At 31.8% G+C, this 72,089-nt stretch overlaps 6 protein-coding genes across 11 annotated transcripts; 3 read left to right on the plus strand and 3 right to left on the minus strand.

The window, feature by feature from the left end:
• Positions 1–2,388: 2,388 nt before the first annotated feature.
• On the minus strand, positions 2,389–7,793 carry LOC118043852 (leucine aminopeptidase 1). The gene is made up of 10 exons (XM_035051949.2): positions 7,534–7,793; positions 6,581–6,995; positions 6,298–6,492; positions 5,885–6,110; positions 5,452–5,578; positions 5,182–5,277; positions 4,318–4,395; positions 3,974–4,034; positions 3,330–3,517; positions 2,389–2,735 (listed from the first exon to the last, which is right to left on the minus strand). Exons 1-10 carry the CDS (start codon positions 7,765–7,767, stop codon positions 2,607–2,609), a joined length of 1,749 nt encoding a protein of 582 aa, XP_034907840.1. The 5' UTR covers positions 7,768–7,793; the 3' UTR covers positions 2,389–2,606.
• A 5,910-nt stretch (positions 7,794–13,703) lies between these two features.
• On the plus strand, positions 13,704–17,067 carry LOC118043851 (uncharacterized). Its single transcript, XM_035051948.2, has 5 exons — positions 13,704–13,981; positions 14,094–14,154; positions 14,239–14,328; positions 14,794–15,130; positions 16,821–17,067. Exons 1-5 carry the CDS (start codon positions 13,721–13,723, stop codon positions 16,840–16,842), a joined length of 771 nt encoding a protein of 256 aa, XP_034907839.1. The 5' UTR covers positions 13,704–13,720; the 3' UTR covers positions 16,843–17,067.
• Positions 17,068–22,169: 5,102 nt separating this feature from the next.
• On the plus strand, positions 22,170–26,675 carry LOC118043850 (uncharacterized). Its single transcript, XM_035051947.2, has 5 exons — positions 22,170–23,550; positions 24,821–24,878; positions 24,991–25,074; positions 25,228–25,369; positions 26,030–26,675. The coding sequence occupies exons 1-5, from the start codon at positions 23,052–23,054 to the stop codon at positions 26,390–26,392; spliced, it is 1,146 nt and encodes a 381-aa protein (XP_034907838.1). The 5' UTR covers positions 22,170–23,051; the 3' UTR covers positions 26,393–26,675.
• A 1,569-nt stretch (positions 26,676–28,244) lies between these two features.
• Positions 28,245–33,813, minus strand: LOC118043849 (probable WRKY transcription factor 32). 4 transcript variants are annotated; one of them, XM_035051945.2, is made up of 5 exons: positions 33,295–33,813; positions 33,183–33,226; positions 31,641–32,341; positions 31,356–31,514; positions 28,245–28,874 (listed from the first exon to the last, which is right to left on the minus strand). In XM_035051945.2, the coding sequence occupies exons 1-5, from the start codon at positions 33,554–33,556 to the stop codon at positions 28,508–28,510; spliced, it is 1,533 nt and encodes a 510-aa protein (XP_034907836.1). In that variant the 5' UTR covers positions 33,557–33,813; the 3' UTR covers positions 28,245–28,507. The 4 variants fall into 4 exon arrangements, with proteins under 4 accessions (XP_034907836.1, XP_034907837.1, XP_034907834.1 ...); XM_035051946.2 differs by having other exon boundaries at positions 33,183–33,214; positions 33,295–33,812; XM_035051943.2 differs by having other exon boundaries at positions 33,165–33,226; positions 33,295–33,811.
• A 23,499-nt stretch (positions 33,814–57,312) lies between these two features.
• LOC118043846 (probable purine permease 5) lies at positions 57,313–60,236 on the plus strand. Of its 3 annotated transcripts, none has more exons than XM_035051939.2 (3): positions 57,313–57,538; positions 58,602–58,827; positions 58,953–60,236. In XM_035051939.2, the coding sequence occupies exon 3, from the start codon at positions 58,961–58,963 to the stop codon at positions 60,026–60,028; it is 1,068 nt and encodes a 355-aa protein (XP_034907830.1). In that variant the 5' UTR covers positions 57,313–57,538; positions 58,602–58,827; positions 58,953–58,960; the 3' UTR covers positions 60,029–60,236. The 3 variants fall into 3 exon arrangements, with proteins under 3 accessions (XP_034907830.1, XP_034907831.1, XP_034907829.1); XM_035051940.2 differs by having other exon boundaries at positions 58,707–58,827; XM_035051938.2 differs by lacking the exon at positions 58,602–58,827.
• A 1,399-nt stretch (positions 60,237–61,635) lies between these two features.
• LOC118043848 (eukaryotic translation initiation factor 5A) lies at positions 61,636–64,954 on the minus strand. The gene is made up of 5 exons (XM_035051941.2): positions 64,712–64,954; positions 62,825–62,947; positions 62,675–62,731; positions 62,131–62,205; positions 61,636–61,981 (listed from the first exon to the last, which is right to left on the minus strand). The coding sequence occupies exons 1-5, from the start codon at positions 64,832–64,834 to the stop codon at positions 61,877–61,879; spliced, it is 483 nt and encodes a 160-aa protein (XP_034907832.1). The 5' UTR covers positions 64,835–64,954; the 3' UTR covers positions 61,636–61,876.
• Between the last annotated feature and the right edge of the window lie 7,135 nt (positions 64,955–72,089).

Consider the following 72,089-nt stretch of genomic DNA (forward strand, 5'->3'; position numbering starts at 1 on the left):
TCTTGTTTTTATTTACATTTGTTTCTAAGTTCGTGACAACTGCTTTTTTTCTTCTTCTTCATATTTCATGCACATGTTGTTCTTGAACTTTAGTCCATTCAAGTTATTGCATATTTGTAAGCTATTAACATTTGATGAATATGATGACATTATTCATATGTGTATACTGTGAATTTTGGGGTTTTTTTTTTTTTGCTTTGTGTGTTGGGTAGGAGTGACTATTTTTTGCAATGTGTGTTGGATTGATGTGTGTGTTGGATTTGTGTGCTGGGTTGGAGTGGCTATTTTTTGGCAGTGTATAGTTGCAAGATTTATAGTGAAGAATAATTGCTAAAAGATGAAGGATTGTTGTTGCAAATTTTTGAAAATTTTGTTGGATATTTGTGTAACTAATGTTATATAACTTGTTATTTTTGTTAGGTTGAAATGGTGAAGAGGTGAAGAACCGTTGAGAAATATTTTGTACAATTTGATGTTTTGATTGGCTTGAAATAATCAAGAATTGTTTAGCAATATGTTACAAACATGATTTTAATGACATTTTTATAAATATAATGATATTTTACAATGACTACATCTTTTTTTTTTAAATCCCAATGGTAAGATTGTGGTTTTTTCATGATTTTTAGTCATCATGGGTATTTTAGTCATTAAAAATATTATAATGGTTAACATGTAAATAATGATATTTATTTTTTTGACTTTCATTTTAACACCAAAATAGAGGATATAAAGTGTAAAAAAGATAGAAAAGGATAATTTCTTATACGTTAAAGGAAAAGTGAAAAACATATCAAAAATATAAGAGGATTAATGTAATTATTATTTTTTTATGTTCGAAAGGTCACCATTTCAAGAAATGCTTTTTAAATATAAGACTCGCATTTAATATTATTGAAAATACAACTTTTTATCGCCATTAATCTATAAACCAACAAAAAATACCTTTTAATTTTGAAAAACAAATTATGAAAAAGAAAAGACAGGTTGAGCATGTTGGAATTTTGTGTTAAGAAGTTTTAACTGTAAAAAAATAATCCTTAAGTGATTACATATTTTTGTCTGAAGAGAAATAAATGCATATATTTTAAAACTTCAAACTATATAGAGTAAGAATGATTTTTTTTTATTTGTTTTTCTTACAATGTATTTTTTTTAGCTTTAACAATATTTTACTTTTTACCTTCAACAATTTAGGATTTTTCTAATAAAAAAAAAATATAACTACACATTGTAGATAATACATTAACTATTAAGTAGTGTTTTATGTGTTGGACAAAGATAAACTGAATAATTTTTTTGTGAAGTTGTTTGATACATCTTTGGACAATACAAAATTCAATTTTTATCTTATCCAAGGTTATTCTAGTAGAGAAATTTTTGTCTCACTAAAAAGAATAGCATAAGCTTATCTAATTCTCTATACCAGAGTTTACCCAGATTGATCTAAGTAAACATAAGAATAAAAGTGATTATTATCATAATTTTAAACCCGACTAGGGATCGACTCGGGGCAAAGCCAAGGTCATGAATTGGGTTGATTATTGACATGTGTTAACATAAGGATAAAAATAGTTATTATTATAGTTTTGAAATCCGAATCAATGATTGACCTTGAGCAAGGCTCAGGTCACGGGTCGAGTTGACCATTAACCCAAGTCAACAAAAAAATAAAAATGATTATTATCATAGTTTTAAAAGATAATTTAATGATTAACCTAAGGCCATGCTCGAGTTACAAGTCAGATAAAGAATATGAACTAATATTTTTGGTTTTTTATTAAAAAAAAAATTTGTAATAAAAATTACATGCCTATTGATTATCGCCTACAAGTTACTTGCCTACTAGCTACTATTTACTAATAATCAGGTTTTGAAGTTGATTATTGCCTACATGTTGCTTGCCTGCTAGTAAACAAGTTTTGAAGTTCCTACGAAATTGATTGAAATACAATGAAGTTGTCGTGATTTGTTTTATCGAGTTGTTGCGTGCTTTCTTCTCCCTTTGGCTTCCTTTACATGGAAGAAATTGTAAAACAAAAACTGTAAAGTAACCATGTCTGTTTCTCTTCACGCCTCCATGTTCCATGTCTGTTTTCCTTGACAAATTTATATCAACTCTACTCCATATATGTTTTCCTTGACAAATCTAGATCAACTCTCCTCCGTATTCTAATTTCCTTTCACTTAATTCAAACTTTGTTTTCGCTTATATAATAATATTTCAGCTCATAACCAAATCCTAGCTCAGCTCATGAACAAAAACTGTTCTTCTTAATTTAGTTTAACTTTTGTTACACTCTTATCAAGTCTAACCTTCCTTGAATCTATCTTTCTTATCTTTCCTAGACTATATAACAATTCGATTATGAAAGTAAATCCATTCAATTATAAAAAACGAAAATATTTCATTTATTAACAAGAAAGAAAAACCCTTTATTAATGTGAACCTAATATGAAACTAGATAATTTACTGTAGTGAGATAAAAACAAATATGCCTCATAAGACATCCATTTCCCAACATTTTTTATTAATATAACCGAGTCACAGCACCACCAAACAGCCTACAGAGCTTCCCTTTCTCCACTCTCTTCACATTTGGTATCTAAGAAGAGTGTTGCTGGACCCATTCTACTAGGGTTAGGATGCCAAATCCTGTTGCGGTGCGCTTCTTCTCACTCGATACAGGACCAGCCATGTCAATGTGCATCCATTGAACCTTCTCATCAACAAACTGCAAAATCGGAGATGTTTTTTCAGGATTTCCTGGGATGTGAGATAATATGGTGCCAAGAACCAAGCACTTACGACTGAAAAACTATCAAAGTTTTCTTTCTTTTTTCCAAAAAAATAAGATATACAAGGAATAACTTGATTTTTGTCAAGCTTAAAGTGGAAACAACCACAGTGCTTTGTGGTGCATTAGAAGCCTCGGCGGTTCTTCATCCAAAGGTGGTAGGCGACATTCCCTACCAAAACCTGTTGACAGTGTCTGTCCCGACTTAGACAGAGTACCTTCTGGATGACAGCATGCATTCAAGAATATTTAGAGAAACCACTTATTGTTTGGTAAATTACCCAGAGTCCCAGACAATTTCACCTTGAAGTGCAGAAACCCCATATCCAACACTTCTACATTGATAGGATATTGTTACTACAGAAAATAATGGAAAATATCCCAAGTAGATGAGCTCTACACATGGTTGCATGCCCAACTGGACACTGCTTTGCAAGTCCATGTAACATGGGTAAAGGCATTGTAAAGAACAAAAATAAAAATTAGAAAGACAACTACAAGAATAGGCAGTGGATTATCATGATCACGTACCTGTTTCAAAAACAGAGCTGCTGTGATAGCACCACCCTGACGAGCACCAGTGTTTACCATATCAGCTACTCCTGACTTCATGGACTCCCAGTAACTTTCCTCTAATGGCATCCTCCAGAGTTTCTCTCCGCTGGCCTCTGCTGCTGTGAATACCTCATTTGCCAACTCATCACTGGGTGTAAAAACACCTGCATAAGAAAAGGTTTTCCACTATTTAAACAACAGGCAATTGAGTAATCTAGCCTTGAAAGGATGTCAGTTCCATAAATGACCACAAATACCAAAGTTTACTAAGCCACCATGTTAATGTCTTTGAGACACTATCAGACTTGAGTTTAGAGGTTATAAACAGTTCTCTACAAACTGCATAGACAACTAATGCATGACCACATCTTTTCTGGTGACAGACTGCATTTAAACCTCTAGGTACTTTTATCATAACAGCTGTGTATTTGTTCAGCAGTCAAAAACTTGCTGTTCAGCAAAAACCCCACCCCTCCCTTCTCCCAACTATAGAAAGAAAAAAGAAATTCTTAAAACTCTATCCCCACTAGAATCGGACTTCCCAGCATGATTAATAAAAATGTGTTCAAAAACTTGCTTTTCAGCACAAACCTGCAGGATTATTGAAAACATGTGTGTACCTGCAATTGAGGGCCCGAGAGCAACTACACAGGCTCCAGTTAGTGTTGCCAAGTCAATTATCTGCAAAATAATTAATAACATTCAGCAAAATTCCAAATCCAAACTAAACAATCATGACTATCAGCATGCTACATCCGTACTGTGTTAACTTTAGCAATGATAATATGAGGTCATACAACTACAATTTTGATTGCTGATCAAATATCAAGGTACAAAAAGTTCAGCTTATGTAGCATATGAAAATTAAACAACTCCTACCCAGTGAACATGTATTTTAGCACAACCATTCCAAAGCATACAAAAATTTTCATCTGATTGTCACAATATTATATTTAAATGGTACCTTCTCTACACCCTGGTTACAGGCATAAACTAAAGCATCTGCAAGTGTAAGTCTGCCTTCAGCATCAGTGTTGTTCACCTGCAACGAGATTATCCAGCAAGATATTACATAACTGGCTGATGGACTTATAAGAATTTTATCCAACCTTCTAAAGATATGAAGACAAAAGGCTCTACATCCTTTTGGACTTTTTTGCCATGTATTTAAATGTACAAATAAACTACTTAGTGACAGCAATATTAAAGGCTTATCTCTCTTTTGATGCTTTTATTTTATTTAATTCTTTTATTGTACCCTTTTGATGCATTGACAATAAGAAACTATATGCATATATATAAAAAAAAAAACCTTACAGACAACAAAAGGCATCACTAAAGAGGTCAATAACAAGAGGAGAAGAAAACCAAAACTGGAATGTTTGCAGTTAACAGAAAAACCATAGCTACCTGGCACAAACACAACAAGTCACAGCTAAACTTTTCTATTGATACTAGAGAATGAATCAGAAAGTCCATATGATAAAACGGTGCGAGATAGCTGGCTTCTGGGATTTGTACGTGCCTAATTCAACCAACACAAACCTGAATTATTGCTGTCTCGACTCTACAATGACTAACAGAAAACAAACAGGACATGCTTTTTAACAAAATGACTTGATTAAAATATTACAATATTGCATGATGCACAAATTCCAATAGCGAGGTTACCATTGTTGGGTGGTGATGGTTGGGGGTTGGGGTGAGGTAATGACAACCAGAGACTCTTAAATGCATGTCTAATCCATGCAAAACACAATACTCAATCAAATAAAAAGAGCTTCTATTTTTGTCCAATCTTTTTCCCTGCAAGATGATGAAGCTATACCTCAATTGTCTTTCCATTAGAGGCTGTAACTATATCTCCTGGCCTCATACCAGTTCCACTGATCATATTCTCGCAAGCTGCAACAATGAAATGGACCTGCATAACAAAATTTCAGCTGAGTCACAAGGGCATTTAAATTTTAAAAAAAATATACATGTAATTGCAAACAAATGGTTAGAAAAAAAGGACGAAAAGAAACTAACATTTTAAATTGATAGGAACATGGTTTTAGCAATGATTATGAGAACAAGCACAAGACAAACAGCTTACCTCAACCCCACTAGGTTTAACTTGACCAATGGCTTTAGCTGCACCTAAAACTGCTGCTGAACCTCCCATATCAAATTTCATGAACTCAATGGAACAGCCAGGTCCTGTCTTGATGTTGTAGCCACCACTGAAAACATAAAAGACACAGCATTCAGGAACCCCTACTGGCATCCAAAACAGCAGAAAGAATAAAAGACAAGAAGCACCACTTCCTATAACAAGTGAAAAGCAAATGCTGAGAAAGGATCAGAAGCATGGCCTCCTTCTTGACAGACCATAACCAAGACCGCTTATCATGTGATCATGTGAACGATCACTATCTAAATGATGCTACATGACACCATCACACATTGAACTTCCAAAAGTCAGCACCATAAAACCCCACAGTTGGTTTTAGAACCAAAAACTAACATTTTGGAAAACATATAATCACCTGTCAAAAGTCAATCCTTTTCCAACTAATGCTAACTTGGCTTTAACAGGTCCACTTGGAGGCTTATAACACAAATGGATGAAATGGGGTGGATTTGCAGAAGCTGCAGCAACACCTAAATAGGATCCCATTTTCAACTCTATGCACTGCTCTGCACTCAAGATGGTAGCAGAAAGAACATCGCTGTATGTGGAAGCAATCTTTGAAGCTTCTTCTGCCAGTACCGCTGAAATATAGAAGTCATCACACACAATTAAACATGTACACACATACATATTATGGTTGCATACCTATGTCTTGGGATGGAATTATGAACTACGGCCCATTAAAATATTAGTTCAGACATGTAGGTCAGGTTGTAATTCTAATTATTGCATTATGCATGCAAGCCTTAAGGGGAAGCTGGTACAAACCCGGGGTGAGTACATTGGCAGGTGAATTGACAAGCTCTTTTCCAAAAATTACAGCAGAAGAAACATCTTCAGCATATTTGAGCTTCTTCACTAGATCAGATCCAGTTCCAAGACCAAGAATATCCACAGATTTAAGCACAGGTTTCTTTGAATCCGACTTATACCTATTATCTTCATATGTCCCCAGCACAGTCCCTGTCACAGTTTAAACCATTCAACATTAATTATTTCCAACAGTTGAAACAATCAACCACACAATACCATCAATTCCCAATACAAGTACCAGATACTATTGCCGAAGCAGTATTAAGTTTTGATTCATTTGAGATGCTTCCAGTTGAAGCAAGCACAATGCCAACATCACTGGCTTGAGCAGTCTTAGCAGCAGCTGCAATGGCCTCACCAAAATTGCGAAAATTATATGTGTTTGTTGCAGACTGCCCAAGGCCAATCAAGCCGATTCTTTTGGAACCAAGACCTGGAAGTCTAAGAACCAATGACTGGCCAGGTTTTCCTGTGAAATCCTCCTCAGAAGAGGCTTCACTTAATTGACCACCCAGCTTAGCATCTAGCTTTTTCAAAAGCGAGTTCTCGAACTTCTTGCTGTCATCCTTGGCCATATCTTTCTCCGTAACACCAACAGCAAGTATATCCCCTTTCCATTCTGCCACGTCAATTTCTTTTGCAGAAAAAGCAATCTGTCAAGGATTACACAAACACATGATCCATCTTTTTAGTACCCAATAAACAGCAATCAAAATGCAAATAATCACAAACTTCACCAATTAATATTTGATCAAAGCACATATCGGCAGGGAAAAACACCAATCAGGTCGCATATATTTATCACAGCTTTAAGGCATAAATCACACGTAGAGACGCGAAATCAAGGAGGTCTGAAAGCAAAGAAATGAAACCCCGCCAACAAAAAACAGTACGATTAGAATTTTAACCCTTGATGATCAATCAAAACTATAACTTCATCACAGATTGGTTTCAACCAATATTACTCATATAGATGTAAAAAGACATGCAAATCTATAGTTGGCTTTAAAAACAAAAACCATGAACAAGAGTAAATAAAACATTCCAACCGCAAAAAAACACACAAATCTATTAATGACTTTAAAACTTATAACCATCATCAAAAATCAATAATCTTGATAATCTAAACACAATATACAAAGAAACAAAATGTGGGGTTTATTCTCTTAGGGGAAATTACAAGAGATTGACCTTAGGGACATCGATGTTAGCAGGCTGAGTAAGGCCAAGAGTGGCACGAGCTGAGTGAGCCATGAGTTTGACTCCTCGTCTTCTGTAAGAATCAAAGGGTGAAACTGAAAAGGTGAATCTAAGACAAGGAGCTGACTTCAACTTCGTGAGAAACAAGGACGGTGAAGAGGAGAAAGATGATCGGACAACAGCAGCTGTAAGTGAAGTGGCCAAGGATGCTACAATAACAGCCATTTTTCGGTGTGGGGTTTCTCTATTTATTTATAATGAATCCATCCGTCCAAAAATTTGACAAGAAATAGTTTAAAGTATTTTTTATTTTAAAATAATATTTTAAAAAATTATTTTTAATTTTAATACTTATAAAATTTTTAAAAATAATTTTTTAAAAAATCAAATTTTATAAAATGATAGTTACATCACTATCTCAAGTACACAATGTTTAAAATAGACATGAATGGGCATTGACACCAGCTTAGCATGCTGACCGACCAATTGGGTTTAGATAAAGGCATGGCTCTTGCTTCGGTTAGCTAGAGTGATTGATAATTTTTAGAAGGATAAATTCCATATTGTATTCCTTGTTTCATGTTAAAGTCCTTGCCGTCTATGTTTTTTTTTCATGTAGTCTGATATGTATTGATTTTTTGTAAAAGATTAGCTAAGTTATTTTTAAATTTTGATAGAATAACACATTTTAAAAAAATCCAACAAAATAATATATTTTTACACGTTGTTATTGAGAACTGCGATATTAAAATGATATTATAATTGTTTAAATATTGTATTTTACAACCATAACATTGAAATTTATATCACGGTTTGTGCTTTCTTTTACTTCTTTCACTTTCTCCTTGACCTCATGACCCATTTCTTTTTTTTTATCCACCATGTTATGTACCACTTCTAAAACCTTGTATGTGGCTTTATGTAGAGCTTTAGCCATCTTGTGTGTGCATTTTCCTGGTCCATCACACAAAAGCTTTGAAGGGTAGTGTTTCTCACCCCTATAATCATGAGAAATGCCTTCGCCAATATTTAGACGAACATAATCAGTTGCTTCTTCTATCTTTTCTTTTTCTTTCTCAACCAAGCTAGGCAGTTTAAACTTAACACCACCATCTTGTCATTGATGTTGTTGGGATTGTTTTGGAGAGATCAAAATTTTAGTGTTGTGGTGACCATTTTTGTCATAAGTCTCAACAACAATGACCTTATGGCCTTCATTCTCTATAACATCTTCAATTTGTTATTTTTATGGTTGGTTTGTTACTGGGCTTTGAGAACATACTTCTATTGCAAATAAAAAAGTGAAAAAGAGACAAAAAGCTAAAAGATTCATCATTTTCTATGATTTCTAGTTGCTATGTGTGATATCAATTACATGTCTAGTCCTCGTGATTTAGTTGTTTTGAAACTTGTTATTGCTTTAAAGGTCCTTATATAAATATGGCTTAATCAATATACCAGTTTATATAAAAATATAATTGATATCATGATTATAAATGGTGATATCAATTAAAATTTTATTGTGTTTTTCAACTACAATATCAATTTAACTATCATGATTATGAAACATTACATCATTTAAATGTTGCGGTTCTCAAATGCGACATGCAAAAGTATGTTATTTCACAAAAATTTCTTGTTGCTGTGTTAATTCGCATTTAGTTAAGTTTTGTGTGTTAATTGCCAATTTTTCCAATATATAGTGGTACTACTTTTTTTCTTTTTCCAAATATATTTAGACATATTTTTATAAATTTTTATAGATATAACTTCTAAATTTCGAACTTAAAAATCTTCTCCTTAAAACTTTTTTTTTTTAAAAAATGCATCTTCTTAACCAATAAATAAATCTAAAAACCAGCTTAAAAAACTAGTATGGTTGAATAACCAATGATATAACCAAAAAGGGAATTAAAAAAGCAAGGCATGTGAAGTAAGAATGTGGTGAGTTATCGACTACGAGTTTTAGACACTAAACCCGAGGCATAATGATGTAAGGGGTTATGATTAATTGGATTTGAATTTATTTTATTTGAATCACTTGTATAGTTTATTATAAATGTATTTGGATTAAATGGACATGTTCAAGCGCAATAAAAGGCACAGTCCCATGAAATGTCATGTTTATGTAAAGGCCTAAGACTTTTGATGCGATAGTTAAATCTAGCTCAAATTTAATTAAAAGACTTTATATGTCAAGTTCTATAACAGGATGGCTACCGTAGTTAGTTAAGGTTGGGAAGGCCTTCGAATTAGACATAAAAGTTATATTTTCATAAGTTTTGTTTTTTTTTTCCTAGTTAATTTTGGATATTTTGCTTTATTTCTTGTTATATGTTATTTTTATATTTGAATTGGAATTGGAATTATTCTTGTCTTATAAAGGTTAGTTTAAGGCTTATTAAAAAGAGTTGTAACCATTTTTTGATGATGGATTTTTAGAAAAGAAGTTTTGAGTAACAAAACTTTGAATTAGAATTTCCATGTAATATTTTGTTCCAAAACATTTTTCTTCCTTGTTTTTGGATTCCTATTTCTTATGTTCAGCTATGTCGATATCATAACATGACAATTTTTAGTGGTTTATTATTGTGTGTTGTTGAAAAACCATGATTGGAAAAGGTTGCAAAATAGATCATGTTCACGAGTGAAGCATCTATGAACTAACAATTAAGGACTTACAAAGATAGGTAACAAAATTAATATGTCTATTGAAGGAGAGAAAATTGGAGTATTATATAAAGAGTGATTATAGATAAGTAAATAGTTTTGAAAATCCTTTTCAAATGCACGAGGAGCAAATGAGGCAACCTCTTGAACAAGATTAATTTCATGGAGACATAAGCTTTTGAATTAAAATTTTTGAGTTTTTAGGTATCTTACAAGTTGAGAAATTCATTGATTGAATGCTTTAAATGGAAAGATTTTTTTTTTTAATTAAAGACGGTCCTCGAATAGATAAGGGCAAAAGGATCACTATCAGGTTAACTAGTTTACTTGGTGAGAGTAGCTAAAAAGGACTTGGGAGAGATAAGAAAAATCAAATATTAGTAATTGAGAACAAATGAAACGCCACTTTCTTTCTTTCAAGTACACTCAAACCATATGCCAACGATTCCATACATTAAGGTAATGAGCGAGGTTTGTTAATGAGTATATTGATAATTTTGATTAGTTAATGGCTAGAGATGATCTACCAGAAATGGAGGAGTAATTAGTAGCTCAGTACCTAATTGGATTATAACAGTTTATGCAAGGCATGCTTTGTTTGCAATTATTATGGATATTTTTACCATCAAATAACTCTAACCATAAAGAAATAGAAAAATAATGAAACCAATAAGGGTTTTCAAATTGGCCATAATAACATGTTTCAAGTTGATCAAAATGTTGAGGGTGCATGCATTAACGATTAATGAACAAAAAATCAACTTAAACATACTCTTACTCCTCAACAAATTACAAGTTGGTTTTAAATTTTGATATTATAGATCCAATAAGCAAGGGCATCATTATGTTAAATGCTATAAACCAAAGAGTCTTCAAACAATAATCTATTAATAAAAGAACTCATAAATGAGAGTTTAGCCAAAAGAGATCCTACTTTTAATGATTCATATAGTAGGGAGATTTTGTATATAGTTGATGATGCTATCTTAGTCGTCTGAAAAGTCTCTTCAAAGTGACTAGAGTAAAGATTGGTTGCGCACTAAAATCATTCATTCAACATCTATAATCAAAGATAAGGTATGGAATCTAATCATCGATAGTGGCAATTATGACAATGTTGTGTTTTCAAAGGTAGTAAAGAAGTTATAGCTTAAAACAAACAGTCATTCCAAACCCCATAAATTGATATAGTTGAAGCGAGATAGTGAGATAATTATGGAATAATAGTGTATTATTTTATTTTATTTTATTTTTATAGTAAAAATTATTGTGATAATGTATAGTGTGATGTAATTTTTATAGATATGTGTCATGTATTATTAAGAAGACCTTGTCAATGTAATAGAAATGTCATGCATGATAAGCAACACAATAAGTACACTTTTAGTATAAAAAGAAAGTGTGTGGTATAGGCATTAAGGAAAACATAGGCAATAGTTAAGGTTGAACCAAATTGAGTAGGATAATTTCAAATTGATACCACTTTGTTAAATTATAAATAGTTATTTCACATGTGCTCAGCCGCAGGCTGGATATTCTTTTTCTAATAAAAAAGTTGAACATGCAGGCTTTTTCTGCACCTTTATTTACATAAAAAATATTAAGTGTAAATTAAAAATTTTGTACACACGTCTAATTAAATAAATCTAGAATCATCTATTTCAATAAATTTTTTAAAAAATCATTAACAATAACTAAATACATATCTTGAAAAGTAAAGAGGCAGAAATAGATAAAGATATTTGATCTCGCAACACTAGTCATTTACCCGACAATGTTCAATGACTCTGTTAATTAAAATAATTTTTTATTTTATTAATAATAGTAGAAATAGGCACATATAAAATTGATTGAATAAAATCAAAGAAAAACAATATCTTACAAGGTTGCACCTATTACAAATTCTATCCAAAAATAAATATTTTAATCTTTAAAAATAATTTTTCAATTATACAAAACATAAAGCAAATTATAGATAAATTAGAATAACCTCTTAAAAAATTAAATACACATAAAATAATGAAAAAACAACCACTATTTAAAAAGATGTAAATAAAAAATCATAGAGAAGTGGTATTAATTTAAATATAATTTTAAAACTTATTTAAAAAACACATATAAAAAAATGATTTTTTAAAAGGCAAAAAAAAAAAAAAAAAAAAGAATAAGGCCAAGCGTTGCTAGGCCTGAACCATTTAGAAAGGCCCTGCGAGCGGGCTCTATTTATATATATATAAAAAAACTTAATTAGGGCAAATGACATGTCATCCGACTAATTTTTTTTTTGAAAAAAAAAGTTTAGATGATGCATCACTTGATTTTCCCTAGATTCCAACTGTTATCCCTAGATTCCAACTGTTATAGCAAGTGAAAAAAACAAGTTCATGTTTTATTACCCAAAAACTTATTTTGACTAAAAAAACAACTAGAAAAGAATCTAAACATCTTAGCAAACACATAAATGACCTTAAAAAAAAAAAAAAAAACACACACACAGAGAAACCTAAAATAAAAAATATTCTAAGTTTATATCTGGTTTTTAGGACAATTTCGAGGTAAAAAAAAAACATAAACGGAACTCTCCTAATCAAATGAAACCCGTTGACACCATGCCAACAATTTTGGTGGTCAGAATCGGTGTTAAAACTGATTTTCTTTCTCTTTCACCAATTCTAATTATCTTTCTCTCCTCTCTCAAACCCGATATTAAAAATATATAGGTTCATATATAAAATTATCCATAAAATAATTGCTAACATTACTCTTAAAACCTTTGATCTTATTTAAAAAGTATGGTATCATCATATAATTTTAAAATATCATTATAACTGTTTTATTTAAAAATAATTTTATTTAAAAATATATATATATTTTTTAAAGAAAAAATCTAGGGAAGGGCTAAGAGAATCACAAGTGCACTTTGGACTTAAAAAGTTGTATTAGGTATATCTCGGATTGCAAGGCTAAACCAACGAGCCTATCTTAAAAAAAGAAAAAAAAAAAAAATGATAAGTTATTCAAGTAAACTCAAACCATTAGTTAATAATTTTTTATTTTTTATTTTCAGAATAATTTAATTATTTTATTGTTTTCGAAAACTTTAAAAAAAATGTAGAACCTCTAGATAATTTTTTAATAATCAATATGCCATGTGAAAAGTTTAAATTACAGAAACACTAAGACATTTCTTCTTCTTTTTTTTCTTCCAATAATAAAAAAATAATTTTATTATATTAATGAATAGTAAACTAAGTGTAGTTGCACAATTTTTTTATAGTCGTTTTTAGAGTTTTTTTTGTTAATTATTCCATCAAATTGTTGTTAATCACAAGAAAACACACAAATTTTCCAAATAGGCATGAGGCATGCCAAATTGCTAAATTTAAATTTCGAAGGACATAAATGGAAATTAATCAGCCAACGACAGTGAACAAGAAGGTGGCATGATGCAAGGACTGTAGGTTTATGAAGCAAATGACATGTCGTTATTGAAAAATCCCAAGCAGGCATGAGAAGCCATCCCATCCCATCCCAGTCCAGAACGAACAAATTCAAAGACTCATCACAAATTTTGAATTCTTTCTTCTTCTTATCCTCCTCCAAAAAGGAGAGTAAAAAAGAAAAGAAAATGGTGGGAGCGAACTTGAAAGCAGAAACGATGAAACTGATGGAGAAGAGAAGTGCTTTGGAAACTGAGATGAATGTCATCATCGACCGCCTCTGTCAGCCTGGCGGTCCTGGTCTCTCCGGCAACCTCGTCGATTCTGAGGCACATAAATTTTCTTCTTCTTCTTCTTCTTTTTTAGGGTTTTATGTATCCGTGGCTGTTAAGATTTGCCGAGTATTTTTTGTTTTAATTTATTTCTTAAAAAAAATTCTAGGGTTTTCCTCGGTCGGATATTGATATTCCAGTCGTTAGAGCTGAACGACACCGTCTTGCTGGTATTTCCCTTCCCTTTCCCTTTAACTTTTTTTTTTTTTTTTACTTCAATCTCTGTAGTTTTTTTTTGTGTTTTGTATCAATAGAGCTGCGGAATGATCATAAGGAGATTACAGAGAAAATAAATGAGAATATACAAGTTCTGCATTCAGCCAGGCTTGCAACCAAAGATTCAGGTACGTAGATATGTAATAATGTTATTAATTGAGCAATGTTATTTGCTCATATTTTCTCTCAATTATCATTGCATGTTGGGCATGGACTTGCAATACAAATACTTGCCTCGTTTGTATTGAATGATGACAAGTAGTTAACTGTGCTTATGTTCTTCATTGGAGAGGAACAAAATACAAAACTAATCAAATGATTAAACGATGATCAATCTTTATTTTCATGTTTTTTTTTTTTAGAAAAACACATTTTCTGTTGGCAGTCATCTTTGATCGCTTCCTGTTCATATCTATAATAGAGTTTATATGTCTCCCACGAGCCAATTATCTCTGCTTAACTTCTATACTTCAAGATAGAAATACTTATGCTATATCTCAATAAGAGAATGGCTTCTTCTCTGTGATAAGTTGACTGACTAGTTCTTCCTCACTTGCATGGAAATGATGGGGTGTCAAATAATCAAAACTCAGTGGTTGGCAATGCTTTTCCATCTGTAACTTCCCACAATGTTGTTCTTAGAGATTCTTCCAGTTCCATGGATGTGGACATGATGGCTAGCGTACCCTTTGCTGTGGTTGATGAAATTACCGATGCATCCCCAACAGCAGAGGATGGTCTGCAACTTGGAGATCAACTTGTTAAATTTGGTACTGTGGAATATCAAGTTGGTGAGAATCTTTTGCAAAAGCTTGCTTCTGAGGCTCAGGCAAATCAGGGTCATGCAGTACCAGTGATAGTTATGAGGCAAGGTGCTCCCATCAACTTATCAGTGACTCCTAGAGTGTGGCCTGGCAGGGGTCTACTGGGGTATGTCTGCCTTTCATTTTCTTCTTTTCGTACAATTCCATGCAATTCATGATTGAGTCCTTGTTTTTAATGTGTTCTATCCAACAAAGTTTTTCCTTTACTAAAACTATTGGTATGTGCTGCTACTACCACCACCAAGATGAAAAATCTGACCAGCCTGAGTTGTTGTGTATAGTATTCTTAGCAGGTTTTTATTTTTTTGTTATTTGTTGCTTGTAGTCTACATACGATTTAGATTAGTTTGTGGAAAAGGTGCCCTACAAAATTTGATAATATTGCAAATTCTGGAACATGACATCCTTAAAAAATATGGATTTCAACGTATGTATGAAAAGGGGGGTGGGGGTGATGGCAGAAAATGATTCAGATTAGAATGAGGTGCTGAGGATGGTAATGCTGGGATATACTTAATCTGAAAAAATTCAGAAGTTTTTTTTTTTTTTGCTAAAATTTAATGCGGTTTGTACCTTGTGGATCATTTTAATGTGCTGATGTCAAAAATGATTTTTAAAAAATAAAAAAACATCATTGGCATGCATTTCGGCACGAAAAGTTATTTGAAAAGCAACCACTACCACACTGCCAAACACGCTCAGATTGACAATAAAAAATTTCATGCTTGCTTTTTTTTTTTTGTATGTTTCTTTTGAAATATCATCAAATGGCTTTAATAATTCTCGGGAACACTGGTTGTGTTTTTCTTATTTCTAAATATAAACTTCAATTGTCTTTTGCATACTGGTTGTTTTTTCACTGGTGTTCTAGCAAGTAAAAACATACTCATATGGAACTTCTTGGAATACTGCAAGCAGGTCTTCAAATTGGGTTACTGCATTCTTTGAATAGGCAAGTATTGTATAGCCTTCATGAAATCTACTACGAGACTATGGCATATATTGTCACAAGTCACAACCAATAAATCATCCTTTTATAAATCTGGTTGGGCTTGTCTAGGTTTAGATGGAAAGAGAAGCTTCTTTCAAGGCTCCCTTAAGAGTTATTATGATGTTTTTAAACTAATTGCTAAGTCTGGCTGTTGTGACTATACTAGATTTCTTTTCCCTACTTTTGTTCTTTTTTTTTTTTTTTCCAGTATCAACTCAGCTCTCCATCTTATTGGTGCCAAATTTAGATACAGCAGGAGGGGATTGCCACTGCATAAGTTGTGTGTTACTTAGAATCATGGTTGTTAAATTGAGATTCGACTCCTGAATCGGAAAGCCCATTTTTGGAATCGTGAATCATTGCTTTCTTTCACCCTTTTCTTTCTTTGTGAAAAATTAATTTATAATCTGTTTCAGTTTCAAGAAGACATATTAGTTAAAGAAAATTGCTCATATGTTTTTGTCATCCATGACTTCTAGAATAAAGCTTCCTATTATTACCATCTCTTTTAAAAAGCAATGCATCGTACTGAATTGAATCATGACTGATTCACAAGATTCACAAGATTCACGTGCACTTGAGATTTAACCCATGTTTAACATTGTTTTGAATGTGAATCAAGATGAATTGTAAGATTCGAATTGTTAATCGTAAGATTCTAACAGCCATGCTTAGAACTGCTATAGCTAAGTTATTTTGGACATGTGTGCCTATATATCGATCATCACACATATGCCTTGCTACTGCTAATTCATGAGGTTACTAATTCTTTTGTTTTATTTTATTTTATTTGATATGCTTGCAGATGCAGTTTCCGGATCTTATAACTGTTTCTGGGATAACAGGGAAGGTGGTTGGTTGGTTTTATTGCCAGTTGCAACTCTGTTTCGGATAGGTATTTCAGCATTAAAAATTGTTTCTTCAGTTTTCAAGAATCAGATATTGGTCTAGCAAGTTTTACTATGCACTCTAAATTTGTCTGACTTGAGCTTGTTTCAAAGATGTCTAAAGAACTGCTTGATGCTAATTCGATTGTCTTTGTTTTGCCTGCCTTTCCTCTCTTCTGGTTATGTGCGTTGTCCGTGTTTTGTCTGAGCTCCATTTGAATTTTGAAGGCAAAAATTCATTCATGTTAGAAAACAGGAGCCCTCACAATCAAAGATCAGCCTTGCATTTCACGACACATGCCCATTTCTATTCGCTGACTCACATACAATGACTTGTAATACCTCTCCTTATGCTAATTGCTCTGAGATATGGCCGGAAAGGGTATTCGCTGGTATACAAATTTGTTGATTCCAGCATTATAACGACCCCCAAAATGGGATATGCCAATGATCAACCTGCAGCCTGCAGATCCAACGCATCTCCTGCATGCGAAGATGGAACCTGTCACTCTTCTCTTCACTTCCCTAACTTGGGAAGTGAAGACTGCGGCCCTCACGATCTTCACTGATCTTCCCTCTCTTTTACTAACTTGCCTCGTCACTGAATTTAACGTTGATTAACTGGATGAGTATGGCAGAGTACACAGTACACAGTACACAGGAGATTAATTGACCTTGCTGTCCTTGCTGCATCTGCCTGTCCGGGGACATCCACGTTTCCATGTCTCAATTGATATGGTGACTGAGATTTTGAGATGTGTGGAAGTTGACTTATTTTAATAAAAAAAATTAATATATATTTGACAGTAATCATTTAGCAGGCAGCCATGCAGCAGGCAGGTAGTGAGGGTAAAATCTCAAGTGCGGTCACTTCCTATAAATTGGTTGCCAAAAAGCGACCCATTGCTAATTTATTCCTCTCTTGATTTCTAAGCACTGCTGTATACCTAATCCTTTTGAAATCTTGCATGAATACGAAATCATTGATCAACTTCAGTCTAAAAGTTCTTGCGGCACGCTTGACTCCCTTGACTCTCTTTTGGCTTTTACTATTTGGAGTTTGATGTTTAGCCTGCAACTTCAGTCTAAAAGCCTACTAGAAAGTTGCGGTGACAAGACATTTAGAGAAGATATCTCACCTTAGCAGCGCTTTTCTTGGATCAGCGAAAGGAATGTTGAAGCTGTTTCCTTTTGGGAAGTTGCAATGGACAGAAATAGAAATACCTCGCCAGCTACCTGATCGTGTTAGTACATCTTTATAAAAGTTTGACACGGCAAAAGAAAGGAGTTGTTGGCGTTGTTGGATTGTTGGCCATTAAAGTAAAAAATCAATCCAAATTTTAATAAATATCTGCATCAAAGTCCTAGTAGAACCAAAGTGACTCAGAGAGTGATATATTTCAGTTTACTATATGGTAAGGTGGGGCTTTCCTAAATTCCTAATTTCATTTTGTTTTTGAAGAGGATGTGATTTAAAAGATCAACTAAATCTTCAAATTTATTCCCAGAAATGAAAGAATCTCATTCATTATAGTGAACACCGCATATATACTTCACTAAAATATGGTATAAATAATCTATGTTAGAGTGTTAAATGACATACAATAATAACAAGTGCTATATATATATATACATAAAAGTTTCCCATGCGGTAGGTGCTATACATCACTTTGATTATTTCTTTTTCAAAAAAATCTTAACTATCTTAAGAGATAACAATACAATAATGTTCTACAAAATTCAAGTAGTTTAGGTGCAAGATTTATATGTTAGATAATTAGTTAATCTCTTGATTATAGCAATCCGATCCATACTCCCAAACAAATATGACTGGTGGCTGGTACTTGCAAAAGATCTCATTTTGTAGATTTAGGGACTCTGATTAGTAAGAATTTTTTTTAAAGAAAAAAATATAATAATATTTTAAAGAGATATACTCTGAATGTGTGTGTGTGTGTGTGTGTGTGTGTCTATATATATATATATATATATATATATATATATATATATATTTGCAATAGAAAATGAAGATTATGAACCTGGAGCTTGAAGGATTCATGAGGTATTTATAACCCATGAATCTTGTTTTGTTTTGTTTTATATATTTTTTTTTTAATGTGGAGAGGAAGGGATGGAGTGTAATCTTGCCTTGATAGAATTTAATTAGGGATAAAAACCCCTTACATAAATATTAATGCGATGTAAATATGTTAGGCTTTTGCAAGATCATTCATACATCTAGGGGTGCATGGAGAGTAGGATATAAAATATAGTTGAGTTCATGAAGGTTGGGCTCTTCCCTTAGGCTGGACCTGAGGGGCTGGGTCATTTCTTCGGCTGAGCCTAAGGGAGGTGAGTTCTTTCTTTAGGTGAGCCCAAGGAAGATGGGTCCTTTCCTTGGTTGAGCCCAAGGAGGTGGGTCCTCAGGGTCTTTTAGGCTAGTTAAATTTGAATTTATTAGCAGTCCCTAAGTCTTTGTGATATTTATACGTAAAGATTTGTAAAAATACCTTGTACAACGAGTTTATTAATTTTCTTCATATAAGAAAAGGAGTGGAAACCCAAGGTAATTTATTAAAGAACCCATAAATAAGGGCATACATCATATTTGAAAAAAAATTATAAGTACGTAGAAGGGAACCATAAAGGAATCTATACTAATAAAATTTTCCAGAAGCATAAGGTAAAACAATAAAGGAATATATATTTAGAAAATTTTTCTAATAGATAGAAAAATCTATAGAGAAAGAGCCTACACGTAGAAATATTTTTAAGTGGGTGAGGGGAACCCATTGGAGGAACTTGTTTGGAGGAACTCTCATCTCTAAACTTATTGGAAGAACTCCTTTTAGAGTAACTCCTATTAGAGGAACTCTCATCTCTGAACTTATTGGAGGAACTCTTATTAGAGAAACTCCTATTGAAGAAACTCAACTCCTTTTGGGGGAACTCTTTTTAGAGGAACTCAACTTCTATTGAAGGATGAATCACATACTTAGTAAATTTATAAGAGGTCGAGGGGAACCCATTGAGGGTGGTGATATTACACTGGTGAGACCAAGTCAATCTTTTTCTTGGAGGGTGGTGCCATTGCACTAGAAAGATCCTTGATCAATCCATTCTAATGAGAGTTACGCTACTACACTACGAAGACCAAGTCAGTTCCTTTAAATAAAAGTGATGTTATTACATTAGGAAAATCAAGTCAATCCCTTTTCAAGAAAAGTTGTTGCATTAGAGAGGTGTGTGACTTTTCTAGGATGACATGACACGTGAGAACCCCCCCAATAAAGAGTGGTCAATGGATTGTGAGAGATATATGACCTCCCTAGAATGACATAGGGTGTGAGAGCCCCCTGTTGAAGAGTGATGCTAATTTGAGACTACATTAGAGAGGCTGGAGATCCAAGATCAATCCCTGATGAATTGGTGAAAGTCTCTTCGACATCACCTAGTGACGGTCCTAGCCTAAGAATAAAGGGATCCAAGATCAACTCATTGTGAATTGGTGAAAAGCTCCTAAGCATTACCGGGAGAATGTGTCAGTTCAAAACTGCACTAAAGAATAAGGGATCCGAGATCAAGGCTCTTTGGCATTACCTGGAGAATATTTTAGTCTGAGACTAGAGAATAAAGGATCCAAGATCAATCATTAGTGAATTGGTGAGAGGCTCTTAGGCATCACTTGAAGAATAGTGTTACTGCATTAGAGAGTTGTCGTGTCAATCTTATCCATGAAGAGTTGCAATCGCACTAGGGAGGATTTAGATTCATCCCTTCCAAGGTAAATTATGCAATTGCACTAGAAAACCAAGTTAATCCCTTCCAAGTTAAATTTTGTAATAGAACTAGGGAGATTAAATCCATCCCATCCTTGAAAGGTTGTGGGGTTGTTGCCCTAGAGAGCCTTCTTGTCAATCTCATCCTTGAAGAGTTGTGCAATCACATTGGAAAAACCAAGTTAATCTATTCCAAGTAAATTATACAATAGCATTAGGGAGATTAAATCTATCTCATCCTTGAAAGGTTATGGAGTTGTGGAATGACCTGAAAATATAAAAAACAAGCTTTAAAAATTGATGAATTTTTTATCAATTCCCACAGACAGTGCCAATTATGATATCCTAAAAAAATCCAAGTAGCTTAGAAACAATGCTTATATGTTGTTTGATAATCGGTTAATATCTTGATTATAACAATCTAATCCATTCTTTATAGTCAGGGTGATTGGTAGCTTATAAATGATGCCTAGTAGGTCAAGGTGACTGATACTTGTAAAATGTTTTTTTTTTTATATAGATTTAAAAACTCTTAGATGCTTAAGTAAATATCTTTTTAGAAAGAGAAAATATAATGATATTATAAAAAAGATAGACTTTGAAAATATATATGCAATAAAAAATAAAGATGTAAATCTAAAACTTGAAGGATTTATAGGGTATTTACAACTTATAAATCTTATCCTTTAATTGAGAGAATGAGGTGGAGTGTATTCTTACCTTGATAGTATTTAATATTTTTCATACATCTAGGGGTACAGGGATAATATTATATAAAATATAGCTGAGTTCATAAAGGTTGAGCTCTCCTCCAAGCTTTACATAATGGAGTTAGGTCATTCTCTTAGTTGAGCCTAAGAGAGGTAGGTCCTCAGGATCTTTTTAGACCTATTAAATTTAGGTTTATTACAATCTAATCCAATCTCATAATTTATCCTAAAAAAAAAAAAGCAATGTAATGACTCTTTTTTTATCCATATAAGGATAACATTTCTCTTTTTTTTTTCATTCATATTTTACAACTAGTAACTCCACTTGATTAATTGTTAGCACTTAACATTTTAATTTCTTTTACAAGTTGTTTGAATTTTTTGAATTGAACTCAATTTAAAAAGTTTTAATAAAATATCATGTATTAAATTATTTTGAGTATTAAAAATTAAATTTTAAATAAATTCAATCTTTAAAAATTATATAATAATAAATTAGAGTCTAATCCCTCTTAATTAATGTTAAAACTAACCTTTTAAAGAACTCATCCATCTATTTATTTTTTTAAGAAACATGAATAATATAAAAAATAAAATAAAATAATTTTTTTTATATATAAATATCAATTGAATGAACAATTGTGATCTTTGACAACCTTTTCATTTTTTTTTTTTTTTTTTTAATCTAGTGTGAGACACAAGAAAAGTATAAGATAAAAACCGGAGACAGCAAGTAAATTACAGCTCTAAACCGACTGTCCCAGTCAACATCACTCCCTCACTCAACCAAGAACCCCAATCCTCTCTCTCTCTCTCTCACTCAGTCACTCACTCGCTCTGACTTTCTATCTCTAGAAATAGAGAGACTTCAATTCTCTTCCGTAATAGATCACATTTTCTCTGCAATTTTCCCTTCCATTTTTCTCAAGAAAAAACAAAACAAAAAAAAGAAAATGAAAATTCCAAGTAGTGTACAGAAATATGTCAGCTTTATTTACCATTTGGTGGTGTTGGATTGACTGAAACGACACAGTTTAAAAACCTTACCTTTTTTAAGGAGGTAACATTACCTTTCTCTCTCTTTCCATCTCGTTTTTAACAATGCAGAATGGAATCATTGTGTTTCGAGGCTTATTTTGAATATACAATGGAGGGCCTTTTGTAGTTTACTGTGATTTTTCTTCTTCTTCTAGTGTATAAAAATCCTGTCTTTGATGAATAGTTGAAGTTATTTTGGTGTGTTTTGAAGTGGATTGCTTTTAAAAGGAGTTTTTGGGGCTGATTTGAGGGAAAAAGTTAAGAGATTTTTGTGTTTTTATTTGAGGTTCAGTGGAGTGAGCCCTAGTGGTGGTTGAAGTGTAAATTTGTTGAAAAGGTAAGATATTTTTTGGGAGCTTCAGGGTTTGGCTGGTGAATGTGGGTACTGGAGGTGGATAACTGTAATGGGTTTGTGATATTTAAGCGTTTTGTGCTAGTTGGAGCTTAAGTTGTTTTGCAAAATGGGGTCTTAGTGAATTCTCTTGGTGGGTTTCTGGTGATTTTGTTTAATTTGAGGAGGATTTGAGGGAAGCTTGATAAATTTGGAAATCTCGGGTGGCTTTGAGGCAAACAAGGTGAAGATCTCTTGAAAAACAGTGTCAAATTGAAGTTGTTTTGGACAATGTCAGGAGCTCCAAGAGTGAGGTCAATGAATGTGGCCGACTCTGAGGCTAGGTCTGTGTTAGGACCTACTGGAAACACCAAGGCAGGGCCATTGACGAGTGCTCGGAAACCTGCCTCAAAGCAATTAAGAAAGGATGGGAAATCGCCTGAAGAGGTTAAATTAGGGGAAGAGAAGAAAGTCGTTACGGTGCCCACTGTCGGTAATTTATCCCCCAAATCACTTTCTGGCAATTTTTCTTCAGTGCTTCGCCGCCATGAACAGTTGTTGCATTCGAATTTGTCACTAAATGCTTCTTGTTCATCTGATGCCTCCACTGATTCATTTCATAGCCGAACATCTACTGGGAGGTTGATTCGGTCAAATAATGTAGGGACTAGAAGGAAGCAGTATGTTTCAAAGCCAAGAAGTGTTGTGTCTGATGGGGGTTTAGAATCTCTACCTTCTTCTGATGGTTCACAGTCCAAGAAAACTTGTGCCTGGGTGACACCAAATACTGGTATGTTCTCACTTCTTTGATTTAATTTTTCCCTTTTTTTTCATGAAAGATACAGTTGAATTGTGACACTGATAATATGTAGAGCCTTGCAAACTGTATATATTAATTGTTATCAGTTTGTCTTTCTGAACCATATAAAAAATTTACCAGAGATCTCGTTTGAGTTTAATGCTATGAATGTGGAATAGGTTTGGGTAGTTTATTTTGGAAGTTCTGTTTTACATACCTTTTAAGTTCCCAGCACCAAAATAAAACTTATTTTGGAATTGCTATAGTTATTGCTATTCGTAGTGCTTATGAGTTGCATTGCAAGGCGAGACATTTATATGATATGTGATGGCTTTGGTTGAATAGATGATGCCGCTCTACTTTCTGCTGCTTCACTCAAATGTTGTTTCTGAAACTTGGTTCAGACATTCAGTTAACCGTGATTTCTACTTGGAATCAAACCTCATAAAAGTTGGTTCAATTACCAAGTTGAACTCATTTTATTAACTGGAGGTCAATTATGATTGCTAAAGAACTGAGTTAAACCAGCCGAAAACTGGGCTTGATTAATTATGGATTGTTCTAAACAAGTGTTGTGTTAATATAACAAATATAATTTGATGCTACTCCTAATTTGTAAAGCTTGCCAAGTGCTCTTTGTAGTAGATTTTAAGAATTTGATGTAACTATCAGGCTATAGCTCCATAGGTAGGCATTTTTACTTTCCATCATGCTGATTTATTGACTTGGACTGTCTGGTTTAGATTTGCAAGCTTTTTTCCTTTCAACCATAACTATTTAATAGTAGATAAAGTGGAGCATATACTTTTTCTGATTTTTGGAATTTTTTCCACAAACATGGATACTTGCTGTATGTTTTTGCTTTCAGTTTTGTGTCTTAAGAGTAAATATTTTGATTAAATAATGAAATTATGCAGTTTTTCATTCTCTTTTCCTTGCTGTTGTATAATATGCCTCATCCAATGTTTTTACTTATGTTGGTGTTAGAAAGGAATGCGCAAGTCTGTTAAATTGAAATTGCTTTCTTGTATCATTTCTTAAAAAAAAAATGAAAGACATTGTGCACTTGCCTTTTGTAAATATTGACCGGATTCAATTTCAATGTTTGATGGAGGTAATAATCAAAGCATATAAATGTCACTTAGGAATTGTTGTGTCATGTGTTACTTAAGCATGTCAATTTGCTATATAGCATTGTCCACATGCTTTAGCCATGCTTATTTTGGATTTAATTGCTGACTGGTTTTCATATCAAAAACAGATCCATGTTATACTGCTTTCCATGATGAAGAATGGGGACTCCCAGTACATGATGACAGGTATGTAATTGCAATATTGTTCGCGTCTGTCCTACTTGTTAAAAGATCTGTCATTCCTGATATGATGATCTGTTTTAACTGTTATTTGCTTGCTACTTTTGTCTGCATGCAGGAAGTTGTTTGAGCTTCTTGTCCTTTCAGGTGCTTTGGCTGAACTTACCTGGCCTGCTATTCTAAGCAAAAGGCACATGTTTAGGTACTTTGCCTATCCAAGTTCCTATATGTTTCAGCAACCAACATGCTCATCAATGAACTCTGACCATCCGCATCATTTGTCCTTTTAGTTGCAGTCTCCTCCTTATCTTAATTGTATTGCTAGATAGAGTTTATAAAAAACTTTTATTTGCAGGGAAGTTTTTGCAGATTTTGATCCAATTGCAGTCTCAAAATTTAATGAGAAGAAGATCATAGCACCTGGAAGCACCGCAGCTTCCCTGTTATCAGAGCTTAAGCTCCGTGCTATCATTGAGAATGCTCGCCAAATATCCAAGGTAGATTCTCATTTTTTAAGCATTGATTTATTCTGAATAGCAGAAAGACTGTTTACATAGGACACTGTAAATTGTGCTTATAAGTGGAAGATAGAAAGAGTAGCCTGGCCATCCAAATACAGCCAAATTTAATCCTGGTTTTTGACGTTACCCTGAGTTTAGATTAGTGTTAAAAATCATAACTGGTAGAGCTCGTTTTGCGCTTCAATACCCTAGTGCTGATTACCTTAATTAGATCAGTGCAATCGTAATGGGGACCGCTCATGATGTTCTCTTATTTGTGAAAGTATTAAATGGCACATAATGCGAGCTTAATGATTGCTCGATCAGTTTGGTTTGGTGAAAAGTAGTTGAGTGGTGGTCCAGATTTCCCCTGCAATTTGCATGAACCATATAGGACAAACTATACTATTACAACCAAACAGCTTGACCTTGATAACTTTATCTTATCTCAGGAGTTGCTTATGCAACCTAATTATTCCTTTTCTTCGAGATGCCAGCTTGCTTGGTTGGTAACTTACAAATGATTTATCTGACCTGATGACTTCCAGTCATTAACCCCTTTAACATTGTTAATGAAGTCAGCCATGATTGCTTGCTCCATATATCTGCCATGATTATCATTTGCAATTAACTTTTTACAGGTTTTGTTGATGCCAGGTCATTGATGAGTTTGGGTCATTTGACAAATATATTTGGAGCTTTGTGAACTACAAGCCTATAGTTAGCAGATTCCGGTATCCTCGACAGGTCCCCGTGAAAACTCCCAAAGCAGATGCGATAAGCAAGGACCTTGTAAGAAGAGGGTTCCGCTCTGTGGGGCCCACAGTCATCTACTCGTTCATGCAGGTGGCAGGGGTAACGAACGATCACCTCATTAGTTGCTTCAGATTCCAGGAGTGTATAGATGCAGCAGAAGGGAAAGAAGAAAACGGCATCAAGTCTGAAGATGTAAAAACCGATGACATCATGGAATCCAAAATATCCATAGCTATTGATGAATTGAGTTTCTCCTCGGAATGATGGAGGTGGCACTTGGAACGCCATGTTCAGTCATCAGTTTACCCTAGTAACTGATTCTCAGCTGTTCTTCGGGTAGTGATGAATATGGTTTTTTTTTTTTGTATAAATCTTAATGAATTCTTATGCATATTACGGATTCCTAGATTGTAGATTACTAAAAACGAATTAAATCAACAGATGAATGGGCTGTAGATGGGGCCTGTTCGAGCGAGCCTTGAAAAATTAATGTTGATTTTTTGTACAGTTGAAATAGCCAGTAATCAGAATCTTCTTTTGAACCCAACTTGGACATTAGGAAGCAGAGTTTACCATTTATCATTTCTGTTAAAAAGAGAGGAAACGTAATTTGTAGGAGAATTGTATTGTTGCAAGTGATTGCACACATTGAAAATCAAATTCTATTTATCGGCAAAAATAAATATATCAACATAAAATAACATAATATAATAGTTATTTGTAGTTTAGACATATAACTCATGTTTGTATGGATGGATAGAAAAGAAAGGTAATATTTATAATATATGTATTTTTCTTGAGGTTATTAATAATAATAATATAAAATTTTAGGTTGTTACATGATAAAAATTGAATGGTAAGTAAATACTATTTAGTTGATGCTGTTAAATATTCTAACAAGTATGGATATTTAGATTTATGTAAAGGCAATGGGTATTACTTACAAGACTTTAGGTGTCATGTACAACCAAAAAATCAGGATGGAGTATTTAATCGTACAATCATCACAATGTAATGTGAAAAAACATCTTTGAAGCTTGGAAACAAAGGTGGAGATTTTACAAAACATGTTCGTTTATCCATGTAAAACACAAGTCCAAATTGCAGTGGTATCAATAACATTACATAATTCTATTAGAAAGAAATCTCATGATGATGTAATATTTATAAAAAAAAAATCACATGATATAGTATTTATAGAATTTGATTACATTTTCAATTTTATTCTTGATAATTTTTAACTGATACTATTGCATGTTTAGAAAGCAATGGATACCAAAGACTTTTTCAGATGGATTTTATACGGGATAAAATCGCAAATAGTTTAATGTGATAATAAAAAATAAAACTTTTTTTCATAAAATATTAATTATTTCATGATATAATAATAAATCTACAATATTTTAATAAAAAACCATATATATTTATATATATTATTTTTAATCATTTTATTACCAGACCTTAATTTAAAAAATATTTTTAACACATTAAGTTGTTTTTGTTTTATTCAACCTTAATTTAAATTATAATTTTAACTAAAAATATTTTATCGAATCAACCTTCACTAAAAATATGTTTTCTAAATTTAAAAAAAAAAACTACCCCAAACACTTAATTCATGCTCATGATCTTGCGGGTGGACAGCCTTAGAAGTTGCATGACAGCTCAAATCTCTCAGTTGATCCGTGGAGACAATTTGATGTTCCCTTAGGACAAGACATGCTTGTAGGGTATGCCTGTTTCAGGATTTGAATAAAATAAAATAAAATAATGACTGATGGACACGCTGACTTGGGAGATCTTCATTGCCCCGCATCATTTTATATGATCCTACCGATCTGGGGAGGAGAACTGAGACAATAATTGATGGATGCCTGGTCTTCCAAATCCTTAAAGTTCTCCTCCACTCTTGTATGTGTATATTCTGGAGATTTTAGCTGTCCAATTTTTTCTCTAAATGCAGTTTTCTTTCAGACTATCTGCAGGCTAGTTTTTGAACATCAGATCTTAAATAAAATAATAATAAAAAAATCCATTATATTGAATTTCAAGTAATTTCTAACTGTCTTAATTATCCCATGTCTACCGCAGAAAAAATGAGAAAGCTGCTCCCAGATTTGGAGATATTGAAAAGGGTCTCAATCAAGATAAGGAAAAGTGGATGCAAACAAATTCTCCGTTTTCCACTACAATTAGGCTGTTTCAGAGTCGGGAGGGTGTAAAACACCAAATATACAGCTGAAATACTGAAGAAGAAGAAAGGAAAAGACATCTTCAAACCTGATAACTTACATTGAAAGAAAGCTACATGATTTTCATATAAATGAGGGCAGCCCACTGGTAATCTTTATACTGTAACCTAGACAGAATGGGATCTTTTCAGCAAGGTTTGATTTCAAACCCAATGCTCAGAAGCGTCCGAGCTGATTCTATCGCCGCCTCCTTCTCACCCCCAAGATCAAGGGTTTCACCAGTTAATTCGCCTTCTTTGCCCACCGACCACTGGGTTGAAGCAACTTGGTTTTGCAATGTATCGGTTTTCTTAATTGGCAAGTTGCTCAAGGATGCAGCAGCAGCAGGAGGAGGAGGAAGCGGAGCACTTGGTGGGCCATGTCGCTTCTTTGGTACAGGCTTGTCATGGTCATGTACTCCCTTGTATGTTATAATGACAGCGTTTGTGTTATCTACTGCTGTTTCAATGTGCTTTCGGACAGGACATCCAGCAGAAGTGCATCGATAATAATTCCTGTAAAATTCATACAAGTAATAAATCAGAAGTATGATTCAATACAGGAGCCAGTTTATATTTTGAAGTTACAAATGGGATTGCCAAAGGAAATGCATAATGCAAGGCTTTTGAGCTGGTTATTATTCTGTAAGGCACTCCCTCAATTTAATGAGGTCGAGATTCAACAAAAATCCTTGAGCACAGAGTTTGAATCATCGGCTCTAAAGAGTCATTTAAATACAGAGGGACAGATATCGCATGCAAAAGCAATGTTGTAAAGCCCGTGCAGCAAGGTTGTTTTCAGGATCTAACTCCAAAGTATATCAATAGGCATAGACTAGTGATGATCTAGAGGAAGTAAGCACAGGACCAGTTTCTATCTGGCAGTGTCCCTACTTTACAAGTCACTCGCATGGCATGCTTTGCAAGACATGCAGTTGTGGGGTTAAGAGTCAACTTAACTCCCATCAAGTATACAAGTCCTGGTCTGGTTATTGATTGATAAACTAACATAAGTCAACGTGCAAGATCAGTGCTTGAATTTTCTCATAGAAACAACCATGGCCCTGAAATGATATCAGTTTCCAGAATAGGTATTAGGTTTTGTGAAAACCATCTATTTTATACTAAAAATAAGTACCTTCAGAGTTTTCTGAACTGAGACTCTTGGAACAGTTCAATGGAAAGCGCCTCTAGCATTTACATGAAATGATAGCTGAGACCACATGCACTGACCAAAAACCCTAAGGTTCTTATAGAGTTGTTATTTGAGCAAGCTAAAGATGCTATCATCTTGTAAAAAAGGGATTGAGTGGGCTGAAATACATCCAAGGGATAGGAATTATAGTTTAGCGAACAAAAAAACCACGAGCAGATCACCTTGCCCTTTATAGTAGGAACACATGCTGAGATTAAGAGAGAGGAGGGATCTTTGCCTGAGTCCCAACAGGGCATGAAAATACAATATATTTCCCTCAACTTTCAGAAATGAAAGTTCAAATCATAAATATCCATTTAAAATCTACAAAAGATATTAAAAAGGTCAAACCAAGGAAGTAATTTCCCTCATGAAGCCCAGATCCTCCAAGAATCACTACCTGGGAACCAACTTACATCTTGAACATAGTGGCCCAAACCTTAAAGCCAACAATTCAGCTGGATTTTACCTATCTAAACACCAGAAGGCCACCTTCTTGATATCTTAAATGGAAATGATACTATTTTCACTGCTCATGATACCCAAATCATAACTAGAATTCCTTTGCATCATGAACTAGTTATATTCAAGGCTTACTCTTTAAATTGGCAGATAAGGAGGCATACCATAAGGACTTGCCAAGCTGCATATTCCTACAAGACACTACAACCCCCCTCCTCTCCCTTCTTTTTTTCTTTTCTTTCAAGAATGAATGCACTTACAAAGTAAGAAAACAGTGACATGCCTGCACAAAATGGAAAAATACACGGTGCAAACATAAGTGCATGAATATGAATAAGTCAACTCCACCCTTTGAATCATCAAGCATTAGTTACTCCTTTACCTTAACTATTGTTCTTTCTAATAGTAACTAGGGGCATTTTGGGTATAATAGGGAGTTTCTGTCAAATCTTCAAACTTTTGGGTGGTTCATGTAATTTCATGATACCTAGGTGGGTTATTGTAATTTACCCGTATTAGAATACTGTTCCATCTGAAGCTTCCATGCCAGCTCTGGAATAGGTAAAGCACAAATCTTAGCAATCTCCACAAAAGGAAGCCGAGCTGTCAGAACTCTGATGGCTTATCATTATGACAGCACCAAATGAACCAAGTCACCACCGCATTACACTAACAGCAGTGCCTCATGAGAGTCCGCCATACCTTAATTTGACTATCCACAATAAGAACTCAGAAAAACAGCTGTTCACACAAAGCACACCTTCAAAAACACATTTTAAGTTTTATCCCTCTCTTCCTTATTTACAACTATATTGAAATAAATGTGGAAAACGCCCTACCAACTTCATTTGGTTGTTTGGTATTATAAGTGCTCCAGTCATGTTACAAGGAGTAACTAGGATGGATACAGATCCAGAGAACATGATTTTAAGCCCGGTAGGCCATAAGTGCTTCAGTCATTTATAGGTTGGAAAATAATTTCACTCCTGCCAAATCTAAAAGCACTTCAACATATATGGCATCTAGAATTTCCACTTGTTGTCCATGAAAATGTCTGATAGCTAAGAACAAAATGGTAGGGATATTATAAGGTTCAACATGTAATCAAACCAACTGAGCAGCTAATAGTGTGAGCATTGCCAAAAACAAGAACAGATAACAAACTAAAACTTTGCAAGTCAAAACCACACTGCATTTTACAAGAACATATAACAAACTAAAACTTTGCAATTAAAAATCATACTGTATTTTATGTACCATTGTCATATGATAACATCTTATTGATTTATTAAATCAAAATTGTTACAAATACACAGGAAAAACAAGAAATAAACATGAACCTGGGATGAGGATTTCCCTTCACCATCTTCTGTCCATACTTGCGCCATCTATATCCATCACCTGAGATCCCCACGTCACCTGCTGCATGCACAACAAATTTAGGTTTTTTTCCGGGTTTTAAAACAGCCTTTGAACACTCTAAGTTTCCCTTCTTCAATCTGGTCAGAAATGAGCAAAAAAAAATATATTAAATCTCCAACAGTGCCTTTACAGAAGAACAGTAAGAAGTGTTAACATCACTAAGAAATAAAATTTGTGGAAACCAAATTGATGGGAAAACTTGCCTTCGTTTTGGCTCAGGTTCACTGACATCCTCCTCTTTGTTTTGAGTTTCCTTGTTCTCGTCCAAGCTGCTTGAACTCTGTCGTTTTCTTTCAGAAACTGTCAGTGTTTCTTGTGCAGGTTCTATTGACAATGTGACTGGTTCTGAATCCTTGAGCATTCTGACAGTATGCTCAGTTACAGTAGTCTGCAAAATAGGCCCAACAGATAATCCACTCCTACTTTCCCTAGGGCTGTTATTCTTCCGAGGTGGATGACTGTGCATTCCTTTATTAACAATCTCTATCACATGGCCTGAGTGATCAGAACATTCAATCTTTTTAGCACAGCAGTCAGAATAAGTACACTTGTAATAACTTCGAGAACCTTTAGGGCTCTTCACTTGCTTCTGACCATATTTCCGCCAGTTGTATCCATCTGGAATTGATGTCCTTGCTACAGGAACATGGAGAGCCTTAAGCTTGGCAGAACTTTGGTGCCCTGCTTCTGGTATACATGCATTCTTAACCTCTGGGGGAGACAATCTTTTTTCTGGTGGAGTTGGACTTGGAGCAGATGATAAAGGTTGTGTAACAGAAGTTAGTGACAGTTCTGATGAGGAAGTTGGACATACAGAAGGTGGAAGCTGATTTTGGGTCTGGGCTTTAGCACTCTGGGCTGTTACGCTTCCCAGAACTTCCTGGTGCAACAACCCTACTTGCTCCTATGAAAAAAAGAAAGAAAATGCACAACTAAAAAAATCATAGATTTGCCAGACTTAAATTGTACTAAGCAGGTAAAAGTTTGTGAATATGATCTAATGTTCATGCAAATGGGAAGTTCACTAGAGTGTACATCTAGAAATTTTAGGAAAGGCATAAAGCGCTCTCACTGACTTATTGTGATTTGTGAGGTTGGTCCATGCCTCAGAAACATTGTTTTATATATGATCCAACATATTTGAAATTTGTTCTAAACCTTGCCAGCAGGCAAAAACATAAAAAAGATAACTACCAAGTAATGTGAAACGGAAGAAATTTGTATCACATTGAGAGTGTTGGTTGTGATCTCTCAGGTCAGAAACAAAGTTGAAATTCATCACAGAATTTACCAACTGACAAATTCTTCACCCCTTCTGATTTCAGAGACGACCACAAGACCCAGAAATCAAACTCTCTGTCAATGGCATATAAACTTTCAGGTTATATTCGAAATCAAAATCATTGAAATTTCCTTATTGATGCTTAAGTTGAGTCTCTCCTTCCGGTTATAAAGGTTTTCACTGACAATCAATAACTTTTAATGATAAAACCTAAACCCTCAGAACAAATTACTTCATCATCTCCTTAAATCCTAGAACTAAAACTTTCCATCAGTAACAACAAATTACACACCACTTCTCAAAAAATTCTATTTATACAGACAAATTTTGAAGACTACGCGTTAGTTACATGCATATAGAAATAATTAAAGTATCACAAATTGTTAAAAAATGATCACAAAAGAAAGGGGAATAAACAAATAAATAAATTATCTTGCGCGCCTACCTTGAATTCAGCTTCCACGTGCGTTTTCAATGCTGAATTTCCTTTCAAACCTGCCAGATCATCTACAGAAATTCAAAAAACAATAAAAACAAAAACACAAACAAAAAAAAATAATAAAGAAAAAACCTACCTACATGCTGATCATTCTCCTTCGATAGTATCGCCGTAGAAGAAGACGGCACCACCGTTAGGGTTTCCACTTGCCCCTCCCTCATCTCCTCCTCCACCTGCGAACTCGGCAACTCACTGAGTTGACTCTCCTCCTCCTCCTCAGTATAATCGCCTTCTAATTCGTCTTCTTCTACAAAATTACCGTTGTTTTGTTCATTTCCTTGTCGTTTCTGTTCATTATTTTGTACTTCGAGAGCTTCGAAGCTCTCACTCTTTGCCATGGCCACTTGAGTAAAGTTCGAAAACAGTTACAACTGCCCTTTATACACTGTACCGAAATGGAAAACCGAAACCGATTAATCGGCTTTTTAGATGCTTTGCTTCGCTTTTCCAGTGAGGGTATCTGTGTCTTTGACTAGAATTGACTCGTGGTTTTTAGAGTACGTGACGTGAGTGTTGGGAACCAACGCCGTTCATTTCCCCGTTTGTTTAGGTGATCGTGACTCGCGGGTTCGCTTAACGGCGCAGGTGGCCCTTGTTTTTGCCTCGCATCTTTAATTCCTACATGCAAACAGTCATAGTACACAGGAGTAAATTGTAAATTATAGGATATGGTGGACACTAGCAAGCATCTCAAGGATATGTATTTTTTTTTTTTTTTTTTGATTCAGTGGTTAACTGCAAGCTTGTTTTGTGACTGTCTCGAATTTGATTTCTCTATACATCAGCCTGTCACCCCATGGTGCTTTACTTATCTACTGGGCTTGCAAGATATTTAGTAGGTCCGGGGATTAGTCATGGTGCGCGTAAGCTAGTCCGGACACCTCGAGTTAAAAAAAATATATATATATATTATTTATATTATTTGAATTGAATTTTTGACAAGAAAAAAAAGAAGGAGCTTAGGACATGGAGAATCAATAATATGGACGGACCAGATGAGAATGAAGTATGATTGCTTAGAAATAATCATAGGATGTTGGCATGCGGTGGTACATTCATCAATGGTGGAGGAAGAGAAGAAATATCACGTGTTGGCTGGAATGGAGGAAGCATGATGGTGCTCCAACAAGATGAGACATTCTAGTTTTTTGGAAAATATTTGCAACAAACATGTAAGATCTTATTGAAACATCAATTGCTTTTTCATGAAGTGCTAAATGGAAAAGGGAGTTAATATATATATATACTGTGTGTGTGGGGGGGGGGTAAAAAATAACTATTACAATTTGGGTAATCATTAAACATTATTCAAATTCATTTATTATTGGATAATAATAATAATAATATAATAATAATAATAAAAGATTATAGATATTGGATAAGTGTTATTTTACATAGCAACATTTTTAACATTATTATAATAAATGCTATGCCTAAAAAGGAAGGTATAAATTGATTTGAAGCATTAATAATTATTTTATTGGTGTTAATGTTTTTTTAATTAATTAGTATTGAAAATTTCACACGGTTTACTATGAATTACAATAGTAAAATTATTATTTTGTTATCAAAAAAAACTCACTCAACTTGATCTTAAGTGTAGAGAGATCTTTTCATGGGATTTATTTATTATTATCATTTTGATCGGAGACAAAAATTTTTTTTTTATTTTAAATACACAATGTAATGACTTACATACCATTAAAATTTAAAATTTAAGAGAAGAGCTTTTCGGTCTCTTAACATTTTGAATACATGATAAAATGATCACATTGCTCTTAAAAGAAAAGAATAAAACTTATAGTTAGGGGCACATAAGTCTTTTTCATGCAATTTTTTGTAATATATTTGAATGAGAGGTAATCAAGTCTTTGAATATATTAAAAAATAAATAAAAATGATTGGTACATGCAACATACGTTCTAGTTAGTGAGAAGTGCTCGCACTCTTTAAGTGTTACATGTGGCACCTCTTAATAGTTAAATATCACTATCCATGATAGCATTGGAAGTGACATGTCGTCCTCTTCGCGATGATGGGGCATGTGTTCACGGCGGAGCTACACTTGAGTTCTAATGATCTCTCTCTCTCTCTCTCTCTCTCTCTCTCTCTCTCTCTCTCTCTCTCTCTCTCTCTCTCTTATTTCTATCTCCTGGCTTTAAATTTCATGCCAACCTTCCCAAAAATCAATCGTGTCTTTCAATTTATATTTATATTAATTTTGGATCTTTTTTTTTATTGTTATTTGTTTTGCTTTTAATGTTTTTGAAGTTTATTTGCTTGAAATTTCATTTCTATGTATTTTATTTCGTTTAAATTTTATATCTAATTTGGTTCTTATTTTTTTTAATTGTTATTTTTATTTTTTTTATTTGGTCATCTACTAGAAAAAGTATTAGCCACACCTAGATATTTTTTATGTTGAAAAGTGATCTACCATGCAGTGTAATACAGGCAAAATAATCTAGTTTGGAATTTTATAAATTTAGATAAAGGTAATTGTCTATGAAAAACTTATAGAGTATTATTTGAGATTATGGGTGTATTTATTAAATTCAATTTATTATTGATTTTTATTAAAAGGGAATCAAAATCAATAATATTAATTAAAGTCATTAAATAAGTAATATTTCATATAGTAATATTTTTTGAGTGTTTACAATAAACTTAACAAAAGAATATTGTAAATGATTTTTAACAAGTGTCCTAAGAACACCCATTAGCCGGACTTCATTGTAAATTATTAGTCTTTATGAATGAATTAATTAATTCCCCTAGTATGAAAAATAATTTAATAATACTTGTAATTTTATGTAGATTAGTAGCTTAGTTCTTCGATATTTCTCGTAAATGAAGTTACGAGCTGTCACAAATTCAGTGTTTTGATTCTTAAAATGCCATTTTTTATAGTTAAATTTTCAAATACAGCAAAATCAACATAAACAAATAAAATTTAATTTCAATCCAATCACAATATCACCCTTACACCAACTAGCAAGTTAGAAATAATAAATCATCTAGTAGGTGATCAGTGATAAAAATCTAGAATTAAAAAAATTGTTCCTTATGTGATCTTAGGTTTAAGTCATGTGGTTGCTAATATAATGGCCACTAAAAGCTTATTAACTTTAGAGCTCGTGAAATTAGTTGAGGTGCGCGCAAGTTGACCTGAACACCCATATTAATAAAAAAAAAAGTTAGAAATAATAAAACTCACAATAAATTTCTCGTGTCATTCTTTCTCATTACTTTTCTTTTTCAAACAACCATTAACCAAAACTAAAACACTTTGAAAAAATATTACTCACTCACTAAAAAATAATATTCACACAAACATTATAATAGTGATTTTGCTCTTTACACCAAAAATCTTAAAACTAGTTATTGAGAGTATTAAGATCTTTTTACAAGGCGCATTATTCATTAACAAATTTAATTAGGAAGCAAATAAATCCTTTCACATTATCAAAATATTTTTAAAAGCATAAATTTTAAAATTAGTGTCAGTAAATTTTTTGATATATATATAAGTGTGCGGGCGGTTGCTTGCAATAGCTCCCACTAACCAAAATACCCTTTTTTTGTATCATTAGAAGTGTCAAGGCTTTCTCATCCTGTTGGTACGACTCGTGTTAGTTGTGGTGGGGAGATTTGTTGTTGGTGGGCTTCTTTTCCCCACTTCTTTTCACTCTTCTTTCATGAAGATTATAGCTTGACTTTTTTTATTGTTGATATTTAAATTTAATTTTTTTATTTTTTTATTTCTAATTTTTTTCCTTCGCGTTTTTTGAGAAGCTTTATTGATTTTCAATTTTCATTTTTCTATCGGGATTTATGGTATTATTTTTTTCAATTTGATCCTCATTATTTTGATTTCTAATTTTTTCTTAGCCCTTTTTGTAAAAGTTTTATTTGTTTTCAATTTTATCCTTCAATCTAAATTTATGGTATATTATTTTTACCAATTTGGTCCTCATTCTTTTTTTTTTCTTTTGTTAAAGTTGTTTTTCTTCTTCAATTTCACCATTTAATCAAATTATTATTATTATTATTTATGTCAATTTTGATCCTCATTCTTTCAATCTCTATTTTGTTTTAAATCATTTTGTATAATTGATTTTTTTTTTAATTTTATCCTTTAATATTTGATTGATTGAGAATTAGGCTTTATGATTTTTTCTGATAAAGTGCTTCGGGTCTAATGACTCGGGTCATGAGTTTGAAAAATTAACACAGGTTGATAATTTCATTTTAAATTGGCTTTATAATTTTCTTTATTATTTTATCTATTGGGTTATTCTGATCTCATGATCTAGGCTGCGATTTGACGGAATAAGGTTAGCTTAATCTTGATTACTAGGGTTACATGTTTTTCCTGCTAATATGGGTTGACTAGAGTTCGATTTTTTTAGGTCTATTTTTTATTCCATTTCATCTTGTCGTATTTAATAGGTTATAAATTGAATTGTATCATTTGTTCTCTTTTAAAAAAAAAATCTCATGTTATCGTGATTATTTAAAAAAAACTAAATCATCTATCACTATTGTTTTTTTAATTAAAATAAAATCAACTTATAAAGTCCAATCAAGCCTATAAATCAAGTTGTAGAAATATTTAATTTTCTTAAAACATGCTTATGATACATGAACCTCATTTTCTTAAAAATAAAACAGCCCAGCTCCACCTGAGCTAGTAAAATATACAAGCCATAACACACCCAACCACCATTTTAAGCTACCAAATTAGCAACACGATCTTGCCCCCCATCAAACCTAACATTAAAGTAGATGGAGTTTTTATCAAAATGCTCTTATTTTCAAGTTAAATCTTTAGATAAAAAAAAATAATAAATAATAAATAAATAAAACTCAACTTCAATCCACTTTCAATATCGACATTACACCAACCAATAGGTTTAAAATAATCAAACCGATAAAACAAAATTTGCTTTCATTTTACTCCTTTATAAAAGCCACAAGAGACGTCATTTTTGGCGTTAAACATCATCACCACCACCATTAAAGTGATTAAAGATCTTCAGAATCTTGAGAGATTAGATATTTTGAAAGAAGAGGGAGACAGGCATCTTAAAAAGAAATACCATATGCATTATGTAAATGATGGTCAACCATGATCAATGAGGTGGTAAGTAATTTTATCATACAAGAGGGATTGATTCATTGTAAATTCGAACATATTAATTTATTATTTTCAATAAAAATTAATAGGCTAAGGGTAATATAATTTTTTTTTAATTTATATTAGTTATTATCAAATTAATCAAAGAATAATATGTCTTTTTATATTTTTAAAATATAATAAAATAATTACATTATTCTTAAAATAAAAATTTAATTAACTGACATCTAAATATTTGTTACCTTCCAATTTTTTTAAATAGGGTAGAATAATTATATTATTTTTAAAAGCAAACTTTATTTAATCAACATATAAAGTCTCTTTCAGATGGATGGCAAAAAAAGTGTTCAAGGTGAAATGATGATGAGTCTTCATTGATTTTTTTTTTTTAGGGTATAATATTAATAATTTATTTTTTATAAGTTTATTATAAAATAATTTTTTTATTCAATTTATTTATTGTCGTTATTTTTTTTTATCATATTATTAAATTAACCTAAATTTATTAAATACAATCAAGTTAATAGTCAAATTTTGAATTTGTTTGGCTTCTTTACCAACATTGTTATCCTAAGCATTTTTTTTATTTTAAACAAAATTTAATCTTGCCATATAGTACAAAATTAAATTAAAAAGCTATACTTGGAATTAACCTAAGAAGGATGAATTGTAAATACCTGTTAAAATCATAGTTGTTGATGATGTCAAATTTGAACGGAACACGTTTAAGAAAATTGAGACGATGGATTTGGAATGCATTGAGTTAGGTGTGACTGAACTCTAGCGTAAAATTGTTGCTAATGTGACTCAGATTATTATAAAAAAAAATCCACGGTTCTACCTGAATCTAGATGTGTTGTGAAAAAAAAAAAAAATAATAATTTGTTTATTTTTTCGTGTATTTTTGAAAAAGTTAATTTTTTTATTTATTTTAAATTAATATTTTTTTATATTTTTAAATTATTTTGATATGGTAATATCAAAAATAATTTTTTAAAAATTAAAAAATATATATTTTAATATATTTATAAATCCAAAATATTTAAAAAAAAACAGCTATATATAAATAACAGAGCAACTGAAAGAATGACATTTTTTCATTAACAATGACACTGCCATCATTTATTTTTTAAATTTACATCGATTTTCAAAATGAGTCTTAACCTTAAATATAAAAATTCAGTTGAGCCTTTGACGATCAAGATTTATTAATTTTTTTAAATTATTTTTTTGTTGCTTCGATTTTTCTTTTTTAACAACGACCGCCTTTAAAGGGGATTTGAAAACTAGTTTTGGGCCCAGGCATGGTGCCTAAGCCCAGATGCGAAGCCTGATGCTAGTGGGCTTAGGCTCCATCCCAAGCGCTAGGCGCTTCCATGGCGCTCATGAATTCAGGTGTGGCTTGTGCATGATGTCAGGCATGTGCTGAATGTTTGGCCCTTTTTTTATTGCCTGAATCCAATACTTATTTCTTGGAGATTTTTTTTTTTATCAAACTCAATTTTTTTTTTTTTGCTCAAATCCTACTATATTTTTATCTTATTAATATATATAAAAGAAATATTTGTTATTTATTAATGTTTATAGAAGGAATATTTATCACTCTTTAATACAAGTGTAATAAATAAATATTTATCTATATTTAATATTATTAGGGCGAAATGACTTTTCATTTCTCTTGAAAGGGTGTTTGAGAATGCGGTGCAAATTATGTTCCACCATAATTCAATTTGTTTTCTTGAAAAATTATTTTTTTTGTATATTTTGGATTATTTTGATGCACTGATTTTAAAAATAATTTTTTTTTAAAAAAATAAAAAAAATATATTATTTTGATGTATTTCAGCACAAAAATTACTTTGAAAAGCAACTGCAACCACTCTCCGAAATAAGCTCTAATTAGAACTAAAGAGCAAGATTCATAAGGTATAAATATCTCTTGAAAAATTCAAGTACAAGATTCACAATTTATCTATTCTCAATGTATGAAAATAGCATCTTTTTTTTTTTTTCTTTCTACAGAGCATTAATACAAAAAACAAGAACAAATAACTTTATTCTTATGATTTAATGTTTTTTTGCATATTTTTTGCATTCTCTTTATAAAAATACTCACTTAAACATTTGAGAGATTCCAAATTCATGAAAAATAATTGTTTTTTATGTACTTGGCTTTCTTTATTAAGCTATTATTTATCTTAGTTAAGGAGAATGGATCATATTACTCCTAATTAAACTATTATGAAACTAAAAAAATTTTATTTCTAATTATCTTGAATTTTAAAACATTATCAAATTGAGTTGAATCGAATAATATGATCAGATGTTAGATGGTTTAAACTTAATCAAATTCATAGTGGTTTATAATTAAGCTTAAAAATAGTATCCAAAATAGGTGTGTTAATTTATAGATTAAGTATAATGTTTGCAAACATAGAAAATCAAATGAATATAATATGAACAATGTAAAAATTATCTTCAATTTTTATACTAAAAGCATTTAATTTTATAAGTTAAAACTACCTTGCACGCAAAACATAGTATAACATCATTTTTAAAATAACAAAAAAAAAATAATTCAGGTTTTAAAATTGTGATCAAATTTGCCTTGTATGTTCAACCAAGGATCAAACTCAAACACGAGTGATCATCGTTCCTTTCCTCATGCAGATTGATGCCCCAATAGGATAATTAACTGGACCGGTCTCTATTGGGGCTAAGCATTTTGGACCATCTCTCACTCGTGCTTGGTTATTATTATTATTATTATTTTTATTTATTTCTTCTAAACTTGCAAACCTAAGAATATGCACATGTCGTTTATTTCATTCCTCGTACTCACTCATGCGTGGTTTAAGAGAAATGAAATGAAAATAATTAAGTGTGCGGTTATAATTGTTTTTTAAATATTTTTTATTTATAAAATTTTATTAATAATATTTTTTTTAAAAAAAATTATTTTTGAGATCAACACATCAAAATAATTTTAAAATATAAAAAATATATTAAGTCAAAGTAAAAAAAAAAAATTAATTTTTTTAAAAAATACTTTTAGAATATAGTGCCAAACACGCTCTAAAAAGTCATTTTGTTTTTAAGAAAGAATTGGAGGTAAGAATTTGACGTGGTAACTGCATATGATTATATGTCAAATATATTAAAACATTGTTTATAAAATAGTTTGGGTTGTTTTTAATAGTGTGGTAATAATTATTTTTTAAAGTATTTTTTATTAAAATATATTAAAATAATATTTTTAAATTTTTTAAATTTAATTTTTTATTAACCCATGATTCAAAAATATTTTTCAAAGTCCGTCATTCTACCAGCTTAGGAATATTGGCCCATGTTTTTTTTTTTTTTTTTTATCATTAATTAGTTAAAAAAATAACACGCATGGAGTAAATATTGTTGAGTCGACATTGTTTATATATTAACAAAATAGCATGGACATACTATGTATTTTATATAGTATCATTAATTAATTAAAAAAAACTAACAGTCGGCAATGTTTATGTACTAACTAAATACCATGGATATACTATATATTTTTCAATAATTCATTTAGATCCTTAAAGTTTTGTTTTTGATAATTTAATTCGAATTGAAGACCAATTATTTTTTATTTCTCAGGCAAGAGTGGAATTGAAAAGAGAGAGACCTGAAATCAAAATGACACCAAACATAGATGTCGAGTTAGAAATCTTCTAAAAAATATACTTAGGTCCTCAAACTTTAAAAATAACACAAATTATATAATTCAAGTCCCTTTAGATTTCATAAAAATCAGTTTTGGTATAAATTTTTATATATAGTATTTTTTAATCTCTGGTTAAAAAGAGGAGAGAGAGAGGAGTCATCGTTCAAGCCATTTTCAACCACCAAAATTGATTTTTTTTTTTTTGTGTACAAGAGTTCCATGAAATGAGAAGAGTTTGATGGTGGTTGTTTAAAACTTTGATGTTGCTTGAAAAATATATATAAGTCGGGAAAGATAAATCTAACCCGATTTGATTTCATGTTTTTGAATTTTTTTTGGGTATTTTGAATTGATAGATTGATTTATGAGTGTTCAAAGAGTGTTGATGAGGTGTTTTTGGATTGAAATGACTTTAAAATTAGATTTTTTGAACAAAAGAGGCACTGGCCTTATTTTTTCGGCCTCATTGGGTGGGTAGAATCTAGATTCGCAAACAATAAATTGTGTGCCCCTTTAAAATAATAATAAATAAAACCAAGGCAAGGTGCACGGGCTTGGGCTTGAAAGCCCACCCACATGCGTAGGCTTTTCCTTGCAATGGCTTAAGTACACTGCCTGTGTTTTTACTATCTTTTTGATTTTTTCATAAAGTTAAATATAAATATCATGATTAAGTAAATATCATTTTATACTAAATTAAATATCTTGAATTTTATATGTGTGTGTATGTGTATATTGATTTTTTTAATTTTATTTTTAGTTATTATTAATAATTTTTTTCTTTTTTATTAACATATATACTTATCAATTCATTTTATTATTTGTATGAATAAACTTTTTAATTTACATATTTTTGTATATAAAAATATTTAAAAAATCAACATATATAATTTTTTTGGGTTCATACGTGAAATAAATAAATAAATGTGAGCATAGCAAGACAAGCTTATGGGCAAGAATGTAGGTCCATTTCAAATTTTGTGGACTCGTGCCTCTATTTTTATCAATATAAAAAACAAATCTCAAGCAGATGTCCACACCTCACGAACCAGTCCAATCATTTCGATTGTGATTTTATTTAATATAATTAGTGGGTCTGGGTGTCTAATACACATGCTTTCTGGAATGATTCCTCAAGTAGTAAGATTTTTTTCTTTTTTTAAACAAGTCCTCCATTTTTTTTTTCTATTTGAATTAAATACCTTATCTTGATTTTTCAATACTTCAGTCCCTCGGGTCCACTTATCTGTGTATATTCCTGCTAATGACAATACGTACTGGCACATATTACATAATTGAAGAACTAAAATTACTTTTAACTTAGAAATTGGAGGTTCAACTTGATCAATAAATAAATAAATAATAAAGCTATTGGTTGACTTAAAACTCAAGATATAAAATTTTATTTTTACCCTAATTTTCTTTCACACGTGAGATTTTTTTTTTAAATTATCACTGTTCAAAAAACAAATTGACAAAATAACATTCATATAAAAAATTTTGGTGAAATAAAATATTTATTTTAAACATGTTGTGGTTCTCACTTACTATTTTTTTAAAAAATATTACTTGGAGAAAATACAGTTTTTTTAAATATCACAGTTTTGACGTGTGATATTTTACCATTTAGAAACCTAATTTTCTCTTCTCTTTTCCCGCAAATCAACCACCCTCTAACCTCTTCCAAATAGCCACCTCTCCTCCTTACCTTTGCAAATTGTCATCTCCAGCCTCTCTCTCTCTCTCTCTCTCTCTCTCTCTCTCTCTCTCACACACACACACACACACACACACACACACAAAAAAAAAAAAAGAACACCATATATTACTCTTAAATGTATGAGTTTCATTGTTAATTTGTGATTAATTTAGTTTTGATTAATTATTGTTTTGAGCACAATTTGATATATTAGATCTTGTTTGAATTGAGATAAATTAGATATTAAATAATGTAATTAGGTATGATTGCATGCAATTGATGATGTAAATAACACCAATTAGGTATAAATTAGATCAATTAGGGTTTGTATTGAATTTTAGAATTAATTACATAATTGAAGATTTTGTTTGAACTGAGATAAATTACATGTGAATTGATACAATTAGATATGATTTTATGCAACTAAGCATGTAAATAAAATCAATAAGGATTTGCATTGAATTTAGTGATTAATTGTCATGGTTGAGGATTTTGTTCGAATTGAGATAAATCTGGTATGACTTGATACAATTAGGTATATTTCATACATTTGAGCATGTAAATAATATTAATTATGTAGAGATTTGATTAATTATGGTTTACAGTGAATTTAGTGATTTCTATAGTATGAGTTTAGTGAATTTGAATTTAGTGATTTTTTAGGAGTTTTATCCAATTGATCGAAATAGGGTTTTCTTGTTTTACAAAATGTTTTATAATATATTTATATTATATCATTATGGTGATACTATTATTCTTAATAAAAAAAAGTATCACATACAATGATAAAAGTAATGTGTTGTTTAATGCTACTTTAGACATGCCATTAGCAAATATTAAACAAATTATATGTCAAAGATCTAGATGAAATTATAATAATATTGAAGTTGATATTACTTGGAGGTTTCATGTTGGGAAACATCAATATTTTTCCATTTAGATTTCATGTGATGTGAGTTTTGGGACTAAGATTGAATCGTTCATCTAAAGTGGATTTAATATGATGTAGTTGTATGTGGCTGGTTTCCCGATATGAACCAGTTCCTCCTCTACTTTGTAGAATGATCATACTTTTATCTCGGTCTCCATATTTGCTCGAATGGAGACAAACATCATAGCCCGCTAGTCCATCTAAGACAACAAGGAGTAGATTAAACTCATCATTAATGCATGATATTCTTTAGAAAGATGATCAAAATATGTTTAAGAATCTATACAATGATCAATATAGGTGACTCCTCTAAGCTTAATGACAATGAAGATAAGGATATGCTGGGCTTGGTTGATATATCAGATGATGATGATGATGAGACCTTCTTCTCCTGAATTTGAGGATGGTACTGAAGTTGATGTCATGGTTTGTAATGATTGGGATCTTACTTACAAAAATTATGACAGTAATGTTGATTTGGCAATTGAACAAACTTTCAGCACTAAATGATTTAATAAATACAGTTAAGTGGTATCATATTGTACATTAACTTGATTATTAAGTTTAACATTCAACAAAAACTTTTATGCAATTATAATATATTTAAGCACTTGAATGTTAATTGTACTTGCTTAGGTGTATCATAAAAGGTCAGATTTCATTAACATAACAAAGTAAAAAGCCTCACCATTGTATTCATACAAAAAAAAAAAAAAAACACCATCAAGATGTTGTAAAATTTATTGTATCAATTGTTTTAACTCTTGTGAGTTGTAACATTTCTATGATAATAGTGAGAATTCAAGAAAAAATAAAATTACATTAGAAGTATAAAATTTTATATGATAAGGCATGAGCTGCAAAACAAAAGGTGTTTGAGTTGTTTTTTTTAGTCATAGGAGAAGTCATTTGAAATGTTCTTTGGATTATTATCGGCACTCCAAGAATAAAATCTTGGTATTATTATTCAATGATCATAATAAAGATTTTGATAAGAAAACAACTATTTTAAAAGAGTTTTCTAGTCATTTAGACTTGTAATTGAAGGGTTTAAGTTTTGTAACCCACTTATTAGTATTGACAACACCTATCTATATGGAAGGTTTGATGGGAAGTTATTGATTGCAATTACTTTCGATACAAATAATAGGATATTGCATCTATATTTTGTTATAATTGAAGAAGAAAATAATTACAACTAGAAGTGGTTCTTACTTTACCTTTATGATACATTATTATGATCGTACCAATACACACACATTGTTGTTATCATATTATGTTATCATGTGTGTGTGTGTGTGTATACGCCAGCATTAGGAATGGAATGGCATAAATATGGTCTAAGCTAACTAGTTATCATTGATATTATTTCGACACTTTATAAATAACTTCAATCATAAATTCAAAGATTTGTCTGGAAAAAACAAACAAACAAATATTTAATGAAGATATGTTATGAAGTTTTAAAACATAAATTTAATGTATGGCTTGATGAAATGTGCAAGATATATAAAAATATAAATAATGATTTAAGCATTAATCGAAAGAAAGATGGACAATGTTTTAAGATGGGGTTCACCGGTATAAAAATATGACAACCAATATGTCAGAAACCTTTAATCAAGTATTGAAAGTTGCATATGCAATACTTATTTCTACTTTAGTTTAATTAAGCTTTTTATAAAAGTAATGCATATTTTTTTCAAACAAAAAGAGAATGGATATGACTTTATTGCTTGTCGTATATTATGACCTCTATCTATATAACTAGAACTAACAATAAATAGGGATAGATTTAAAGAACATATTTCAATCTTATTCAACATTGAAAATGAGTTATTTCATGTCAATTCCCCTCTAAAATCAAACAAAAATAAGATATTCGATGAACAATAAAATTGCAAAAAGGAATGTGCACTTATAGTAAATGAAAAGTTGCTCATCAATCATGTCTACATGTTCTTGCACATTACTTGAAATCTCATATTAATTATATCTAGTTTGTTAATCCACATTATAATATTCAGAATCATAAAAAAAAAAAAAAACATATAGGACTCTACTCCATACTTTACCTAATGAATTAGATTATAGCGAATATACTAGTATTTAAATAGAATTAGACTTGTCTAGGTGAAAAATAAATTGGGGTTGAAGAAAGTCTATTTGGTTGCATAATAAGATGCATGTAAGGGTGGGGCATTCCCATTATAGATATAACATATGTGGTTAAACAAACCATAATAAGAAAACTTGGGAAATAAGATAAAATATGTTTCTTATTATTATAAGTTTACATATTACATATTATTACTATTTTTTTCTAAATCTATGTTATTTCATATTGTATTGTATTCTGATTGATAATAATTTATATCTTACAAGTATACGTTTATAGGATGCTACTTACTTGAGGTGATGCTTCAATTTTATATAGAGACCATACATGTGCTTAGGATGATGCTTCTGATATGCCTACATCAAATATATATAGTGGAGATATAGAATTCTCGGAACATTGCTTCCAATCCTATTAATATATATGTTTTATGATTGTAAAACTTGTATTGATTGAAGGATATTTAGACATATATTGTAAGAATATTTTTATATTAGATGAGATTTCACTAATGTGACAATTATATTCATAATATCATGATGTTATGCACATATGTAATATGTTTACTTGTTTTGCAGAATGGTATTAAGATGTATTGTTAGCAACATAAAATGATGCATATGTGTGAATATATGATACTATTTGTTGTGCAAACGAGTTTCTTTTTATATTATCTATCTTCAACATATCAATATTAATCATGACTTAATTTGGGCATTAATTATGCAATGTAGGTGTAAGATTCATATTCTATATTGTAGTAGGTGAGATGACTTCTACATTGTAAGACGCTGCTATTTTTCTTGGCTTACTTAAAGATAGATGACCAATTAGTACCATGAGGGTTCATATTAGGTTAGAGTTATACGAACATCGATTGGGATAAGCCCCCCTCATAACATGATGAAAGGGAATACCACACAACAAAAATGGTTTGAGTAGACTCTCTTCATCCCACCAGATGATGTTAATGATGAGATGTTGATAAAAGGGACAACAAGTTGGGGGGTTATGCTATTTTTATAGGTTTTACAATGTACACAAGTTTTTCATTATAACAACAATACTTTTAAAAATGTTACTAATTACTAAATTATTTTTTATACAACTATGATCATGAAAGTATTTTCACATGGAGCGGTCTTAGTTTAAGCACAAGCCAATTAAGTTTATCTAGGCTTTTAGGGTATAACTACAGCTCATATAAGGATCCAGGTACTATATTATAAATAATAATTACATCAAACTAAATTATAATTATATTAAAGTTATTAATAAGTTTATGGTTTGCAATGTTAGGTGGTGTGGAAGTAAGTTATTTAAAAATAATATAATTCACATTCTACTTTTTATTTTCACGAGTTGGATAGATAACAACCTAATTCAGTATGTGTTACTAAAGCTATTCATAAATAAATTTGTCATTTAATTATTTTTTATGTAAAAAAATATGTATAATAAATTACATTATTGATGTTGTAACAGGTGTTGTGGACTCTTTATTTTGAGGATGTCCCATTAGTTACTCCTTTAATTTGCATAATAGGTAGTGATATTTGGACATCAGTGGTCCCCATAATATTTATGGAGTGGTTAAGTTGCCTTGCTTGGATAATTAATGAGACAGTTTGGCTTGTGGCAGCACATCCTAATTGACATAGATACGAGTGATGTGTTGTATGGTATTAGTTATAGGGGGTAAAGACGATGTTTGTAATTAGTTGAACTATCACCAAAATTATATAACATAATAAGATACATGAAGAAATGAGCTCTTTACATAGATGTATTTTGTGATTTTAGAGGATAACTATTTGGAGTGGTAATAAGGTATAAAATATCGAATCATCACACCAAACCCAAAACATATTTCTCCATGTACGGACATGAAGTACGAGTTGTATGCATAACAAGTTTAAAATTGTGTAAGTAATTGTTACCTTTTGTAATTAATATATGATGGACAATGCATTTTATTTATTAATTAATATATGTAGTTGTTGAATATTAGGTTGGCATATTATTATATGAGGGTCATTGTAGATCTTTATGATCGCAAATATAACGACTCAAGACATTTCCTAACATCTTATTGGTTCGGCGAATGTGTAATGCACTTGATGTATTTGGATAGAGGTTATGTCTTGATGATGTCATGGTTGAGGATGAGATCATTCAAATAAAAAGAAGTCATAATATTGATAAAGCCACCCCATCCACTAATTCTTATAGTCATTGATATATTTTTCTAGAATATAGATTGTATATTATGTTGTGATAGCTTTTTAAAGATGAGTCTGAATGTTATTTTACATGTATTTTATTATATTTTTATAATTATTTTAGCCTTGTTAGGTTGGGATTTTAATTTTTATCATAACCCAGTTTTCAACCCCTCATTTTATATATTTTAAAAATAAAATGTTTCCAATAAAAAAAATTATTTCCAATAAATTCACACAATTCTTAATCATTTCATTATTTTTAAGTTTTTGCATCAAGCTAAGTTAGAAATAGTCAGAAATAACCTAAAATAAAAAATACAAAACATATAAAGCATAAAAACAAATAGGAACAAAAATACAGTTAGGGGGGATTAGACAAAAAATTGAGCTTTACAAATCAATAATTCAGTTAAGAAAGTTTCTAAAAAATTCATGAATAATTAGGGTTGCAATTGAGGACTCAATTAAAGAAAAAAAAAATACTTATTTTGGTGAAGATTAGAAAAATTAAAGACCATAGATGAATTTGAAACAAATGGCTAAATTAAAAGGTTATTTAGGAGTTTAATTGAAAAGAAAAAAAAAATCAAAACTAAAAGTGAAATTGGTCAAAATTATATAATTCTAGGAACCAATTACCAAACTCAGATAAATACCAAATTCAGGGACTCAATTAATATATTTAGGGATTAAATAGCAAAGAAAATCAAAATTAAACCCTTAATAGAATAAAATTAAAAAGTCAAACATTAGGGACTATAACAAAAAGGTAGAAAAATTTTAGGGTCCTAACTGAATTTTATCCTATATTGTTCATCTTTTTCAACCTAGAAATCCAACTAATTGAATTCTAAATTCTAGTTAATTACATGGACATTCAATCCTAAAGTTTAAACTCCAACTTTCAACCTTTTTCTCCATTAAAAGGCCACACACAAAAAAACTATAGAGAAGATAACATCAACAATGGATAATTTTCCTTTGCTTTCAACTCAAATAACAATGGGAAGAGCAACCTATGATAATAAAAAATAAATCATCAAGTGATAGAGCTTATGATAGTCACAATTCACCCAAGAATTCTTCATTTTTATTTAACCTTAACCACAACCAACAAAAACTCCAACTTCTAAGCCCATACATAACCAATCATCTATAACAAATTTAATCTTCACTCATTACAAAAAAAAAAAAAAAAACCTTTATCGGTAATGTTCAATTCATCATACACAAAAAAGGAATAACAACACTGAAAATCATCCAACCACTCTTCATTTCTTCCCGATGCGAACATTGCAACCCACGATAAAATTGAAAACCAACCTAAAAAATTTCAATATTAGGTTTGAAACCCCAACCTAAAGGTAACCCTGTACCTAAAAACCAAAGGTATTGGAAAAAAAAAAACTTAGGCCCAGAGATAATCTTATACCTAAGAACTTGAAATATGTGAATGATGTCACGAAGCCAGTTAAACTTTGATAAGTCATTATATGATCTTTGTCCCTAAAAAAAAAGGTTATTTGTAACATGCAAAACAAATGAAAAATCTTGTTTATTCAAATCATTATTGTAGATTCCAAAACTTGCAGCCATAAAAGAGATATATAGTTTCCTCTAAATAACCCTAATGAAACTTATTTAAGTTGTAAGCCAATGAACAAAAAGGTAGAAAAATTTTAGGGTACTAACTGAATTTTATCCTATATTGTTCATCTTTTTTAGCTTAGAAATCCAGCTAATTGAATTTCAAATTCTAGTTAATTACATGGACATTCAATCCTAAAGTTTAAACTCCAACTTTCAACCTTTTTCTCCATTAAAAAGCCATACACAAAAAATCTATAGGAAAGATAACATCAACAATGTATAATTTTCCTTTGCTTTCAACTCAAATTACAAGGGGAAGAGCAACCTATGATAATAAAAAATAAATTATCGAGTGATAGAGTTTATGATAGTCACAATTCACCCAAGAATTCTTTATTTTATTTAACCTTAACCACAACCAATAAAACTCCAACTTTTAAGCCCATACATAACCAATCATTTACAAAAAATTTAATCTTCACTCATTAAATAAAAAAAAAACTTTATCGGTAATGTCCAATTCATCATACACAAAACCATAAAAAAGAAATAACAACACTAAAAATCTCTCCAACCACTCTTTATCCATTCCTGATGCGAACATCGTAACCCACAATAAAATTAAAAACCAACCTAAAAAATTTCAATATTAGGTTTGAAACCCCAACCTAAAGGTAACCTTCTACCTAAAAACCATAGGTATTGAAAAAAAAAACTTAAGCCCAGAGATAGCCTTATACCTAAGAACCTGAAATATGTGAATGATGTCATGAAGCTAGTTAAACTTTGATAAGTCATTGTATGATCTTTGTCCCTCCAAAAAAAGGTTGTTTGTAACATGCAAAACAAATGAAAAATCATGTTTATTCAAATCATCATCATAGATGCCAAAACTTGCAGCCATAAAAGAGATATATAGTTCCCTCTAAATAACCCTAATGAAACTTATTTGAGTTGCAAGCTAATGAGCCCTATCTAATAATCAACTAACATAAATCTAATACTGAAATAAATCCTAAAACAATGTTTGATGGGTCAAAACAAACTTAATTTAAAATAAAGTTCAAAACTAATAATATTCAATACTAAAATAAAATAAAAACATTATAGAACAAATTCCTTTTATTTAAAACCCAAATGCATGGCCAAAACTCCCCCTTTGATTTTCTTGGAGGCTTTGTCGAAACTTTATGCTTCAAATTAGCTAGGAAACTTTGTTTTTAATTGCTAGAAATTTATCCCTTAAATTACACCCCCTTAGTCTTTTTGATGTACTAGGGAATTCTGTAAAATAAGAAAAAGAACAATAAAATAATCACAAGCCTCCTTGCCACCACATACATTCCATAATAGGCATGAAATCCTTGCAAATTATGGATAATAATTATTGCCATAAATATTTTCTTGTTTGATATGGAATCCTTATAGAATAGGTAAGTCAATAACTACCACAAATGTTTTTAAGAGCATTAACAAATCCTTGTATTAATTGGAATTCAGAATATATAAAGAAATAATGTTTCTTTAATTTTCATACATGTAGATTTCAGTCCTGATTTTAAATAAATTATTCTCTCTCATTCGGATGAATTAACAAGTCTACCACATATCACCGGAAAGGTATGGATGTCTACTTTCCAATCCAATTGGAATATCAACATAATTACTTCCTTAACTATATAGTCTAGACAGTATATGAAGGTCCAGACAGACAGAGTTGACAAGATTCGTCCAATAACTTCGATCATTTGAAATAATCCCTTCCCGAACCCCTAATGTTGATTTCAAAACCCCAAAAAAATATTTGGTTATTTATATGTTTAATTTTGTGTATGCCTATATTTATGTTAATGAAATTGATTTATACATGAGTTCAAATATTTTTAGTAACAATATTCTAAAAAAAGATAAATGAAATTTTTTTTAAAATGATTTATTTTATTGGTGTGAACTTATTCGCGAGTGAGATATAATAATTCGAGCTAGGTCAACATGACCTCAATAAGACCTATTAAGTTAGAGTGGTGCCTTTTAAGTTTGTTTTAAAACTAGCCAAAGTAAATGAGCCAAAGCCTAATTTAATTTTCATTATCCCTGTAAGTCCAATGCCTATATTAGAATTGACTTGTTTTTTTTTTTTTTAAGGACTAATGTCACCATTTCACGAATGCTTTATTGACAAGTCTTCTTTTTTAAAAGGATTGACGTAAAAGTTTTATGAATGACATATTTTACAAGTCTCGTTTTTAAGAGACCAATGTCAAAAAAATATTATGCAGCGTCAAATTGCTAGATTTTTTTTAGAGACTAACGTTAAATTCTTCATAAATAATTAAAAATAAATTAAAATATAAATTTTAAATAAGCTTAGAAAATAACTATGTTATTTAATGGTAATTAAAAGACAAATTTAAGAGAAAAAACATAGTAATAGTAACATTTCATTTGAAAAGATGTGGTAAGGGCAACATTGTTTTTTCCTTAAACATAACTAATCTCTTATCTAAATCTCTAAAATAGTGTTTATTTTAGGATGCTTAATTATTTTTAATTACTAAATGACTACTTTAATTTTCCATATATTTTTCCATTTTATTTCAAAGAGCCTTTTTTATATTTGAGTACGATAACATGATATGACAATTTTGATCATATTTTCTTTAATTTTCATGCTTAGGTTGTTTAGGATCTCAAATCATGCATTTAAAGGTGAAGAAAAACAACATTGTTATGTTGCATATTGCCAACACCAATTACCATTATATTGGTAACATTGTGTTGCTATGATAATCAAATTAAAAAAACATGTTAATGTAAGTTTTATTTTGATGCTCGTTATATGTTAAAGTAATGTGTTTTTTTTTTGCTAGTAAGTTTCAACACAGTCTTCTTGAAATAGACCTTGTTTTGCTCAATTGAGTCTTTCCTACTTCCAAGCATCCATAATATCACAAAGAAGAAGAAAAATCTAAATCCAATTGTAAAAAATCTAAACCCATGCAAGTCACCACCATTTTAAACAAAACTTTTCTCTTTAGAACTTGTGATTTTGTGTTTGTATATAAGATTATTACGTATGTATAATTTTTTTAAATTTATTTACAGACAAGCATGCGTGTGTATTCTTTATTAGAAAAAAAGAAAAAAAAAAGAGATAATGTGAGACAACTGATAAAATGTATTGGTTTAGAATTTTGAGTTAGTGTTAAGAGTTTGAGGTTTAGGGTTAGGATGTAGCGTTAGATTTTAGGATTAAAAGTTTGAAGTTTAGATTAAAGATTAGCATTTAAGGTTTGAGGTTTGGGTTTTAAGATAAGTGTTTTGGGTTTGGGGTATGGATTAGGGTTTGTAATTAGAGTTTAGGGTTGGTTAGGGTTCGGGTTTTGGGTTCGAAGCATAGTTATAAAACCTGGATCGGTCAGGTGGGTCGACCTGAGGGCTGGACCAGTCCGGATTTCTCAAAAGACCGGTGAATGTAAGAAACTGGTTAGACCTGGTCGACCCGACTGGTCGACTCATGACCCGGTCAAACCTGGGTGAGACCCGGTGTATATATACATCTAATCTTTACTCATAGTAAAAGTCATTCGAGCATCAAAACATTTAACTTTGCCCTAATTTTTGTTCAAGCAGAAGAAAAAATATCGTGATTCAAGTGAATATTTATCACTAATGAATCGATCCAAAGGCACCATTGGTGAATCGATCCCATCCAGCTTCTACAAACGAAGAATATCATGATTGAGGTGAAATTTCTCTTTCTCCATCCAGATCTCCCTTGTCCCTTGGGTTAGTAACAACATTGTGATGGTTTTATTGTTGGCTTCTTCTATCTTGCTTCCGGAACATTGCGATGTGAAAGATACACAACTGCTTTCCTTTTTAGCATAAAGATTTATCACTTCCTTCCCATGATTTATAGACATTGATAGGGAAAATCCTTTAGGATCTTAAGAAACTAAAAGAAAAAATATACAGGTCAAAGAAATTAACTAGAACAACAAAGTTTCCATTATCATTTTGGCTATCATTTCCTTCTTCTTCAAAACATAACAAGACTAATATCTCATTAGCCTTTAGTATTTTACCATTACTAGATAGAGAACCAGTACAAGTTTATTATTTTTCTTTTAACAGTTTAGTTCAATCTTTATATTTTTCCTTTGATTAATTTGATATTGTTTTACTAGTTGGTTCTTGAGTGGTGGATGATCATTAGTTCAATTTGATTAATTAAAGTCAATATTACTATTTTGATTTGTCTGTTATTGCCATAGATTATAAGAATTGATTTATGAATTAAATAATATTACTTGCCATAGATTATAAGAATTGATTTGTGAATTAAATAGTATTAAGAACTTTAATTCTTAGTATAATTTGTGTGGGTGCTTGGTTATTTAGAATTGATTTGGTTTACTACAGCTCCTTAAAATATCTTCTCAACATGATAGCACTCTAAATAGTGATCCTTCAACTGCTCATTCATCTGAATCTTCAATTTTCATATCAACATCAAGTGGTATAAGAGGAAAAACATATTTGGCATGGGGTCATTGTAGAGAAGCTCCTGAACTTAGTGTGGGGTGTAAGAAAACAAAATTAGTATGCTTATATTGTGCCAAAGTTTTTGCGGGTGGAGGCATTAATCAATTCAAGCAACATTTAGTTGGAGCAAAAGGAGAAGTGGAACAATGTTGCAAATATCCTTAGGATGTTCGTCATCAAATGCTTTTAAATCTTCAGAGGATGTTGAAAAGAAAAAAAGAGCTAGAGAAATGAAAGTAGATTTCAACCCATATAGTGCTGAACAAAGAGAGCATGAAGAGAGGAAGATTAAACAATTAGAAGATGATGATAAAGGTGAAGACGATGATGATGATGAAGCCAATGGTAAGAAGCAAATGTTACCACCGAAGGTTGCCAATAAAGGAAAGAGTAAAATCACTAATGTTGTTAAACAATCAACTGCAAGTTATGGAAAACAAAAATAAAATGCAATATTAGGGGCATATTTTATTCCAAGAACAACTCATAGTGCTCAAAAGTCTCTCCAAAGTTGTTGGAAAAACAAAGAAGTTATCGAACGATGTGATCTTGCTATAGCAAAATGGATGATTGATGCATGTGTGTCATTTAATGTTGCTAACTCTGTTTACTATCAACATGCTATAGATGGTATAACAGTCATGGGTCCTAGTTATAAAAGACCAAATTTGTAGTTCTTCAGGATACGAGAGGAATTTGAGTATTTTTTAGCACATCCACTCTAAGAAGAGAAATTAGTTGAAGCATCACAAAATCAATGACCTAGTTTACATCCACTACAATTTGAGATTAAAACAAAAGTATTTTCTTTTATCTAATTCTTTAAAAGTTATTTATTTTATTAAGTAGCATCATTAATACTTATATTTTGTACCTGTACTTTGATTTTATAGAAATTATTGGAACGGACGGAATTACGATCCAGTTAATTTTGAGACATTTTCTAACACTGAAAATTAGATAGTAGAAGATAATCCATCATCTTTAACAACTGAAGAAGTAGAAATCATTCACCATGATTTATCAACCATGACCATTCAAGATACTTTAAATGAAGGTAATAGAAGATTTGATCCTTTAGTTATAATTTTGTTGAAAATGAATTATTGTTTAACATGTAATGTTTATTGGTTAATTATGTTTCAATTGTAGATTTGATAAATATAAATGAGATTGAAGATGAATGTGATGATGAAGATACATAGGAGAATGATGATGTTTCGATAAGCATTAATGAGGTTGGCTCAATTCTATTGACATTTGATTCAAATTTTGCTTCTATGGATACTGAAGAATTTAATGCCTATATTCAACCCAAATAAAGATGTTATGTTAGAAAAGTGTTGTCATTCTAATGAGGTCTTGTACTTTACAATTCTCTTTTTACAATTCTACTAATGCTAAGTGTTTAGCATGTTCTAAAATGTTTTACTTTTTTTATGTAGCTGAAGATGTTTATTGATGGATTCTAATGCAAAGTGAAGTTCGGATGTTGATTCATGGATTCTAATGCAAACAGGATTTTAAATGTTGTCACCTTATATCTATCATGTTACTTTATTTATTTCTAGAACAACTTGTTATTTTATTATCCTTATTTTTAATATCTTTAAATTATGTTAAAGATTTGTTTATTCGAAGACATGCACATTATAATCTATTGATGCTAATTAATTATGCTAGTACATATATTAATGTGATATTTTCTTGATAATTATGTTAGCATATATGTTAATATGATATTTTATATCAAAACAACTATATTAATGTGTCTTGGTGTTTAATCCGGGTGGATCCAGGTTGACCCACAAGACTTGTGACCAGTCACTTTATCGGGTCAATAATCAGGTTAGATTTTATAATTATGGTTTGAAGTGTTAGTATTTATGGTTTGTTTAAAGTTAGTATGAGTTTAGAGTTAGAAATACTATTTTTAGTATATATCACGGTTTCCACCGGCAATCATTTTTAAAAGTCGTTGATGGGAACTATTGTGCAATGCTATCTTTAGCAAATAAACCTCTCATGTGTAGGATATGATTCACGTATACCTAGAAATTGGTTGGGATCAATTGACTCAATTGCTCCCTTCATTAAAATATATATATATCAATAAAAATAGCAACATGAATGATGGATGCCAAGAAAAATAACGACAGCGGGAATGCAGCGCCATCTAATTAATTAAACAAAACCTAAAAAAGTTAAAAAAGAAATGGCATTACCATCGTGGTTTTCATGGTCAAAAGAAATGGGAAATATAAGATTGGTAGGAGGATAAGGTGTCTCCTAACTAAGCTAGCTCTCACACGTTGTAGCTCCTTCTCTCTCGTCTAGTTCATGATAGAAACACGACTTCTCCAGTCAGGTTTTCTTTCTTACATTCCATCTATATTTTAACGTCATAATAGAGATATAATTGTACTGAATTAGCCTTAATTACGTATTAGCATCTGGATTTCTTATTTCTCTTCTTGGCTGTTCTTTATATTTCTTAGTGTCATTGTCTTGCTTCTTGTACTGTTTATGCTAATTGGATTTGGCATGGAAACAGTTTTATGAAGATTTGGATTGTGAATTGCTGTCCTTTAACTGTAAAAACTGTGAGACTCTTTTTGGCCGCTAAGAAACAAGGGGAAAGTGTATCGAGAATCTTAAGGCTGTGTTTTGCAATGTTGTGAGCTCTCAAGAATTCTCATGAACAACTTTTTGTCTCCAGGTTATTGTAAAATTAGCCCTTGATGATACTTGATAGATTAACAAAAAATTGAATTTTGGTTAAAGCAAAGTGCTAAAAGAAAACTTCTGAAGCTAATCTTTGGCTAAGGAAGATTATGGCTGATCTTGAATATCTGTTTCTATTCAAGATCTCTGAATATGAATGGGCTACTCTTCATATTACTAAGATTTTATCACTGTGAGCTGAGGCTTTTTATGTGATATGGTCTATTGTTGTTCCGTGGAGCCTGATCTCTTAAGCAGTGCAGTTTTGACGTTTAACCTTGCATTTGTTTTTAGAATGAATAAAAAACATGATGGTGCTGTTCATTTGTTTGAGTTATTTAGTCTTGGAAGGAAGGCAGGGTTGCAATGATTCTATGGCATAAACTACCTAGCATGTAGTTTTATAACTACACAGTTTTATGCATGTTAATCTTGCCTTGCTACTGCTGGTGATTGTGAGGCTTTAAGAACACCATACTTGTTACCTCTTCTACTTTAACATGCATAAAACTGTGTAGTAACAATATTCTTCAAAAATAATCTTGCCTTGCTACTGCTGGTGATTGTGAGTGAGGCTTTAAGAACTCCATACTTATTACCTCTTCTACTAGCTCACATTTTGGTGAATGTGGAGATCTCTTCCTCAATGTTTGCACAGTTCCTTTTGACTATTTGTGATTTTATTTTTAAAACGGAGTGTCTTTCAGTGGTAGATTCTCTTGTATCATTTATGAGATCAAGTATTGTGTTACTATCAAGAGGACTTACTACTGCATTATTGAGGATGGATTCTGTTAAGCTTATTCCTCTAGATTGATTTATTCATCGGTGCTGGCTTTTCTGAACTGGAATACTTTCTGCAACTGCTTCTAATTGGCCTGCACGGGGAGAAAAAGATGATGTTTAACACCTAGAAGACTCATACACACAAAGGCATGCACGCATTTCACTGACTTCTAACAGAATTTTGTACATAGGCACAGCCTTTTTGAAGAATATATTTGATTCTAGTGCCATTGTTATTTATTATGTTTCTCATGTTCCTTGATTATTATCAGAAACAATTATGGAGGAGGGATCATCAAAACCTTCAAATTCATCGTGGGACAAAATTCTCAACTTGAAGCACATTACTATGGAAGGATACAAAAGAAAGCCAATCTCGCACTGGATTCTTCTGGCTTTGAGCATCGTGGCCATGCTTGTGGCATTTCCTGCATCAAGCCTTCTCACACGGGTCTATTATTCGAATGGGGGTGCAAGCAAGTGGATTATTTCATGGGTGGCAGTTGCTGGGTGGCCTTTAACTGCTTTAATTTTGTTTAATTCTTACTTCTTTCTTGATAGTTCTCCCACTCCTCTGACCTTCAAACTCCTTGTTTCTTATGTTGTGCTTGGTTTCTTAAGTGCTGCGGACAATCTCATGTATGCATATGCCTACGCATACCTCCCGGCATCAACTGCTGCTCTTCTGGCTTCATCATCCCTAGCGTTTTCTGCTCTATGTGGATATTTTATTGTGCACAACAAACTGAATGCTTCCATGGTAAATGCTATTGTCATAATTACTGCTGCAATGGCAATAATTGCATTAGATTCGGATTCAGACAGGTACGATTATGTTACTGATCACCAATATACCATGGGATTTATATGGGATATTTTGGGATCCGCTCTTCATGGCCTCATCTTCGCTCTCTCGGAGCTAGTTTTCGTTAAGTTGATGGGAAGAAGATCCTTCCATGTTGTGTTGGAGCAGCAGGTCATGGTTTCTTTCTTTGGTTTTGTATTTACCACCATTGGGGTTATTGTAAACAACGATTTTGAAGGGATGGCATCCGAGGCTAGATCATTCAAGGGAGGTAAATCTTCTTATATCCTGGTTCTTGTATGGAGTGCCATTACTTTTCAGCTTGGGGTGTTGGGAGGAACTGCTGTGCTTTATTTGGCTTCCACTGTGATGGCCGGTGTTCTCAATGCAATAAGGGTACCAATCACAGCTATTGCTGCTGTTATTTTGCTACATGATCCCATGAGTGGTTTCAAGATTCTTTCCTTATTAATCACATTTTGGGGATTTACTTCTTACATATATGGAAATTCCTCAGCTAGTAGCGAAGACTCCCCGTCATAATTTCTTGGTAAGCTCCCATTGTATCTTTTTTTCTTTTTTGTTCTTGCTATATAGCCTAGATTACGTTTCTGCACTACATGTAACATTACGTTATTGCTTTGCTTGTAAGTTGTATGGCACGTTCAGAAATGTGTAAAATAAATACATAAAATTTCTACAGAAAGATTTACATAAATTGACGCTGCTAAAGTGGTATTTTCCTCCTTCACATATTATATTAGATTGGAGTAGCCAACCTTTTTGTAAACTTTACATCTATCTGATAACATTACTGCCATTGATAAAAGAAAAGCTTTGCTTGTCTGTTTAGAGGAGTTCTTAGGGTGGTTGTCACAGAACTAAGGAAGGCCGGCATCAAATATTTGTAGGGAACAGAAATGGTTGAAAAATAAACATATAGTGCTGTGTATAAATCGTTAGCTTGAAGAACGGACACTTACTCTTTGCACCCAAGGGAAAACAATTTAGAAAGATGGATTAGGCGTTTAACACATGAAGATGGTAAATTGCTCTATCCAAAATCATGAAAATAAGAACAGAAGCTTGGTAATGAAGCATTGTACAATAAACATCATGTTAGGGATTCACCATAACTTGAGCAACCATCCTCTTCACCCCTCAGTGCCACAGGCCATGGCCATGGCCATCCATTGTCATCCAGAAGGTATATCATGGCCATAATTGAAACTTGCAGGCATTTTACATCGTTTGCATAATGACGTTCAAAAAACTTACGGGGGAATTTTGACATCCTCCATTCTCTGGCCTACATTGCAAGTCCATTTTCAGCGCTTATCATGCATGCACTTCGCCACACGATAACACAACCACGCACTAGGATTATATGACCAAATAAAAATGCACAAGTTGGTCAATGGTCCTGGAAGAAACAAAAATCTGACCAGATCAAACTTGTTATGTCAGTTGACAAATGTGAAAATGTGGTCTGCCCTAACTATTCCAAGTAAAAAATCATCTCAACCAATCGAATTGCGATTTTTCTGACGACAGGACATTATCATATGCCTCAGGCATAACTTCGAGTCCTGGTTTTAAGTTGGAAACACCTTGGCTGGCAGCAGCTAAATCTAAGACTACTTGCCCGTCTTTTGACCCGACAAACTACTCATTAATCTTGTATTGTGCTGATAATTGACCATTAATGGAAAATGGGGTATCCCAGCTTGGCATGCTTAAACTGGAAAAAAGCACCATAACTTGAGGAACTTTTCCAACCCTTAAAAGGATTCAGCAAAGCCACAGGATTTCTCGTAACCGAGCTTAAATAATCACTAAAGCTAGCAGCCTCCACCTAATCCAGTAGCTACTATAACTAGTATTGTGATTTGAGGACGGATCCAGACACAGCACGGCACAAGATTCCCCGTCACATTCAGAATAATCACAAAGGTGAGCACCACTCACCTAACCAGTAGCCACTGTAATGAATGTTGTGATTAGTAGGGCGTTGGTCCAGACACAACACGCCTTAGCGACAGTGACAATGACAGTAGACATGGATTGGCTTGTAGATCTATCATTATATAAGCTAAAAGGAAAAAGGATTGGCCGCATAACTTTATCGATCTGAACGTAACACAGATGAATGCGAAATAGAAATATATATAAATTCCAACCTGCTGATAACACAAGTTCCCTTCATCAGGGAATCAGCATTTCCCGGGTCCTTCCCACCTCCTCCATTACATGCCTTGCGAGTTTCAATTCCATAGCTAAAATACCGTCTTATAAGTTTGTTGTACACATGCATAGTGGATAAAAATCCTTGTTAGCAACATAAAAGAAATCGTTTTGCCATCAGCTACAGCTACTGCTATAGCATCATATTCAATTTTTAGGGCCAATGTCCTTAAGGGCACAGATCTGCTCCTCTCCCATGGCAGACATGACAGACACCACAAGGTCCTTCCCTTCGCCAAATCCATCTTTAATCTGTATACACGAAAAACAAACACAAAATTTCAGTTTTTGGGAAGAAAACCATCTAGAGCCTATGTGAACAGAGAAAGCTCAATAAATAATAATGTACAGCCAAGCCAAGCACTAAACATGCTTCAGAAAAGAGAGCGCATGTAAAATACCTGGGTAAGTAGACTGTCATCAGTGGGAAGCCTCAGATCATCCTTGGTATTTCCATTTTCAGTCAAAAGACTCACCTACATGATGTTAAACATCAATTAGTTAAGTAGCTATGTTTAAAAGAACAAAACTGAAAAGAGAGACAACTGGCTCAATTGGAAACATTTGCTTTTGCCATTTTCTCCTGTCTAGGGCTCCACAGTCTTCCTTGAAGGATGGTATTATTCAATATGCATCCAAACAATGGTTGATATTAATACTTTGACTTTTGAATTCTGCAGTTCATGCTCCCATTTTAGTTGAATATACACCATAGCGCCTTAGGGACTCATGTAATTTAGCACTACACATCAGATTTTAAATTCAAAGTCTTTTATACATGTAGATGAGAACATCAAATGGTAGTTTTTTCAGTTAAAATTATTCATAGCAAAGATGCATGCAAGAGATTATAGTTGAAGGTTCCCAACTTGCCCCAAGCCAGTTTAGTAATCAGGCACAAAACAGAATTCACCCAGACAAACATTGGAAGGTAAACAAACTTACAAAACCATCTTCAGAGATATCAATCAATTGATAATCAACACGATTAACATGGGGAACCTGTCAAGGAAGAAATTTATCAAAATGAGACCAAAATAACTTGTGTAAGAAGGAAAAAACATGTATGAAATGTAAGGTTAGCAAGAGTATTACATCACAGTTGTGAGATGAGGGCACAATATCTTCAAGCTTTTTCCCATTAAATATATCAATTCCCACAAAGTGGCACTTAGCATGTCCGTGCTTGCCTGTCTTTGAGGTGGAAACCTCAACAACCTGTTTTTTTAGAAAGCAAAATGTAAATGTTAAGAGATGAAAAGGAAACATGAACTGTGAAGATTGAAACATTGACACCATTAAGGAATCACAATATACCAAATACAAAAACTTCCAATACAATATCACCTCCTCTTTCAAGAAAGTTTCTCATAATATGATACAAAAGCCATATTATAAACTGAGCCCATCATAGCCCTAACATTTTTGGGTTGTTCTATTCTAGCTAAGGTGTGATTGTTTCAGTTATGATGGGGTTTTAGTAAGTAAAATATTCTATGAAAATCAAGACTAAGCAGAGTAAGAAAATGAAGTGGTGTTGATAGAAGCTAATCATCATCAGAGCACTTTGCTCAGCAACTTCAAAGTTGGATACAGCTATGCTCATGTAAGCTTGTTTTAGCATGAACAGGACACAACACCTTATAGCTACTTATATATGTGCTGCCATCTGAGCCAACCAAAGAGAGCACCATAACCTCTCTAAATAATCCTCCAATACATAACTATTGACATTGATACTTTTCATGAAATTTGCAGACGTGCAAGCTACTAATGCAGACATAAGCACAATTTTGCAGAGTTGCAATTTCCTGCATCAGTCCAGCATGACATTTAATCCATGTTTGGCCATGATAAAGAACAGCTATGATTATTGGAACAATGAAAATTCCAATCAACACTTGTTTCAGTGCTGCTTCAGCTGAAGACCTCATCGAAGCACTTATATATGCTTATGGGGTTTTTTAGGAATTTCATGATCTAGTGTTACATAGAACACTGCAAGTTTTTTCTTCAACCAAACTCCAAAAATATGGGGATTGTCTGTAGAGATTTTACAATTATGAGAACTGAAACAATGGAGAAAGCAACAGAAATAATAAAACCTACTTTAATAAGCTAAAATTATACTTGCATGCCTCAAAGTTTCAGTCGATGTTGAGGTACAAAAGCTCATATACTATTTTTTTCTGTGAGGGAATTGGATTACTTACATCCATAATTTTTTAGATACTAGTATCATTACTTTTATGAAAAGGTTTCTATGATTCCAGCTAATCTGTGGTGTACATAAACACAAAAAAGACACTCAAATGGATGCACTCTATCAAGTTCACTAGAAGGCATGGCAAGATGGAGCAAAATTACTTCCTGCCATCTTTGGGACAGCTCGTGTATTTTCTTTTGGTTGTTACATTGCGAGGAGTCTCGGGTACTAAAGTCACAAAAGCAAGGGAGACTTGAGGGCATCACACACGTGCGCACCCTGTGAAAGCTCAAAACTTTCTAAACTTTTGATAAGATAATTCCCACTGTCTGAAATCTTGACACGCAAAGATTTCTAAGCTTTAAATACGATAGTTCCCAATCTGAAATCTTGACACAAAGAGCACATAAAAAGACATCAACCTTTAAATCTACCATTAAAATGCACCAACACACATAACAAAGCCAAACAGACATGCTTAAAAAATTGAAAACTTTTAGATACATAAAACCCCAACTAGAAAATAACAAATCTCAGGATACACCATCAACACCAAAATCAAAATCAACTTTTTTGTAGCATACCCACACAGATTTAATTAATTCTCAATACATCCAAACATTAAATTTGCTAGAAATAACTTCTTTAAAATTGAACTTTATAAAAAAACGATAATCAAATTAAAAAGAACACGCAAGAGATCTGGTAAAAACAACAAAAACCCAGATAGAAATCCGTAACAAGAAACAAAAAAAAAAAAAAAAACAGAGAAAGACCTTGCAAGGGCGGTTCTTAATGACTATGTAACCATTCTTACGGATGGTACCAGCTTGCTGAGGGTAAGTCTTGGAGGCTCCTGCATCAGCCTTGGATTCAAAGTGGTGTTCCTCGTCCGACATGATGGTTTAGTTAGGCTTGGATCGATTCTCTCTCAAGCAGAAAATAGATGAACAAGTGAAAGAGGACGATGACTCTGAAGACACAAGAGGACACCAACACTACTATTTTATGCCTTCCTTGATATATAGATAGAGAAAGACATAGAGTCCGAGACACCCACCTTCTTCTTAAACCCAATCTTGGCCGTTGGATTTTTCCTTGGGTTTAGATTAAGCTCAAGCATTTATTTTCTTTTATAATTTTGTATTTGTTTTTTCTCCTATGTTATGGTTTCACAAAAGAAGAAGATAATTGTCTTTACTGTGGAGTCCCGCTTTCGTTGTTATTCCCTCGTTACTGTCTCTTATTTAAATTTTAAGGATAATCGAAAAAAATCTAAAATAACTTATTTTGAATTTGAATACTTGAAAACTGAGTCATATTTTAAGAGATTTAATTATGATATGATCATAACACTGATTTTGTAAATCGGAAGATACACACATGATTTACGGTGGAAGTCTTGTTAAGATTATTTTTTTAAAATATTTTTTATTTTAAAATGTTTTAAAATAATATTTTTTATTTTTTAAAAATTTATTCTTAATTTACCATATTAAAATAATCTAAAAATATAAAAAATTAATTTAATATAAAAAAAATACAACATTTATTGAAACTCTAGCACAAACATGGTGTTGGTTGTGATTGATTGCTTCTCAAAAATAATTTTACTGATTTCCTTATAAGTATTATGCCTTTTAAAACTTTCATTTCGAAGGTAAGAAAAGAATCACAACATTTTGTTTCTAATTTAATCACAAATTAACTATTTCTATTTTTAGTTATTATTATGATTTTTTATTCTTATTACTGACTGATGAAGAACTTGCAAATTTAATTTTTTTTCATTGATAGATATATTTTATTCTTTACAGTTTACAGATATCAAGTTTTATTGGAGATCTTAAAAAAGATATAGAAAACAGAAGAGTTGAAAGAGTTTAAATTTAAAATTAAAATTAACAATAACATAAAAGATATGGGAAAACAAAATACTATGGATTGAAACATTATTTTTCTTTTTTTTTCATTTAAAATTTGTTTTCCGATCATCAAAATTTTTATTTTCAATTCCATGCTTTGATATGGTGTTGATAATTTGTTTTGATTGCTTCTTTATGGTTATTAGGATCTCAAAAAAACTCCAACATCAGGTTGGTGTTCGATTTTACAAAAAGAAATTGGATTTTATTATTTCAAAAAGAGTAAAAATAAAAGGATCAAAATTGAAAGAAAAAAAGATAGCGGTCATTTTATTTTTTAAAAAAAAATATTGTGTCAACTTTGATCCTCCTTTTTTTTTGCTATAGGTCATCAAACTTTTTTTTTCTTTTCAATTTTATCTTTCGATACTGTGTTGATTGAGATTTGTGGGTTTCAATCTACTTTGTATATAGTTATTTTGATTTCAAACTAAATCCAATTTATTGTTTGAAAATAAAAATAAAAATGAGGGAGCTAGAATTGAAATAAAGAAAAAATGGTAGCCTTTTTTAAAAATAAAAATTGATGCCTTTTTGCTAGTTTTTCCTTATAATTTTTTCAAAATCCTTTTTTATCCTTGTAGTTTGGTTCACCTTTTAGTCATTAAGCTTTAAAGAGAAAAAAGAGAATCATCAAAAAATGATAAAAGACATAAAAAGACTTTGATTTCAGGTTGATTTCGAGTTTTTGCGTGGTTTTTTTATGGTGATTTATAGGGCTGTAAAGGTATTTAAATTATTTTCTATGTGTTTTAAGTTAAAAATAAGTTGAAAATAATTTTTTATATCAAAAAAATATAGACCTTTTTTCTTCGGCCATCATAGCGGCTGAAATTTGAGAAATATCAGATGATATGTTGTTTGCCTCTTTTTTAAAAACAAAAAAAAAATGGGGCAAATGATATATTTTTTTAAAAAAAATAGGTTCGCACATAGGTCCTTTTTAGTTAAGCCAACCTAGTAGCGCCTAGCCTCTTTGCTTCTTTTTCTTCTTCTTTTTGGCCTTTCTTTTTTTAAAAAAAATGCCTTTATTATTATATTTTAAATAGTTTTTTAAATTTATATTTAAATTAATACCCCCTTCTCTCTCATTTTTATTTTTTGTATCTAGCTTTTTTTAAAAAAAAAAAATAGTGGTTGTTTTTTTTTATTATTTTGTTTGTATTTAATTTTTGAAGCAATTATTTTAATTCATCTATGATTTTTTTTATATAATTGAAATTTATTTTTAAAGATAAAAAAAAATTATTTTTGGATGGTATTTCTAATTAGTGCAACCTCGTGATATATTTTTTTTCCTTTGATTTTATTTAATCAATTCTATGTGTGTGTCTATTTCTACTATCATTTGATTAGATAAAAAAAATAATTTAATAAACAAAGTCATTGAATGTAATTGGGTAAATATACCATGTTACAAGATTAAATATCTTGATTTACATTCATTTCTTAACTTTTCCGGATAAATATTTAGTTATCGTTAATGACTTTTGTTTTTCATTTTTTAACACAGATAATTCTTAATTTATTTAATTAGATGCATGCATTAACTTTGTTATGTATACTTGATATTTTTTTATATATAAAAAAACATTTTGAAAAAATCCAACATGTTTAATGTTTTGTAGAAAAAAATAATCCAATTAGTAGTGAAGCACAAGTCAAATAACTAGTATTTACTGATTATCAAAAGGAAAACAGGAGAGCCAAGTGGCATTTTAGAATTCTAACATAATTTTGTATGATTTTTGGAAAAGTAACAGATGTTGGAAAAGTATTAGAAAAATAACATAGTTCGAACATAAATGCTGTTGAGAATAGTGATTGAACACAACAGCTATTGGAAATAGCAATTGAACACAACTCTTATTGGGAATGACAGCTTTTCCAAAAGCCATGTCCCTTTTTATATAATTAACGTGTATAAAAAATCAACTTAAAAATTTATGAAGATTCAAAATGGGTCACTGGGATACACTAGAGCTTCGTTTTCGACATATCAGACATCGTTAAAAAGATCTCAACGAAATGATTCTAACAGCACCTTAAGATACCACCAATCATGGTTGTAATTTATTAGTGGTTTTATTTGGGGTTAATTTAAGGTTAATTATAACCTCATTTGATGTTCTTTCAAGGTATAATTAGAATTGTGTCGTCAAAATCTTTCTAACGGTACTAGGTGTGTAAAAAACAAAGTCTCAATATGTCTTGAGTGACACATTCTTTCTTTCTTCTTTTTTCTTCCCTCATTTTTTTTTTCTCTTGCCACATCACCTTATTTTCTCTTTCTTTCTTGGCTAATGGATCTTCAATCTCATCTTTTAGCCATTAGATCTTCATAAAATTTTTGGTTGATTTTTGTTAAGGTTAATTAATTTGCAAAAGAAAGATGTTTTGAAATATTCACTAAACATGTAAGATCCCACATCGGCGGGTGAGGGATGTGTTGCTGGCCTTATTAGTAGTGCTGGTGCTAACATGTTGAACGCGTCTTGGGAAGTCAGGCCCCACGATTGGGCTCGCTTCTGCAAGGACAAAATCGTGCGGGCCTGTGGGACCCAAAGCGGACAATATTCGGTGGGAGGGCCAGGTTCCGCTGCGTAACTCTGTCGAACCCGTTTTGGGGCGTCAGGCTCAGAAGTGGGCTCGCGTCACCAGGAACAAAACCGTGAGGGCGGTAAAGCCCAAAACGGACAATATTCAGTATGTTGGGCCGGGCTGTTACATTTGGTATCAGAGCCGACCTCACTGGCTGTCCGGTTGTGCCGACGAGGTCGTCGGGCTCCTTAAAGGGGGTGGATTGTAAGATCCCACATCGACGGGTGAGGGATGTGTTGCTGGTCTTATTAGTAGTGTTGGTGCTAACATGTTGAACGCGTCTTGGGAAGTCAGGCCCCACGGTTGGGCTCGCTTCTGCAAGGACAAAACCGTGCGGGCCTGTGGGACCCAAAGCGGACAATATTCGGTGGGAGGGCCAGGTTCCGCTGCATAACTCTGCCGAACGCGTTTTGGGGCGTTAGGCTCAGAAGTGGGCTCGCGTCACCAGGAACAAAACCGTGAGGGCGGTAAAGCCCAAAGCGGACAATATTCAGCATGTTGGGCCGGGCTGTTACAAAACAACTACTATTTCATATAGCAGTTGTGTAGAAAAATATATTTTGAAATGCGATTGTTATTATAAATAATGGTTACATATAAAAATGATATTCTAAAACACAATTGTAATCAAACTATGCTATTTTCCCAATATTTTATCATCCCATGTTATTGTCCCAAAACTTTTAGCAAATTATGCTATTTTTTTTTTAAAAAAAAAACCCAAAGCCGAGGCCCTTCTATTATCTTGAATTTTTCAATGTTTGACTTATCAATTCCTGATTTTCTTCTTTTTTTTTCTTCATGTTATAACTTTCCTTTTCCTTTTCTTTTCTCTTATGTTTTTTCTATTTTTCTTTTCAAACTTTTCTCTTAACTTGGATGTTATGATTTGCCAACTTATGCTTTACCTTTTTCTATCGCAATCATTGGACTATTTTTTCTAGTAAGATTATCTTCTTTTGGATATTCAAATCCTATTGGAGTATATTTTCTTTTCCTAATTTTATTTTCCACATTTATTTTATGAAGCAAAATTTGGCACTCAAGGCGAAGATGCTTGGGGTCCTACACGGAATATATTCTTGAAATACTCATCCTTCATCCTTTTCTGAGCATCTTCGGAGATGTTATTGAGAAGAGTCATATTGATAATTTGATTTTTCTAATAGTGTAAATATGAATTTTTTTTTAGTTATATGTAACAACAGCCAATTATATTTTAATATATCTGGTATATAATTATTTTAATAACCCGATATAACTCGGTTGACTTAGCTTGATTTAAAACAATCAAACAATTTTTAATTAACCCAATATTAAAAAATAAAATTAAAAAAAAAACCTGAGTCAACTCAGGTAAATTCACCAAAATTATGATATAAGTCATGAGATCAGGATAATCTTATAAAAAACATATCAAAAAATATAAATTTAAAAAATAATCAAAGGAAAAAACATATTATTGCAATGAATAATAATATGATAGGTAGAAATAACATTTTTGTAATAAAAATGCTAAATTAACACTTTGTTTAGCTTTCCTATTAAAACATGAAAAGCAAGGAAAAGCTTCTTCTTCTTTTTTCTTGCCTCTCCATTTATCACCTGGAGTTGCTCTTACTTTCTCTTACATTGAAAATATTTCCCTCCTTTTGATAATATATATATATATATATATATATATATATATATATATATATATATATATATATGTGTGTGTGTGTGTGTGTGTGTGTGTGTGGAAAGCATTGGTGCCTGGTGACCCACCCAAACTTGTGGAAAAATCAACCCAGAGAATGATTGTTATCGTGAAATTGGAAAAGAAGAAGGATACGCCCCCACTTTCTAATAGTTTATAGAAAATACAACTTCAACCTATCATTATTTGTTGACTTTAGTTTAAACAAGGCATGATTAGATAAGAAACAAAAATAATTTCTTGGTAGATAACAGTATTTTTGGTGATATGCAAGCGAAGGAGGTGATCTTCCAAGGAATTTAGAATCTTGGATTAAAAAAAGAAAAAAAAAGAAAAAGAAAAAGAAAGGTGCGGGCAAGCTTTTCAAGTTGACTGGAGGACTAGACTCGCTTATTAATTATCGCAGAAAAAAACACAGAGCATCTTAAAAACCAAAGGCACTAAGATGTTAAAAATATAAAGGATAATTACAAAAAATTCACAACTTTCTTATTAAAAAAATGATAAGTCTATTAAAATAAATTCTAAAAAATATAATTTTATAATATTATATCTCAAGTTTATGAAAAACCCAGTTCTTGCCCATCTTAAAAATCACTTTCCAAGTCATATACTTTAAAAAAATATAGAGGATAATTACAAAAAAAAAAAAAAACTTCATATAGTTTACTAATTATATGTTTGTAAGATTTTATATTCTCAAATTGACATGTAAAAAACTCAATAAAAGTATCTAATTATACACAACAATTGTCACTATATTCTATTTAATAACAAAAAAAAAAAACTATTGCAATATTAATATTACAGTTTCTTCATCAAACTAATATTATAACTTTATCAAATATTAAAAAATAGCCAAAACTTTCAAAATGATATTTCATTCCACAAAATCTGCTAAAGCCATCTACTTGTTGGGTAAACCAGCATAAACCCAGAAGATTAAACACAGGAAAAAAGCATAAAAACCAACCTTAAAGAAAGCATTTTTAAAAACATGCATTGGTTTACTCTTCTGGGTTTATGCTAATCTGTTCTGATTATTCATAGTGGAAGTATAAAATAGAAATGGAATGAGGGAACTAAGACCGGTGTAAAGGAGCATGAATTCCGATGACAACAGGCAACAAAGAAAACGAAAAGAACTCTGCGATCATACAAGCTTTTTCAATCTTGTTCATTCGAGTTCTCTTGTTATATAAACATATTCAACAGTCGTTTTGGTGGCATCGACAACAAGAAAGGAACGGCGGGCCGGCCCTAGATCTTTGAAACGAGGCAACTTGATTTGGAGGGAAGTAGATTGAGCGTGGATGTGTGCATCCTCCGGAATCCGATTCAAATTTCAAGCTCCGATTTGAGAGGGAAGGTGAACCTGTTGGGTGGGATACCATTACCCATCATTTATAGTAGAAAAGGAAAGGTGAACAGAATGGACCTTTCTAAAATTTCTTCATTTTCTTTGGAGAGTTTTGAAGATAAAAATGTTGGAAATTGGATTTTATGAGGTTTTGGGTATAGAAATTATAGTAGGAATTATGGGTTTTTGATAGTGTTAAAAGTGATTATGAAAGAAAAGAGGGAGGGAGAGGAGAGGCTTAAGTTTTGATATTGAATTGGGGAATTTAGGGTTAGGATTTAGAAATTAAAAATGGTATATACAAGGGTAATTTAGCCATTTCATTTAATTTGAAAATATTGGTTAATCAAGAATATAAAATGTGATTTATGAAAAAATAGAGGCAAAGAAAAAATACACTAATATATTTTTTTTTGTAATTTTTCCAAAATATAATATTATAGTATTAAAAATTCATAACAATAAGTTTGTTAAATTCAATTTTTATATTATGAAATGAAAAAAGAAATTTTATAGTACTTAGAGAGTAATTAGTGATATCAAATTAATTACTTCTGAACCCGTTTAAA

The sequence above is a fragment of the Populus alba genome, chromosome 6, assembly GCF_005239225.2.
Source record: "Populus alba chromosome 6, ASM523922v2, whole genome shotgun sequence".
Lineage (NCBI taxonomy): Eukaryota > Viridiplantae > Streptophyta > Magnoliopsida > Malpighiales > Salicaceae > Populus > Populus alba.

Coding starts and splice junctions, on each gene's coding strand:
- LOC118043846 (XM_035051938.2), top strand. CDS start 57,511: ATGATAGAAACACGACTTCTCCAGTCAG. Junction 57,539..58,952: donor AACACGACTTCTCCAGTCAG/GTTTTCTTTCTT, acceptor GATTATTATCAG/AAACAATTATGGAGGAGGGA.
- LOC118043852 (XM_035051949.2), bottom strand. CDS start 7,767: ATGGCTGTTATTGTAGCATCCTTGGCCACTTCACTTACAGCTGCTGTT. Junction 6,493..6,580: donor TGCTTCGGCAATAGTATCTG/GTACTTGTATTG, acceptor AAACTGTGACAG/GGACTGTGCTGGGGACATAT. Junction 5,278..5,451: donor TTAAACCTAGTGGGGTTGAG/GTAAGCTGTTTG, acceptor TTTGTTATGCAG/GTCCATTTCATTGTTGCAGC.
- LOC118043848 (XM_035051941.2), bottom strand. CDS start 64,834: ATGTCGGACGAGGAACACCACTTTGAATCCAAGGCTGATGCAGGAGCC. Junction 62,206..62,674: donor ATATCTCTGAAGATGGTTTT/GTAAGTTTGTTT, acceptor AACATCATGTAG/GTGAGTCTTTTGACTGAAAA. Junction 61,982..62,130: donor ATGACAGTCTACTTACCCAG/GTATTTTACATG, acceptor TCGTGTATACAG/ATTAAAGATGGATTTGGCGA.
- LOC118043850 (XM_035051947.2), top strand. CDS start 23,052: ATGTCAGGAGCTCCAAGAGTGAGGTCAATGAATGTGGCCGACTCTGAG. Junction 23,551..24,820: donor CTGGGTGACACCAAATACTG/GTATGTTCTCAC, acceptor TATCAAAAACAG/ATCCATGTTATACTGCTTTC. Junction 24,879..24,990: donor CTCCCAGTACATGATGACAG/GTATGTAATTGC, acceptor GTCTGCATGCAG/GAAGTTGTTTGAGCTTCTTG.
- LOC118043851 (XM_035051948.2), top strand. CDS start 13,721: ATGAGAAGCCATCCCATCCCATCCCAGTCCAGAACGAACAAATTCAAA. Junction 14,155..14,238: donor TGAACGACACCGTCTTGCTG/GTATTTCCCTTC, acceptor TTGTATCAATAG/AGCTGCGGAATGATCATAAG. Junction 14,329..14,793: donor GCTTGCAACCAAAGATTCAG/GTACGTAGATAT, acceptor ATCAAAACTCAG/TGGTTGGCAATGCTTTTCCA.
- LOC118043849 (XM_035051943.2), bottom strand. CDS start 33,556: ATGGCAAAGAGTGAGAGCTTCGAAGCTCTCGAAGTACAAAATAATGAA. Junction 33,227..33,294: donor GGAGAATGATCAGCATGTAG/GTAGGTTTTTTC, acceptor GAATTTCTGTAG/ATGATCTGGCAGGTTTGAAA. Junction 28,875..31,355: donor AAGGGAAATCCTCATCCCAG/GTTCATGTTTAT, acceptor TGAATTTTACAG/GAATTATTATCGATGCACTT.